At 36.7% G+C, this 61,071-nt stretch overlaps 5 protein-coding genes across 7 annotated transcripts in view; 4 read left to right on the forward strand and 1 right to left on the reverse strand.

Annotated features, from left to right (window-relative positions):
- LOC113340894 overlaps positions 1 to 1,528 on the reverse strand; it is a 3,887-nt gene extending 2,359 nt beyond the window's left edge. Inside the window, exons 1-2 of one of the 3 annotated variants that reach the window (XM_026585943.1) lie at positions 1,041 to 1,528; positions 653 to 795 (exon numbers count right to left, since the gene is read on the reverse strand). In XM_026585943.1, coding sequence (XP_026441728.1) covers positions 653 to 790 — 138 coding nt within the window. In that variant the 5' untranslated portion in view covers positions 791 to 795; positions 1,041 to 1,528. Of the gene's footprint in view, positions 1 to 652; positions 849 to 1,040 lie in introns of all 3 variants that reach the window. The other 2 variants (XM_026585944.1, XM_026585945.1) reach the window with 2 other exon arrangements.
- A 36,830-nt stretch (positions 1,529 to 38,358) lies between these two features.
- On the forward strand, positions 38,359 to 43,079 carry LOC113341010 (probable 1-deoxy-D-xylulose-5-phosphate synthase, chloroplastic). The gene is made up of 10 exons (XM_026586051.1): positions 38,359 to 38,716; positions 38,890 to 39,009; positions 39,097 to 39,261; positions 39,411 to 39,561; positions 39,774 to 40,042; positions 40,302 to 40,581; positions 40,891 to 41,201; positions 41,313 to 41,588; positions 41,681 to 41,965; positions 42,575 to 43,079. The coding sequence occupies exons 1-10, from the start codon at positions 38,564 to 38,566 to the stop codon at positions 42,722 to 42,724; spliced, it is 2,160 nt and encodes a 719-aa protein (XP_026441836.1). The 5' UTR covers positions 38,359 to 38,563; the 3' UTR covers positions 42,725 to 43,079.
- A 344-nt stretch (positions 43,080 to 43,423) lies between these two features.
- On the forward strand, positions 43,424 to 44,580 carry LOC113341100 (mitochondrial import inner membrane translocase subunit TIM17-2-like). Its single transcript, XM_026586124.1, has one exon. The coding sequence runs from the start codon at positions 43,560 to 43,562 to the stop codon at positions 44,247 to 44,249; it is 690 nt and encodes a 229-aa protein (XP_026441909.1). The 5' UTR covers positions 43,424 to 43,559; the 3' UTR covers positions 44,250 to 44,580.
- A 367-nt stretch (positions 44,581 to 44,947) lies between these two features.
- On the forward strand, positions 44,948 to 46,832 carry LOC113340881 (probable 1-deoxy-D-xylulose-5-phosphate synthase, chloroplastic). Its single transcript, XM_026585930.1, has 3 exons — positions 44,948 to 45,523; positions 45,610 to 45,894; positions 46,464 to 46,832. Exons 1-2 carry the CDS (start codon positions 45,359 to 45,361, stop codon positions 45,874 to 45,876), a joined length of 432 nt encoding a protein of 143 aa, XP_026441715.1. The 5' UTR covers positions 44,948 to 45,358; the 3' UTR covers positions 45,877 to 45,894; positions 46,464 to 46,832.
- Positions 46,833 to 56,736: 9,904 nt separating this feature from the next.
- On the forward strand, positions 56,737 to 58,391 carry LOC113340833. Its single transcript, XM_026585893.1, has 4 exons — positions 56,737 to 56,817; positions 56,947 to 57,241; positions 57,361 to 57,468; positions 57,628 to 58,391. The coding sequence occupies exons 1-4, from the start codon at positions 56,737 to 56,739 to the stop codon at positions 58,389 to 58,391; spliced, it is 1,248 nt and encodes a 415-aa protein (XP_026441678.1).
- Positions 58,392 to 61,071: the final 2,680 nt, after the last annotated feature.

Raw genomic sequence — 61,071 nt, forward strand, 5'->3', positions numbered from 1 at the left:
TAAGTACTCCAGATGTCATATAAGATAATCAAATGTGACCATAACACGCGTTTGCATATACCCAGCCCCAGTCATCAACATTTCAGAAACAACTGCAAGTTTGCAGTATATATGAACATAAACCTATAAACAAATTTCAACAAAAAATTGCACAATAAAATGTTGTACAGTTAGTATCACACTATCATTATGCTACCATTAATTCCTGACCTGGTAACTAAAATGCGTTCAGTTGAACATGCTCACTGTGAGCTTTATGGAACTATGACGAACTTCCTAGGTGATGCTAAAGTTCATCCATCAGCTGACTAATAGGGGCTGTCACATTACTCGATAAAATGCTTATAACAACAACAATTATACATCAAAGCTAGAAATGGAACGACCATATATAAATGGGAAGATACTGTTGTATGCAACCTAGGAGATTTACTGAGGGAAGAGCATCTTATCCCAGTGTTTGAAAGCTCAGACCCAAAATTTGAGGGAAACCAAAAAGGATTTTATCTTATCATTCATCAATTGATAATCAAAAACACTAATGAATTATAATCATGAGAATAGACAGAAACACATACTCTAACTGGTGAATATTGAACAAGGTTAAACAACAGAATAACAACAGAGAGTAGTAGGTAGAAGATTTATTTACACTAAAAGCTGTAGCTGTTGGTTCTGGAGGAGCTTTCTTGAAGAAAAGCGACTTCACCAACATAGAATTTTGGTACGGAAGATACAGATTGCTCGGTGTTCTCAACATATTAGGACAAGTAAAAGCACAGGATCGCATGATCTCTATCTAGGGAAAAGAAATTTTTAGAATCAGACAACGAATCAATTGGAAAAGCCTGAGAAACAATTAAGACAAAACTCATAAACAAGACATACCAAAACTCATAAACCCTAAATTAAGACAAGAATCAGTGTTAAATAATCTATCAATCTAATAGATGCTGAAGAAACAAAAATTGAGAACAAGCAAATCGATCAAAAAAGAATCGAAAACAAAGAGAGAAGATGATGAAATTGGAATGACTTACTCTGTGATTGCGAGGGATACAGGTGATGAAATGCGGGAAGAGAGAGAATCCTAGTAGTGTAGAGAATAGAGTTGTGGGTGGACAGTTGTTTCTCCCTTCTCTTTCGGTTCTTCGTGGGAGATGGAGCGAAATTGAAATTTAAAATATATAAAATAATAAGAAGAAGAAATCGTAAAAATGCTGCGTGTTTCCAGGAGTATCAATGCATCACAGAACCCATGATCTAGACGCTTCCTTGGCTTTCTCATCATAAACGACCCCAGATGAATAAAAATCAGCGAAACCAATAACCCAAACATGATGAAACAAATCTAAAGTGCAAGGAGGGTTTTAGCGAGTGATTGAATTGAATCGGGTTTTAGTGAGTGATTGAATTGAATCTGAGTTGAAGGAGAGGAAAGAACATTTTGGGTTTTTTTCTAAAAGGGGAGGAGGAATGGAAGTGAATGAAAAGATGAGGGAGATTGTGGAGATTTTATCTCAATCGAATCTCAAGGATAAGTTTACGGCTGAAACTAATCGGGTACTTCATTCCCATATTTATTTATTCTCTCTCCTCGAATAAGGCTAATTTAATTTTCAGAGTTATCATAGTAAATTCAATGAAGACCGGTGAAAATATCATAGTATTTGATTAGCCACGTGGACGGAAAAACACAGTTTGACTATTAAAAAGAAAAAATAATTTTCGTAGTGATCGAACCTTGAGATGATCCTCGGAACAAGTTAAGACGATCAGTTCAACTTTACGAACAACGCTAATTTAATTTTCAGAGCTATCGGAGTAAATCCAACAGAAACGCGCAACAATCTCATATATTTGATTATCCACGTGAACGAACAAACACAAGTTTTGAATTGTGGAAGAAAATAATATTCTCGATAGTGATTGAACCTTCAGATGATCCTCGGAACAAGTTGAGACGATCGTTTAAGACCTGGACGATCGGTTTCAAATTTACGAATAACGTTAATTTAATTTTCAAACCTATTAGAGCAAATCGAATGGAGACGGGTAAAAATCTCATATTTGATTAGTCATGTGGACGAACAAACACAATTTTGAATAGAGAAAGAAAAATAATCTCAGCAATGATCGAACCAAAAGCGAAACCATGGCAGATCGTCCTAAGTTGAAATGATCCTCGAACAACTTAAAACGGTCGTTTAAGACCTGAACGATCGATTCAACTTTAAATTGCAACAACTATATTCCAACAATCATAGAACTGTTATTCTCTTACACACACCAAAATTCATTCTTTTTTTTATTATTATTCTCCACTATTTATTTTCTTATAATTTGTATTTTAGTTCCTCTAAAATTTTCAACAGAAGTGTCTCAAATTTGCAATTTTTCTGAAGCCAGATTTGAAATTATTATTGCAAAAACATGTTTTCATTAAGTAAAAAACATGGTATTAAAAAGGAAAGAAGAATTCAAGTTTTAGAAGTTAACTTAGGAAAAGCTGCTGCCAAAACGCAAAAAAGAGATCAAATTTTGAAAGTTAATAATCGATGTTGTAAAAACCAAGGATAAACTCTTTGTTAGAGCACTGCTCGGTCAAACTCGCAAGTATTGTTATCTCAAGATTTTTGTCAAGTTTAGTTGTCAAAACTATAAGTCTTGACTTCTAGTCTACTTAAAGCTAAGTCTCGGATTAGAATAGAAAGTGTAGTTGAGCATTAGACTTCACGACGTTCATCGAATGAAGACGAAGAACTACTAAGTAGAGCTTGTGGAACTTCATCAACAAAAGGTATGTGGAGACTTGAACTCATCTATCACTCAAAAGTCTATTTACTTTATCTCATATTTGAGACAAAAGTCGTATAGCTATATAGACTTCAATTATACACATTTGACATTTCGAGCTGAGTTTAACTCGCTTACATTTTCTCGAAATATGTGTTGGTAAGATTTTTTCTTTAACCAAGTTCATCTTATATTCTTGACGAAAGTCAAAATATGATCATGTGAAAATCGCCTGGTAACATCTTACATGATTTGTGTGACACAGTAATTTGATGTAGACTCGGAGTGTTTCGTGTTGATCATTCAATCACTTGAAAATTGCTTTGAAGCTAATAATTTGTGTGAGACAACTATTGTCGTCTTCCGATAATGTTTCAATGGTTGAAATGAAAGTTCGGAACAATTGGATATAAGCATAGTATGCGTACTTGCATATATGTAATCCAAGTCCGGGAACCATGGTATGCATACCCATATGCGTACTGCTTGTTTTAGTCAAGTCCGGGAACCAAGTACACATACCGGTACGCGTACTGGCATGAGGTCCAGGACCGGGAATTTCTGCTGAGTTTGGAAGGTATGCGTACCAGTTCGCGTACTAGCGAACCCAAACTTAGTCCAGCCATTTAGGTATGCGTACCCGTTTGCATACCTGAGTGGATAATGTTCTAAAATCGGTTTGTTCATGAATGAATACATTTATATAATATAATAAGGAACGCAATCTTTTGCAAACTGTGTCTATAATGTTTATGACTTGATTCGAGTGAATCAAAATCTATTTTGCTTCAATTGTGTCTTGTATACTTCTATGAAAATATAAACAATTGAACAACTCTAGAACTAGTTTCATTTGAGTCATTTGGACTAGTTATGGCTAAGATGAATAAGGTTGATATGAAAGTGTTCATATGGCTAACTTCGGTTAACTATTGTTGAGCCAACAATGGTACACACGTTCAGGTACGGTTACCCATATCTAAATGAAGTCACTTTTCATCTGTGTGTAACAAGCTAAGTTCGATCTACCGGTTGAAAGATATTAGCTTGAGTCTAATCAGGATTTCATCTAACGGTGAATATTGAATGTTTTGTTACCAAGGTAACATTGATTGCAAACCCTGATTTGAAGAATATATATAAGGAAAAAATTTAGCAACTGGGAAATATAATCTCCACGCCTCATGTGTGATACCAGTTGCTCTAGAGTCAATTCTCCTTTAACCTTAGGTTTTTCACTAAACAGTGTAGGTTAACGACTTGAAAACTTCATTGGGATTGTGAAGCCAGACCCAACTATTTTGTCAATAGTTGTGTATTCTGATCTTAATGTTTTCTATCGTTATTGAGTACTATCTTCTCTAAGATTTTCTCGAGATTTAATCTCTGATAGGCAAGATAAAAAGTAGTCACAAACATCTTCGTCTCATCGTTTGTGATTCCACAATATCTTTTTTCGCTAGTATAGATTAAGATTATTGTGAGGTAATTGATATTTCTAGGTTGTTCTTCGGGAATATAAAGTTCATGTTCACCTTGATTTATCAAAAGACGGAACAAAACTCATAGGTTTATCTGTGGAAGACAGATTTATTTATTCAATAGACTTTTCTGTGTGAGACATATTGGTTTATCAAGTCTTCGACTTTGCGTCGTAGCAACTCTTAGTTGTGGGTGATATCAGCTAATGGAATAAAGTGCGTAGATTCCTGCTGGGATTCAGAGACGTAAGGAGCGCAATTGTACCTTGATCAGTGTGAGATTTGTTAGGGCTCAACTACATTCCATTCCGAAGTTAACTTGGAGTAGGCTAGTGGCTGTAGCGGCTTAATACAGTGTGGTGTCCAAATCTGGACTAGGTCCTGAGGTTTTTCTGCATTTGCGGTTTCCTCGTTAACAAAATTTCTGGTGTCTGTGTTATTTCTTTTCCGCATTATATTTGTTTATATAATTGAAATATCACAGGTTGTGCGTAAGTTCAATCAATTTTGAATCCAACCTTTGGTTGTTGATTAAATTGATTGACACTTGGATATTGGTTTTTGATACCGTCCAAGTTATTTCTTATATTCAATCGGGCTCCCAAATTCCTATTTGTTTGACTGCAGATTGAATTGAGAAATTGAGATATAACTCTTTGATATACTTTTTTTAAGATTGTGTCTGACTGTCTAGTTGATTCTCTTAAAAGTATATTGGAGTTAGTCCATACAGATTACTAAGAGAAATATTTGGTGTGGTTGTTAGACCCACGCTTTTTCACTCTTCTCAAGAACGCATTGAATAGAAGCCCCATTATATAATCGTTATCGTCTAGGGATAAGCCGTCTACGAATGTATTTTTTTTGAAAATTATCAACGATTATCTATTGTCTTACAAAAACCAACACATTTCTAACAAGTTTTTGTTCTTAACACAAGCCATTGAAGTCATTCTCAACCCACAACATCAATATGTATTCTAAAAGTACTAGGAAAAAAGTAACGTATACACAGAGAGGTTTTCTCATTATTGTGAAAGTGAATGTGTGGGTGCAATGGTTGCAACAAATTTTGTAGCAGAGATGATGGCTTTGGTAATGGCAGGTGAATGGGCTGTATCTAAGTCATTCTCGAATGTCTGTTTCAGTCTAGATTCTCAGGCTTTTTTGAAGGCTTTCACAGGTAATATAATTCCTTGGATGATTCTTAACATATGGAAGAAAGTAATTTCTCATCTGAGAAGGGTATATTTCAGGCATGCTTATAGAGAAGCAAATTTTTCAGCAGATAAGATTGCCCAAAAAGGAGCTACTTGAGCATGGGAGAAATTGTGAGATATGAGAATAAACCAAACTTTGTAAGAAGTATGGAAGATGAGAATACCAAGTACTTTAGATTCTACTGAAAAAGAAAATGTAAAAAAAAATTTATTGCTTTTTGTTTCCTTTGAGTGTTATAAAACTAGGCCTTGGAATTTCTTGGCTAGTTGAATTTTTGGATAATTTTTAGTAGTAAAATTATATGATTTAAAAAATAAAAAAAAAGGTTTTCTCATTATATAATACAGATAATTATAGTTTGATGCAATGCCCTTACATATATTCTAAGTGTCCAAAAATAGGTTGTCCTGGCATCAGAATTGCCATTGAATCACAATAGAAAAGATTAGGTATTTGTAATGTCAATATCCTAACTGTCTTGAAGAAGCACAATAGTTTGGTGGTGATATGAAAGCTGAAGCTCAAAGCCAGATTGAAGAAGTTAAAATGCGACCACTGTGGAGAAGAAAATCACCAAAAAAACAATATCTGCGGACACTTGTTAAATGCTCAAACCCTAATTCCAATGCTTTTGTGCGCATCACTTATACACAGATATGTAAAAGCATTTCTCGAAATGTCCCACAAATCTTAGAGTGGGATCACTAAGTGTCGTCGTTTTATGATTTAGTTTAGCGCTATGTTGTGATATGTTAAATCAGTTAAAATATTTTTGTATTTGCGTCGTCTGTGTACTCTGAACTTATTTTATCTTAAAATAAATTACACTGGAATAAAGAAAACTACAACATTTAAGCTATTATGTTACTTTTAGTTTAAATTAATTGAAACAACGTTATACTATCCGTTACATTATACTAAAACTAATATATAACTCACTAAGCAACGTCTTCATTCAGCTGGAGGTGGTGGACCATCTTGCAACAAAAAAAAGTTGTATCTGTGAAGTATTGTAAGGATGTCGAAACAACAATGTAAATAAAAGGTTTCTCGTTAGATAACTACTATACTTGTAGAGTTTTTTGTACCTGCAATTATATCAAAAAATAATCAAGTATCAATATAAGTTAAAATCAATTGAGGATTCCAGTAAAGAGGTTCAGTTTTGACATACCACTTATTCATATTTTTCACATTGAATTTATGGCAGTTAATGGGAGTTATTAAATCTACAAATTGTATGATTTTTTTTTAATTATGTATAAATGATTGTAAAATCCTTGAGCATCGTGCGTTCTCGGGTTTTCCGTTTCTTTTGCAATATTGCAAAAATGTTGGGATGAAAATGGATTCGACACGTCTTCATCATTATAGATAACTTCTTTTGACTGAAAATTATAAGCTTTACAAATAGCTGAATTTTCTTCTTGAGTATACTTAGGACCTAGGTTATGAGGCCTTTTTTGTAATTAGAGTGAGATTATCCAGGAAAAAAAAAGTGAAATTAGAAAGAAAAATATAATTATGGATGTAAAAGACGAAATAAGTGTGATTTTAAAAGGTGAAGAAGGTGTGACTGGGAAGTGAAGAGAGTTGAATTTATAGATGAAGAACCTATAGACGTTGGATGAACTAGCCATTATTGGCCCAGTATTGGCCGATCATCTCGACTTGAGATGATCATCAGCATAAGCTTGGACGATCGTCTAAGTCCCAACCGCTCGTCTCAATTCGAGTTGATCGACTAAACTTGAGACGGAATTGGAAAATGAAATGCGTAGATTTGAGCCTTTGCCCACCAAGTTTGCCATTTCCGTTGCTTTATTGTTGGATGGGATTGGAAATTTTGCTCATTTTTCACCCCCAGTGGACTTTCTCTTATATCCCATATTTAACTAGACATAAATATTTGATTAAGTTGTATCTACTAAACGGGGGCTTGGTATAACCCGATATGACCGATTTGAGATTATGGATTCACATAGCCCGGCTTGGCCCATTTAAATAATAGGAAAAGTACGAGTAATGAGTCAAATTTTCTTATCCGGTCTGGTACTCGGCCTATAATAAGTCTTTTGGCGAGAGATTTCAAGCAGAAATAAAACACCACATAGTTGATACAATTCAAATTTTCTTATCCGGTCTGGTACTCGGCCTATAATGAGTCATATTTTTAATAAACACATCTAATTGTTGAGAGATAACAGTGAGAAGATATCATGTAAATTCACTAACGTATATATGAGACTCGTCGAAGCTTAAATAGGAAATCAAATAAGTTATCTTTTAAATGTTCGAGGAAATAACAATCGAGACAATAATTGGCAAAGTGTGAAACGAATCATGTAGAGAAAGGAAAAAAACAGAGATCGGAAGAGATGTATAAATGGTAATAAGTTGGGGTCAGTTTAAAAAAAAAAAATTCTTTCATTTCCGATATGCCTATTTTTGATGTACAAAAACTAAAAACTAGATAAAGAACTCAGGTTAGATATACAATGAATAATAAAATGAGGAACGTGCACCCCTAGTTTAATCTCTTATGCCATGAATTAGGCATGTCCTAGACTTTGATGAAGAAGATAATTCAATCTCAATATTTAAGGATTTCAGTGTGAAGAAATGATATGAAATCAAATAGAGGATGACCATGAATATGGTTTTCAAAAGATTCTTTAGCAAAACCAGTTTCCTCCTATAAAGGTAGCTTTATGTTTTGGGTAAATTTTTATCACTGCAAACTCTTATTATGCTTAGATATATAAGTGTATTAACATGCAGAATGACAATTGTTATTTTTATCAATAAAATGCAGGAAAAAATAATGGTGGCAACTGTATTTTTGTAAACAAGATGCGGAAACAATTGACCATTTTGTTTTTTGCTATAAGTATGGCATTTTTTGCTACTTTGTGAATGGTTTCAAAATAGCTTGGATCACGTCTTATTTTCTACTTAAATAATTTGAGGCTTAAATATATGTTAAATTCAGTGGCATGTCCAAGGAGATAAGAGAAAAGGTGTTGTTTTCTCTAAAACACTTATGTAAGGAGAAACATGGAAAATGCTTGCATTTGAAACTAGGCATAAGACTATTGATAAGGCTGTTGTGATAATTACTCAAGCTCGTGTATTTTGGTGGTATAATATGAATACTTTTAAATCAATTGATGTAAGAATGATTTATTAAAAAAAAATCGGGAAAGAGGCAAGCCTCAAATGGTGTATTGATCACGTCAATTTAGGAAATCGAAAACCTTACAAGTTTTTTTCAAAATCATACAGAAGTCATATAAGTCACAGCATGTCCCTCACTTCTTGCCTATTAAATCTATCCCTTCAAACCTAAGAATAATTTCAGAGAACCTTCTCTCTCGCAATGGGGAGGACCAAACATTTATGGCCAAACTGGTTTTTAAAACAAAACCAACATATGTCAAAGCACAAGTCAATGACCGGATTAAATCCAATCCAATGTTCATCAGAACATGTAAATAACATGAACTGGAGTTTTTTAAGTTTAGATTGCCTATGTAATCAAGGTATCAGTAACCCAACTAGTATTAACAGTAGCCAAAAAGTAACCAAAGTGTCTCAAACAGTAACCAAAGTATCTCAAATAACGGTGGTATTCTGAATCGGTTTTTGAGTGTCCGTGTCGGAACGGATCGGGCCGACTCAGCTTTGGGGATCTGGTAACAGTTGAACTTGACGATCTTGAACGAGTTGATATTTTATGTGTTTTCAATACTAAACCTAAGTCAAACAAATCTAAAACTAAAACCGGAAATATTAACCCATTCATATTACAAACTAAAATTAAAACAAGATAAATTGAAATCCTATTAACACCACAAGCATAGTTAATCCTCATACCAGCCAAAACAAAAATGGATCTAATTACAATTTGATCAAAGATAAACCATATTTGAAGATTATGAGGATATCTAGAGCCGTTAATTGAAGTTGTACTAACCATACATGCCGAAGTTGTTGCTGAAGTTATGAGATGCTTGTAAATCAGAGTTGAAAATGGTATTAAGCTTTGGTCTTCTTTCTTCATTGGATCACAACCCATAACTGCACAATCAATCCAATCCCCAAAAAAACAAACCCAAAAAAGCATAACAGCAAAAACTGAAATCGAAATTAAAATACAAACATAAAGAAAATTTGTTGTTAGAGATAGAGATTAATAGATGTTGATCAACATAATAACTTGGTTGCTCAGATCTGCTCCAAATGAGCTGATCTGAGAAGGCGGCGGTCGGTAACGATAGGGTTTTCGTATAGAAGGAAGAAAGAAAGAAAGAGAAAAATAGAGATTGAAATTCGAATATAGTTTTTAGTTGGATGACTCATGTAATTTGGAAATGATATTTTAGGCTCATGTAATTTTGTGAGACTCCTTTACCTGGATTGTATTTATTTTTTCATCAATATAACCTTTTTATTTGAGAACCATCAAGTGGTCTGATGGTTCTCATGCACCCTCCAGTAATGGTAATTGCATAAAAATTCTTAAATGCAGAGAATTAGAAAGTATTCTAGGGAACATAGACCACTGTTCTATCTACCAAAACACTAACAAAAAATAAATAATCTTGGTTCAAAGTAAAATAAAAATAAATAGATCCCTTTGGACCTTATGAGCACAAAGTGGTGCAGCACATGCCCACTATCCATGTTGTTATATTTATTTTCTTCTCGAACGTTAAACTTTATTTTTCCTTTTCTGTCATTCCCCCTTTAATTCTTTTCTTCTCTCTCTATGTGTGGAATGGAAATATTAAACAATAATATAAACTTAAGGTATTTCTTAAATCCTAACAATCATTCACAACACTCTCTTCTTGATTTCCGATTTCTATTCTTATTTCAATATTTTAATACTAACCATAAACCCTAGTTTTGTTTTCTTCATGGTGGATACAATTTCATATCTCATTCATATAAAATTTAATCATACCGTCGGTACATAAAATAAAGAAAAAAACAATTATGAGGTACATGCATTAACCCATTTTCAACAATATAGCTAAAAGGATACTTTCCATATTCGTTTCCAACTAGACTCATTTTATGTTGAAATGGTTTCTTGGTATGAAACTTATTTCGGTATCTATGGATATTCATTAAATTGCAATCATGGGCGCAATGGCCAAAGTATTGAGATAAAAGTAATCTAGATATACTTTTACCCTATTTATGTACCATTGTGGCTTCAAAGAGTTCTTACAATAAACTCTACGAGTTTCTCGTCTATTTTTTTAAGTGATGAAATGTTTCTTTTCCCATATCATGAAAAACTAACCCATTTGGATCATATTGTATGATTGTTATTTTCATATGGTTCAAGGAATTTTTTCCAACTATAATATTGCTAAGAAGTTATTTCTTAGTTTCCTCAACCTTATGAGTAATCTTCCTTAGGGAACCAAAACACTTTTAGAGATATTACAATCTTTTACAGTTATAGGAATACTTGTAACTCCAGTTTTTGTTGCAATTTTATGTATATTGGCAACTCTTGTTTTCAAAATTTTGGTTGTGTTCAAGATTCAACATCTGAGATGCTCGATTTGTTGTATCTAGTTCTTTGAAAGAAATATTAGTTACATCTTGAATTCGTTGATTTTCATCCAGAAACTTTGACAATAGTTTATTTCGTAAACCTGAGATACGTATGAAATTCATCCATTTTCCAAAATTCATTGGAATGAAGGGATTCATCAAAATATTATCTGTGTCTTCTGAAAATGAGAGGAACATAGTATACCACTAACGTTTTTTCGTTCATGAACCTGTATGGAGAATTCCTTGTACATTTAATAAGTATTTTGGTGAGAGATGTGAAGCAGGAAAGGAATATCACATAGTTGAGACTGACAAAGAAAAATGGAAGAGGAATACATATGAAAAGTCATATTGTTGATAGACACATCTAATTCCTGGAGATAACAATGACAAGATATCACACAAATGCACGAACCTATATATGAGACTTGTCGAAGCTTAAATAGGGAATCAAATAAGTTATTTGTTAAGTGTTCGAGAGAATATTAACTGAACCAATAATGAGCAGAGTGTGAAATGAATCATGTAAAGAAAGGAAAAAGACAAAAACAAAGTCAGAGAAATGTATAAATAGTACTAATTAAGTTGTCTTTCGTTTTCAAAAGAAATTTATTTAATTTCCCATGTACCTATTTTTAAAATACTAAAACTAGAAACTACATGAAGAACTCGGGTTAGGTATACAACGAATAATAAAGGGGGTAATGTGCACCCCTGGTTTAATCTCTTGTGTGATGAATTATGGCATGTTCTATACTTTTCATAAGAAGACGATTCAATTTCAATCTTTAAGGATTTCAGTATGAAGAAATGAAAGTCCAATGGAGGATGACCATGAATATGGTTTTCAGAAGATTCTTTAGATAAAATAGGTTCCTCATATAAGGTTAGATTTGTTTTGGGTAATTTTTTGTCGCTGCCAACTCTTGTTATGCTTAGACATATAAATATTAACACGCAAAAATGACAGCTGTTATTTTTGTCAACAAAATGCAAATAAATGGTGGCAACTCTACATTTGTAAACAAGATGTATAAATAATTGACCATTTTGTTTTGTGTTGTAAGGATACACATGAAATCTGGTATTACTCTATAAATGCTTTCAGAATATCCTGGATTACGCCTCATGTTCTACTTAAACATTTTGAAACTTAAAGCTATGTTAAACTCAGTGTGGGTACAAAAGACCGCACACTCATCTAGTATGCAAAATAAATCCTTAAATATCATGCGAACATAACCGCATACTACGTTTTCAAGATGACGAACCAGATGACGTCACCATATCACAAATAAAGTGTGAAGACCTATGCGATAGTAAAGAAGCCGTGCGGCAATTATGGATCCTTATGCGACATTGACGCACGTCAGATCCGAAATTAGGGGCTTTATTAGCTGTCCTCCACTATATAAACTCTTATATAAGGAGTCGAGCGACCTTGTGTGAAGGAGAGATCTTTTTAAGAGTTTAGATCTTGTACCAGAACTTGAACCCGATGATGATGATTTATGACTGGCTGATGATTCTGAACAGTAATCCTGAACTTCATCTTGTGTGTTTCTTTGTGTATGATGATCTATTGATGAATTCATCTTGCTACTGCTGTTACCTGAATTTTTTCTCTGCATGATGATATCTGCAAGTCAATCGGAAAAACGATTTCGAAATCATCAGGAAATTATGAAATCAATAGCAATATAAAATATGAAATCTATCTATTGAACACATGGAACAATTGAAGATGATTAAGAAATTACAAATCACAACGAGCATCAACAACATATTCTTAAAAAAAAAATAGCATCAACAACAATTTTGAAATCATCGGGAAATTCTGAAATCAATAACAAGATAAAACATGAAATCTATATATTGAACACATGGAACAACTATAGAGATTCTTCAAAAAAAAAAAAAAAAGCTCACTGCCATAACTTTCCAGATGAATATCCACCACCACCACCACCACCACCACCCCGTGCTAGAAAGCTCTAACAGTTGGAAACCAACTCCTTTGTTGTATGCTGTCAGTTGATGACCATCGACCAACTAGAAAAGCATTCCTTTCTTATCCTCCAAATTTTTTGATGGAATGAGAACATTTGGAAACCTAATTGTGAGATCTTTAGGGGCCTCCATACTGGTTGAGGACCATTCCCAATTAGTTGAATCAAATTTTTATACGGTGAATGTATTCTTTGATTCCAAAACTTCAACACGCACCACCATGTAACGTAATGGATCGAACAAGAAGAGTGATCCAAGGTACTTGGAAGCATGAAGAATAGGAGGTGCAGGGATCGTGATATGGTGGAGTTTGAGGAGGTTGTAGATTATATGCATCGACTGTTGGGGATTTGTTAGTAACACTAATCCCTTGTTGTGTTAGGTGGTATATAAAGCCATTACATCAAACGAAAAGAAGTCGAAGGTATAACTGTTTTCCAATGAATTGAAGTATCAGGTATGGGGACAAGGCAACAGAATCAAGTATGTTGATGGCTGGCGAGATTTGTTATGCATGAATTTATAGATGATTAACTTGGGTTTCTTAAGAGTTTGTGAGGATAATATAAAATTCAGCCTTCTGGATCGTGAGTGTTGGAAGTTTGTGGTGAGTTCCTGGGTTAACGGGACTCTCCGGAAAATCTCATGCCAAATATCATCAAATGTTGTTTCCAATACCCCAACCGCAATTGTAGCTTCAAGACTCAGACCAACTGGGTCTTCAGGACTCTGACCAACTCGGTCTCCACGACTCGGCAAAAGTCGTTTGGTGCCTCCATTACAGAAATTTATGCTGAACAAAAGTGACGGAAATCCAAAAGAAATATGATCACAACTTTCATTTCTATCGTGATTTACTGAAGTAGTTGATAGATCATATAATCTTTTTATGATATCTTCATTAACCAAACCAATTTCTTCAACTTCATTTAACCAATATTCGATATAACCACTGCATAATCTGTACTTATCCATTATTTTTTAATATTGTGACTTGTAATAATCAAGGTGAAGTCGATTCTGTATTGTAATCTTATTGTTTTCTTCATTAGAAGAAGAAGGAGATGAAGGAAGAACTGATGATTTTGGCGGGAATTTTTTTTAATCTTGGGAATCAGATCTTGTACCAGAACTTCAACCCGATGATGATGATTTATGACTGGCTGATGATTCTGAATAGTAATCCTGAACTCCATCTTGTATACTGTGTTAGAGCACTGCTCGTTTGAACTCGCAAGCGTTGTTATCTCAAGCTGGTTTATCAATGTTAGTGATCAAAACTATAAGTCTAAATTTCTAGTCTACTTATAGTGATGTCTCGGACTAGGATAGATTGTGTAGTTGAGCATTAGACTTCACGGTGTTCATCAATTGAAGATGAAGAACTACTAAGGAGAGCTTGTGGAACTTCATCAACAAAAGGTATGTGGAGACTAAAACTCATCTATCACTTGGAAAGTCTATTTCTACTCTATCTCCTATATTTAGACAAAAGTCGTATTACTATATAGTTGTCGGTTATACACATTTGAGATTTCGAGCTGAGATTAACTCGCTTACATATTTCTCGAAATATGTGTTGGTAAACTTTCGCTTCAACCAAGTTCATCTTATATTCTTGACGAAAGTCAAAAGATGATAATGTGAAAATCGTCGAATAACATCTTACATGGTTTGTGTGATACAATCATTTGGTGTAGACTTGGAATGTTTCGTTATGATTATTTCAATAACTTGAAAATTGCTTTGATGCTAATAGTGTATGAAAACGGCTATTGTCATCCTCTAAGAAAGTTTCAATGATTGAAATAGAGTTTAAAATACTTAACCATCATTGGATTATGAACATAGTGTGCTTTCTTGCATGTATGTGATCCATGACCGGAACTAAAGTATGCATACCCGTATGCGTACTTGTAGTTGTGAAATTCCGTGTACCCAGTACACATACCGGTACACATACTTGCGTAAGGTATAGGTCCGGGAATTTTTGTTGGGTTTTGGAAGTGTACTTAAGTATGCGTACCCGTTCGCATACTGGAAAACACAAACCCATACCGGCTACTCAGGTACGCATACTCGTATGCATACTTGAGTGTTTAAAGTTCTAAAATCGGTTGGCTCATGAACTAATACATTTATATATTAAGGAATGCATTATTTGCAAACCGTGGCTATAATGTTCATGAATTGATTCGAGTGAATCAAATCGATTTTGCTTCAATTGTGTTCTTGTATACTTCTACGAGAATATAGCAATTGAAAAACTCTTTAACTAGTTTCATTTGAGTCATTTGAACTAGTTATGGTTAAGATGAATAAGGTTGATATGAGAGTATCCATATAGCTAACCTCGGTTAACTACTGCTGAGCCAACATGATGTACACGTTTTGGTACGGTTACTTAAACCTAAATGAAGGTACATTTCATTTCTGTATAACAAGTTAAGTTCGATCTACGGTTGAGAGATATTATCTTGAATCTAATCAGGTTTTTATCTAACGGTGAATATTGAATGCTTTGTTACCAAGGTAACTTAGATTGCAAACCATGATTTGAAAACTATATAAAAGAGAACTCTAGCAACTGGGAAACCTAATCCTCACACCTCCCGTGTGATACTAGTTGTATTAGCAAGAGTCGATGCTCCTTTAACCTTAGGTTTTTCACGAAACCCTGTAGGTTAATGACTTAAAGGCTTCATTGGGATTGTGAAGCCAGACCCAACTATTTTCTATGTAGTTGCATGTTCTGATCTTGCTTTGTTCTATCGTATTGAGTATTATCTTCTCTAAGATTTGCTCGAGATTGATTCTCCGATAGGCAAGATAAAAAGTAGTCGCAAACATCTTCGTCTTATCGTGTGATTCCACAATATCTTGTTTCGCTACCATACGATTAAGATTATTGTGAGGTTATTGATAATACTAGGTTGTTCTTCGGGAATTTAAGTCTGGTTTATCAATTGGTTCCTGTTCACTTGATTTATCAAAAGACGGAACATAACTCATTGGTATTTCTGTGGGAGACAGATTTATCTATTCCAATGGACTTTTTTGTGTGAGAAAAATTTGTTTATCAAGTCTTCGACTTTGGGTCATAGTAAACTCTTGGTTGTGGGTGAGATCAACTAAGGGAATCAAGTGCATAACATCCTGCTGGGATCAAAGACATAAGTAGGCAATTGTACCTTGAATCACTGTGAGATTGATTAGGGGTCAACTACAGTCCAGTCCGAAATTCATTGGTAGTAGGCTAGTGTCTGTAGCATCTTAATACAGTGTGGCGTTCAAAGTTGGACTATGTCCCGGGGTTTTTCTGCATTTGCAGTTTTCCTCGTTAACAAAATTCTGGTATCTGTGTTATTTCTTTTCCGCATTATATATTTTTTTTTATATAATTGAAATATCACAGGTTGTGCGTTAAGATCAATTAATTAGATAATTTAACCTTTGTTTGTTGATTTAAATTGATTGACACTTGAACATTGGTCTTTGGTATCGTTTAAGTTGTTTCACATGATAATCAGGCTCTCCGACTTCTATCTGTTTGATTTGCTGATTACATTGTGAATCAGAAATATAAAAACTCTTTGATATACTTTTCTCTAGATTGAGTCTAACTGTCTAGTTGATTCTCTTGAAAGTATATTGGAGTTTCTCTATTCATATTGCCAAACGAAATATTGGGTGTGGTTGTTAGATCTTCGCCTTTTCAATTGGTATTAGAGCAGGCAAACAAATTTAAGACCTTATAAGTCTGTGTTTGTAGCGATCTGAATATGGACAGAAGTGTTATCTCCATAAACGTACCACTAGTCTTCGATGGCTCAAATTACTTATGGTGGAAAATTACCATGCGTGCCTTTCTTCAAGCGCGTCATTTTCAATCATGGGTTTATGTTGTTAATGGATATAATCCTCCGGCTGTTATAGAAGGCGATGCAACTGTTCCAAAGGATATTGGTGCATACAAACCTGCCTAGATTCTCGCTGCAAAGCAAAATTATGACGGGTTTAATGCTATCATCCATGCCATTTCCCCAGATCTTCAGCACCATGTGACTACGTGAACTCGATCTAAAGATGCTTGGGATATCTTAGAAACCGTATTTGAAGGGAATACCTGTGAAAAGGAAGCTAGGCTTCAAAACCTAAATTCTGATTGGGAAAACCTTCGTATGGCAGATGAAGATTCATTTGATGAGTTTAATCACAAAGTGTCTGAAATTGTTAATTCATCTTTTGCGTTGGGTAAGACTATTACGGAAAAGGACATTGTGATGAAAATTCTCAGATCGCTGCCATCTAGATACGGTTCTAAGAAGCATGCCATCGTTGAAGGTAATAAACTTGCAACTGTTTCCAGAAATACTTTGGTTGGGAAGTTAAAGATCTTTGATCATGAGCTTACATCCAAATCCGAAAAAGATGTGGCTTTCAAAGCACAAAAGAACACTAAATTACTTGACAAAAGTAAAAGTGTTTGCATCTCTGAAGATGATCTTTCTAAGGCTGATTCATCAGATGAAGATCTTGACAAGTCGGTCTCCTTGATCACGAGACAGTTTAAGGATCTTCTTTTGAAGAGAAGTAAATGATTCTCCATAGATAAACCTAGGTCATTAGTTAAACCTCATAATCGTGTTCCTCCTAAAAACATGGATATAGATGAAACTGATGACGAGGATATGGCTCAATGCTTTAAGTGTAAAGGTTTTGGTCATTTTTCAAATGAGTGTCCAAATCGTAAAAAATATACTGGGAACAAAGGTCTAGCTGCAACTCTTGATGAAATGCCTGACACCTACGATTCTAGTGGAGACGAAAAGTCAAGTGTTGCACTTCTTTGCTAAAATATTGATTTTGATAATTGTAGTAATACATACATCAATCTTGATATTCTTTCAGAAGAAATCTCAACCGGTCTGGAAGAAAAAATGAATCTACCTGTTTCTACTAGAAACTCTTTTTCTGATTTTTCAGGTTCCACTATGTGTCTAGCTGCCTACACATCTCGGGCTTCTGAATCATCCTCCATGTGGACATGCTCTTATTGTTCTTTCAAAGGTCATGAACTTTCAAAGTGTTTTAAGCACAAACAAAAAATGAGATATGTCAACAAACTTCAACGAAGAGCGAATCGATTAGCAAACAAGCTCAAACTTGTTCAAAAATCATCAGAGGTATGTAAACGCATCTCTTCTTCAAAGAAGTTAGTTTCCAAAGAAAAAACTAGATCATTAGAGAAAGAATTATGGTCTAAACACTCTGAGAAATAGGTATATATGAATTCCTTTCGAAAAGGTTATGGTGGACAGATTATTTTTCACCCTATCACAACTTAATTGTGTTGGTTTGTGCATCTTGTCTCATGTGACTGATCAAAAAAGACAAGATTATGCACACCTCAGGCTTTAAGAAAAGAAAATTGTTTTAGATTGTTTTGATTTGTTTTTTTCTCCTTTGTTGCTTTGCTGAGCTTTGCAAGTCCGGAATTCATGCCTATTTTCATATTTATTTGATATTGGAAGGGACTTCCCTGTTTAATCAATAAAAAGGGTTATTCTCGAAAATTCTACCCTTTTTAGGGTTGAGAGTTGTGTGTGCGTGAACTTATGTGTTTAAAAGTTCTATAACCCTACATTTCTTTTTCCTTCACTTGAAACTCTTTTTATCATAGAATGCTTGTTGAGATTATCTTGTGATTTCCTCTCACAATTCCGCTTGTATGGATACTCCAAGCATTATGCCTTCTGATGGAAAAGATTTTAATATGATTGTTAAGCCATCAATCATGAAGGAAAAATATAAATCTCTGTTACCTCCAACTTTGAAAAGAAAAATAAGGAATGTGAGGAAGCCAAGGATTATTCCTTCAAATTCTCGGAAGTTTTCTGGTGTTCTTGAATATTTGAAGGAAACAAGGAAGGAGATTCAGGAAATAAAGGATATTGCTGTGAGAACTCTTGAAATTCAGAAGGCCCTGGTTCGACATCAGTTCAAAAGGTTTGTTGGAATTGACTCCTTTCTTCATGAACCTTATGTTCCCATGGTTGTTGACAACAAGGAGTTCGGGGACGATAAAGAATTTTTCAGAGGTCTCAATATCTAGGAAACTTTTTATGAGAATTTATTCTTGTGTTTTTAAGAAGGATAACTAGCGTTTGGAATAGCCATTATTGTGAGTACACATAGCTATTGCCAACTATTTCATCTTGCAATGTTTTAGATTTATATATTTAAATTCTAAAGTTGATTTAGAAGATGATTTTTGCAGTATTAATCTTTATGGTTTTATATATTGAAAATTGTTATGGGATATGTTGTTTACGTACATGAACCTTGACTATCCCATATTAGTTCAAAAGTTAACTCTATTATATGTCGGTATGAAAGTATTGATAAAAGATAGAATGAACTTTTGACTACAAAATTTAAGTCTTTTATGTCATTATGCGAATATTAATGGAAGAAAGGATGAACTTTTGTTTACAAAGATTAAGTCTATTATATTTCATTGTGCAAATAGTGATGAAAAATAGAATGAATCTTTGATTATTCCGCAGTGTTGGTCTTTCCCTGATCCACATCTTTATGTATGTACTGTGTTGCTCCGTAAGTTCTCTTATGTTGAGCATGACCAATTGAATTGATCATTTTCCTCGTGGTTAATTCAATTAAGATATTTGGATACAAATTCATGTTTCATGTGATTTTTTAATGTCCAAAGAAATCTTTCTTTTCTTATAAAAGTAAGGTCGCTCTCGTTGTTCTTTCGGGAATGCCATTTTATGGGGTAGAGTTCTTAATTGAACTTGTGCTTAATTGCCAAATCTTTGTGGGAAGTGCGGCTGTGGAATATTGTAGGAGTTATGTTGTATCTTTATAAACTCCTTGATGAATACACTAAGTTTCGACTATGTGAAATCATCGAAACAAGTTGATATGTTGTTCTCTTTTGGTCATGAAGTATCTCTATGAAAAATTTCATGAGGATCCCACTAGTTTTCATACCTTTACCAATTTATATTGACAAAAAGGGGGAGAATTAACGTGTAGTTCACACTATAAATATATATGGTTTACGGATCATTATGTAAGGGGGAGTTGTTTTCATTGTGAGAGGAAGTATTGACTAAGGGGGAGTGATACATATCACCATAGTATTGTTGTCAAAGTTGTGATACAATTGGACTTTGATGTTGTGTAATAATAGTATAACACTGTATAACAATGATTGAGAGCAACTGTTTTCTCATTGTTATAGCTACGGATCTTCAACAACTATGATGCTAAGTTGAACACATTTGGAATCATTGGAGTACTTGGAAGTGATGAAGATTTCGAGTAATGTTGAAGAACCAAAGAGATCAAGCATTTGGATGAGAAGCTACAAAGTTTATTTATTTTGTAATCCATATGTATTGATAGTTTTGTCACTAAAATTGACAAAGGTGGAGATTGTTAGAGCACTGCTCGGTCTAACTCGCAAGCGTTGCTATTTCAAGCTTGTTTGTCAATGTTAGTGATCAAAACTATAAGTCTTGATTTCTAGTCTACTTATAGTGATATCTCAGACTAGGAGAGATCGTGTAGTTGAGCATTAGACTTCACGGCGTTCATCAATTGAAGATGAAGAACTACTAAGGAGAGCTTGTGGAACTTCACCAACAAAAGGTATGTAAAACTAAAACTCATCTATCACTTGGAAAGTCTATTTCCACTCTATCTCCTATATTGAGACAAAAGTCGTATTATTATATAGTTGTCGATCATACACATTTGAGATTTTGAGCTGAGATTAACTTGCTTACATATTTCTCGAAATATGTGTTGATAAGCTTTTGCTTCAACCAAGTTCATCTTATATTCTTGACGAAAGCCAAAAGATGATCATGTGAAAATCTCCGAGTAACATTTTACATGGTTTCTGTGATACAATCATCTGGTGTAAACTTGGAATGTTTATTTATGATTATTTCAATAACTTGAAAATTGCTTTGATGTTAATAGTGTGTGAAAACGGCTATTGTCATCCTCTAAGAAAGTTTCAATGATTGAATAGAGTTTAGAATACTTAACCATCATTGGACTATAAACATAGTGTGCATTCTTGCATGTATGTGATCCATGACCGGAACTAAAGTATGCATACCCGTATGCGTACTTGTAGTTGTGAAATTCCGTGTACCAAGTACACGTACCTGTATCCATACTTGCGTAAGGTATAGGTCCAAGAATTTCTGCTGGGTTTTAGAAGTGTACTCAAGTATGCGTACCCGTTCGCATACTGGCGAACCCAAACCAAGACTGACTGCTCAGGTACGCGTACCCGTATGCATACTAGGAGTGGTTAAAGTTATAAAATCGGTTGGCTCATGAACTAATACATTTATATATTAAGGAATGCATCCTTTGCAAACCGTGGCTATAATGTTTATGAATTGATTCGAGTGAATCAAACCGATTTTGCTTCAATTGTGTTCTTGTATACTTCTATGAGAATATAGCAATTGAATAACTCTTTAACTAGTTTCATCTGAGTCATTTGAACTAGTTATGGTTAAGATGAATAAGGTTGATATGAGAGTATTCGTATAGCTAACCTAGGTTAACTACTGTTGAGCCAACATGGTGTACACGTTTAAGTACGGTTACTTAAACCTAAATGAAGGTACATTTCATTTGTGTATAAAAAGCTAAGTTCCATCTAACAGTTGAGAGATATTAGCTTGAATCTAATCAGGTTTTCATCTAACGGTGAATATTGAATGCTTTGTTACCAAGGTAACTTAGATTACAAACCATGATTTGAAAACTATATAAAGGATAACTCTAGCAACTGGGAAACCTAATCCCCACACCTCCTGTATGATACTAATTGTATTAGCTAGAGTCGATTCTCCTTTAACCTTAGGTTTTCACGAAACCCTGTAGGTTAACGACTAAAAAACTTCATTGGGATTGTGAAGCCAGACCCAACTATTTTCTCTATAGTTGTGTGTTCTGATCTCGCCCTGTTCTATCGTATTGAGTACTATCTTCTCTAATATTTGCTCGATATTGATTCTCCGATAAAAAGCAGTCACAAACATCTTCGTCTCATCGTTTGTGATTCCACAATATCTTATTTCTCTACCATACGATTAAGATTATTGTGAGGTTATTGATAATACTAGGTTGTTCTTCGGGAATACAAGTAAAATTTATCAATTGGTTCCCGTGCACCATGATTTATCAAAAGACGGAACAAAACTCATAGGTATTTCTGTGGGAGACAGATTTATCTATTCCAGTGGACTTTTCTGTGTGAGACATATTTGTTTATCAAGTATTCGACTTTGGGTCGTATCAACTCTTGGTTGTGGGTGAGATCAGCTAAGGGAATCAAGTGCATAGTATCCTTCTGTGATCAGAGACGTAAGGAGCGCAACTGTACCTTGAATTAGTGTGAGATTGATTAGGTTTCAACTACAGTCCAGCCCGAAGTTCATTGGTAGTAGGCTAGTGTCTGTAGCGGCTTAATACAGTGTGGTGTTCAAAGCTGGACTAGGTCCCGGGGTTTTTCTGCATTTGCGGTTTTCCTCGTTAACAAATTATGGTGTCTGTGTTATTTCTTTTCCGCATTATATTTTTTTATATAATTGAAATATCACAGGTTATGCGTTGAATCGATCAATTGGTAAATCCAACCTTTGGTTGTTGATTGATCCTTGAACATTGGTCTTTGGTACCGTTCAAGTTACTTCTCTTATTCAATCGGGCTCGCAAATTCCTATTTGCTGATTGCAGATTGAATTGAGAGATTGAGATATAAAACTCTTTGATATACTTTTCTCTAGATTGAGTCTGACTATCTAGTTAATTCTCTTGAAAGTATATTGGAGTTTGTCTATTCAAATTGCCAAACGAAATATTGGGTGTGGTTGGTAGACCCCCGCGTTTTTAGACCTAACTATATTGTCACAAGCAAACTCAAAAATAACTTTATCAAGACCAATGTGGTTGCCCAATTTCTAGCTTCCAATAGCACCAAGCATTCCATCTTCAGTATTTATTATTCCATCAACATGACTTCCTTGCATAGTCACGAACTATTAGTCATATACTTGTTAGACCAGTTTCAACAATATAAGAAGCATTAACATTAATTTTCAGGAAACCAAAATCCGGAGGTTTCCAAATGCTATCCTGCAGTACAGATAAATTAATATTTCTTAGTAGGATCACTTCCTTATCTAAACATTTAGCTGCTAGATGATAAATTTTACGAATTGTCATCTGTCTGTTTGGTGACAGATTATCAAAGATCAAAGATCACCTGTATTTCCATATAAACAAACCTGCAATCATGAATTTTCATATAGTATCCTTATCAACCAGAAAAGGAATGTTATTATTAACTGATCCATCGTTAAACCAACCAAGAATACAACTCCTAAAGCTTATATGATAACTCATAATCATATTAGTGCTAACATTACGACTAAACCAAATAGCTCTAGCATGATGACAAAATAAAAATAGACAATCCACAGTTTTCTGCACATAGTTACAAACATTACAGTGTAAATCAATATCATTCTCGAACCTAACAATTTTTATCTCTAGTTGGCGGAATATCTTTTAAACATTTCCAAATAAATAACTTAATTCCATGAGGAATGTTTAATTTCCACAATTGTTTCCAAACATCAGTGTGGACAAAATTAACAAGATTACTATTAGTAGGCCTAACATTACTTAAAGTATGATAAGCACTTCTAACAGTAAATTTCCCTTCTGTATCAGGGGTCCAAATTAGAGTGTCTTCACATGTAGATCGAACAAACATGTCACAAATTTTCTTAGCAATATCCTAACTAAAAAGACTAAAAACCAGAACAACATTTCCTTGCCTAGTATTCTCAATGAACAAATCACACACATGCACATAATCCCTATGAATGGTGATACCATTCGCAGGGATTGAGGAAACATTGATGCCCATTACCCAACAGTCAGACCAAATTAGGGCTTTAGTTCCACATCTAATGGCCTAAGTGAAGTGTTGCTTATTAATTTCAGTCCTTGTATACATGCTTTTCCAGATCCAAGAGCTATAATACTTTCATTTATCAATATGAAAAAAATCACAATTTTTAGTGTATTTAGCAGCAACCACTTTTACTCATAAAATTCGTCCTTATCCATGTCATTGTTAAAGTTTTCCAATTCCTAAATCCTAGTCCACCTAAAGCTTTAGGTTTTTCCAATTTCCGCCAAACTATGAATTTCATGCCTTTATGATTTGGACGATCCCACTGGAATTTATTTGCAAAAAGTTTCCATTTTGGAAATCAGGGTCTTAAGAGTCCCAGAACTACCCATATGGTGAGAGGGAAAGGAATTAAAAACATGTTTAACCATAGTTGTTCTATCAACATGGTCAACAATTTTCCCTTTCCAATTTTTATGCCAATCTCCAAAAGATTGAAGAAGAGGGGAAAAAGACTAAGTCTTACTATGACCAAGTAAAAGAGGAACTCCAAGATACTTCTTCGAGTCCTTAGTCATGGGCATATTGATGGCTTTTGTGAGGTCCTTGCAAACATCAGGATTAATATTTTTGCTGAAATGAACACAAGACTTAGTGAAATTAAATAACTGACTTAAGCAACTTTAAAATGCTTTTAAATACCTTTAACATTGTGCATATTTTCCTTAGTAAAAGTCAAATATCATCCGCAAAAAACATATGAGAAATAGTTGGGGCACCCCTAATAGCTTTGATACCTGCAATACTTTGCAATACTTTGATTAGCCTCCGTATAAAAAAGATTTCTTGAAAGAAATTCCATAAGTATAGTAAAGAGGTAAGGGCAGAGAGGATCTCCCAGCCGCCCGCCGGATACTCTAAAAGGAGAAAATTCCTCATAAAACTATCATTCAAAAAGATAGTGATTTGGGTTGTGGATGCATCGACTTAACGACATTATAAACTTCTCATTAAAGCCAAACTTTCTAAGAATCCAATCAGAAAAGGCCACTGTAGCCTACCAAAAGCCTTAGCTAAGTCTAATATAATATCCCAAAAGAAGGATTCAACAGGTATCAAAGAAGGATTTGGGGTATAATGTTGCACCTTTTATCCTGAGACAACCTACGCCTGCCAGCTGGTAGCTCTAGTGAGCTTATATATCTCCGGGAGCAAGTAGTTGAGTTGACCTCCGATGTTTGGTATTATCAGAAGAAGTCTGACAGGTTGATGAACATAACTGTTCACAACGAGGCCCAAATTTCTCTTGAATCTGCTCATAACGCAGACCTTGTAAAGCAGATGGCTTTTACTCCGTAAAGAATGTGATGAAGCCTTTAAATGGAAAGAGGGTATCATTTTAAAGCAAAAGGAACATTATACCCCAAAAAGTATCATGCGGATTTCGAAGATGCCTGCGCTTCCTTAGCTAAGATTACTGCCGAACGTAACGTTTTGTCTTCTGAGGTTTGTACTCTTAAGAACAAACTTATTGAGGCGGGTTTCGTTCCTTCTTCCATGTCCCGTACATCCTTGGTTAAGAGATCGGAGGAGTTAGAAAATGTTTACCAGGTTTTGTCTTCTGAGAATGCTTCGCTCCGAATTGATGTTGAGGATCTTCGGACGGAACGTGATACCCTTGTGGAGGATCCTGATGCTGCTGAGGTGGATCTTGCAGAATCCCAACATAGTTTAGAAGAATCCCTTAGCCATGCCGGAGGTATCTTAGGACTTTCTTGTTTCTGCATCCTTCGTGTCCCCTACCGTCTTTGCTTTTTTCTTATCCCTTTTGCGTCCGCAGGTCTCCATAAGCAGCTTGTGGGTGCAAATGCTAAGATTAACCGTCTCGAGGGTCAACTATCTTCTTTGGAGACAACTCGCCAATTTTATGTTGCTACAAAGTTCAAGGTTGTGTCGCTTCAGGAGGAAAATGATCAACTTATTTCTCAGATGACGGAGTTTCGTCGGAAATCAGCCTCGGATCTGGAGGCTCAGGCCTTCCATATGAAGGTGGAGTTCGAGCGCTCGACCATTAACTATATCAACAATGCCTTTACTGAAGTTGAACTCCAAGCTGACGGGGTCCTCTTTCCTCGTCTTCCTTATCTTTAATTCTGTTGTCTCGACCATTGTCCAGCCGGACTCTTTGTTGTTTTATACCCTCAGTTGAGGTGCCTTTGTGATGTCTCCCTTCTTTGAAACACTGTTTTGTGAGGATTGGAACCTTTGTTATCTGCAACTTTTAAGACATGTTAGAAATATTTTGGTAAAACTGTTGTTTTACTCATATTATTGCATGCATATTTTGTTTTAGACGTATTGTGTCCTTTTGGTCGCACAATCAAGTCGTCACAAGGTGCTAAGGTATGCTTAACCTTTGGTGGAACATTCATCGTCCTACCTAAGTATCCTTTGGCCAGAAGGTAACGTGGTGGCGAGGGCTCCTACGTGGGCAATATTTTTCCTGTAACCCCACGCGTTCAGCGCGAAGAATGGTTTCCTTCGACAAGGTATCTCTATAGGGGATATCTTACTTTTTCTTACTGCCTCATGAAGGGAGCTACCGCCCCAAGGATCCGAGTATTGACATATGCGCAGTTATGTCTTGCCTTGTCTCATCGTCAATCCTGACGGAGGGTATCTATTCTAACCGAATTGTGTTTAATCAAAACTAACTTTCATTTAGCAAAAAGTTTCATTCATTGATTAGTAAGGTTCATAATACCTTTCATCAGGGATAGAACATGGTAGGTTGATGCCCGTTCCTTTCTTCTCCTGAGTGATCACCATCCTCTTACGGATAGTACTTTTTTAGATACATTGCATTCCAGGGGTGTTGTAATACTTCACCTTTGGGGGTCCTTAGGTAATAAGACCCATTTACGGCAATGTCGTGCATGATGTAGGGCCCGCCCCATGTCGGAGCTCCCTTTCCCCATTCCTTCTTTCTTTGATATGGTGGTATCTGACGCAGCACGTATTCCTCGACCACAAAGTTTTTAGGGATAACACGTTTGTTGTATTCCCGAGCTAACTTTCGTTGGTAATTCACAATTTTTTTGCAAAACTACTTCTCGTCTTTCTTCGAGATTATCCAGCTTTTCCAACATTAAGTTTGTTGTTAGATTCTTATCCATGCCCGTCTTTGTTGTTGGAAGTATTATCTCCGTTGGGATGACTGCTTCATCTCAGTAGGTCAGTAAGAATGGAGTTTCCCCCGTAGCTGACCTTCTTGTAGTTCGATAAGCCCACAACACGTTGTGCAGTTGTTAGAACCATCTCTTCTTGTATGCTCCTAGTTTTTCTTCAAGTTCATTGCTATGGTTTTGTTAGTTTCCTCCGCTTTTTCATTGCTATTAGGGTATATAGGAGTGGACTTATTTTTCTGAATGTTGAAGGTATCGAACAACATGTCAATGTTCTTTCCTTGCAGCTGCTTTCCGTTGTCAGAGACTATGGCGGCTGGTATCCCGAACCTGCATATGATTTGCTCAAACAAGAACTTAAAGACGTCTGTGTCCCTAATCCTTTCCAAAGCCTTTGCTTCCACCCACTTGGTGAAATAATCCGTAGCCACGATAAGGTATTTTCTTTTCGAAGTTCCCTTTATCAAGGGCCCGACAATATTAACCCCCCATTTGGCAAATGGCCAAGGGCTGATGACTGAGTTGAGCTCCGTTGCTGGTGCTTTGATCTTCCTAGCAAAGCGTTGGCATCTTTCGCAACGCTTAGCTACGTTCTTTGAATCTTCGTCCATGCTTAGACAATAGTATCCTTGCATCTTAGCTTTGATAGCCAAGGATCTTCTTCCGCTATGATTGCCTGCATCTCCGCTGTATATCTGGAGTATTTTCCTCCTTTCGGTTCGTGAGAGGCACCGCATTAGAGGTCTGATAAATGACCTCCTATACAGTATTCCATCACGAAAGCTGTACATTACTGCTTTTGATTCGAGCTTCCTTAATATCAGCTGTTAGGGTACCTTTGTCCAGATACTGGTGGATTGGGATCCTCCGATCATCTTCTGCCTCGTTTTCATTGTCTCCATCTGACATGGATTGGTCCTTGTCAGACTCCTCAACTTTGTCATCTGATTCTTTCATTTATTCGTTTTCTTCTTTATCAGCTTCTCTCATGGACCGAGTTTGGACAACAAAGGTCTCTTCAGCGTCTGAGATGGGTTCTTCTATCGAAGGTTCGTAGATCCTTCCAATTTTCACAACGGTGGTGTTTCTATCTTTTAGCATAGAGGATATAAATTCTAAGGCATCTGCGTGTCTGTTTTCTTTTCGACATACATGCCTGAATGTTACGTTGTTGATGTTGGATGCATACTCCTGAGCTAGCTTTAGATATGAAAGATAACACTGGATCCAAATTTTGGTATTTGAGCTCGATTTGTCTAATGACCAACTGCGAGTCACTAGTCAAACGAACATCTGATAGGCCTAACTCACGTGCCAAGTGTAGACCATGTATGACCGCCTCGTATTCTGTGATGTTATTGGTGTATTGTTTGAATTCTAACCTGAATTCGCAGATGATTCGATCTCTAGTAGGGGTTGTTATTACAATCCCTATGCCTGCACCTTCGCCGTTGGAGGAGCCATCTACAAATATCTCCCACCTTCGTGAATTCTGAGGTTCTAACAGGTCTTCGGATTCTTGCTTGTCTTCTTCCATTCCTGGTATGTCATCTATTTATGCTTCGTCGTTGAGAGGTACATCTGCCAGGAAGTCCGCCAAGATCTATGATTTCTCAGACTTTCTAGTTTCAAAGATTATGTGAAACTATTTTATCATGGCGTTCCATTTTGCCACCCTTCCGATTTTCTCCGTGCTATCGAGGATTTGCCATATTTGAGCCTTCGTGAAGACTCGGATGGTGTGTGCGTCAAAATATAACCTTAGATTTTGTGTTACCACTACTAAGGCATATATAAGTTGCTCCACCTTGGTGTAGTTACGCTCCGCTGAACTGAGTGTATTGCTGATGTAGTAGATTGGTTTTTCTCCTTGGCCTTGGTCTCGTACCAATACTGCGGTCACAACGTAGCTTGTTGCTGCTAAATATAAGGTGAGTATTTCACCTGGATCCGGATTTTTTAGTACGGGTATTGAGACCAAATATTCCTTGATCTTTTGGAGGGATTGCTTGCACTCCGTGATCCACATGAACCTGCTTCCTTTCCTCAGTGTGTCGAAGAATGCCTTGTATTTGTACGATGACCTTGCTATGAATCTTCCCATGGAGGCTAAGATTTCGTTTAGCTTTTGTACTTCTTTTAGTGTTTTTGGGGGTGGCATCTCCATTATTGCTCTTGACTCTTTCGGGGTCCACTTCTATTCCTCGCTTAGTTACCAAGTATCCTAGGAATTTTCCTGAGATTACTCCGAATGTGCATTTCTCCGGGATTACTTTCATGTGAAAGTTTCTCATAGCTTCGAATATTTCCCTTAGGTATGACATGTGATTTTTCGCCTCTTTGCTCTTGACTAGCATGTCATCCACGTAGACCTCCAGTATCTTGCATATCCACGTCTTAAAGATTTTGTCTACCAATCGATGGTATGTTTCCCCCGCGTTCTTTAGTCCAAAAGGCATCCTTGTATAACAATATAAGCCTCGTGGGATAAAGAATGCAGTATGCTCATGGTCTTCTTCTGCAAGGGCGATTTGGTTGTAACCAGAGTAGCCATCCATGAAGGATAATCTCTTGTGACCTTCAGTTGCGTTGACCAGCTGGTCGATGTTTGGTAGTGGGTAGCTGTCCTTGGGGCACGTTTTGTTGAGATTGCTAAGTCGATGCAAATACGTACGCCTCCGTTCTTCTTAGGCACAATTACCATGTTGGATATCCACGTGGGATATTTGACTTCTCGTATGAATCCTGTTGCTAGTAGATTTTGCAACTCCTTCTCTACCGCTTCATGGTAGATATCTGCCACCTTGCGGATACATTGCTTGAATGGTGGCATTTCTGGTTTGATCCGAAGGTGGGGGGATACTTAATTCGGGTCAACTCCTGGAATTTCTTCCATTGACCACGCAAAGACGTATGCGTAATACCGTAGTAGCCTTTGTAATTGCATCTCCTCTTCTTCTTCTAGCAAAGTTCCGATGTTGATCATCTTTGGTTTCTTCTTGGTGCCGATATTGATTTTCTTTGTTGGTTCCACTGGTGAGAAGGTTTGCTTCTGAGGACGTAGAGGAGTGCATTTATGTAATTGTCATTTGGTAGAAAAATCCGCTACTGGGATGATGGAGGTTCTTGCGTCTTGAACTGAGGTATCTTCAGGAAATTTGAAGCCTCCGTCTTTTACTTCGTTAGTATTCTCCTTTCGTCTTGTCCTTTCGTGTCGTTGGGAAGCAACTCTTTCTTCATTGAATTTTACCTCTGCTAAATTGCATAGCCTTGCATCTTTCTGCTAAATTGTTCCTCGTAATCGATGGACCCATAGTCTTCCCATGATTACGTTGTAGGACGAAGGTGCCTCTACCATACAGAATCTTGTATTGGTTACTAAGGGTCATGCGTGTACCTGTAAGACAATTTCTCCTTTTGGTCTAGAGACTGCTCCGTTGAATCCGTATATTGTACAAGTGGATGAATCCATTTGCTCAGTTGTCAAACCCATACGTAGGTAAGGTTCGTAGAACAATACATTTAATGAGCTGCCCCCATCAATGAGGACCTTTGTAACGTTCCATCCATGTATTGGAAGAGTGATCATAAGCGGATCGTTGTGCATTTCGATCTCCTGGTTGACCTCTATTATTGAGAAAGTTAATGGTGTATCCATCCATTCTTCCCAAGTGCTAGTGGGTGGTCCGCTTAGCTTGAACACCTCGTGGGCTTCTAGTTTTCTTATGTTCCGAGCTAACTCGAGGATGTCTTTGAGTAGCTCCTCCTGGCCTCCGCTAGAGAAGGTGATCATGTTGAAATATTTTCGGTCCTGAGGTAGCTCTACCCTTTTCTTGGAGGCTACCACCGCATCAGCTGGTTGTATATGAACGTACTCCATGGACTTGCCTTCGTCTATGAATCTCTGAATCGTGTTCCTTAGGTGATAACATGTATCAGTTGTATGGTCATAGTACTGGTGGTACTCACAGTACTTCTTAGCCTCCTTTGTTTTATCCGGTTGCTTTCCTCTAGTGTTAGGGTACGAAAATCCCGGCTTATCTCCTTCCTTGCTTAGAATGTGGGAGAATGTGGTGTTTAGCTTTGTGTAGATTTTGTCTACAAACTCTTCTCGTCCTTTTCCTCTGCACTTTCCATCTACGTAGTTTGATCTTTTGTCTCGAGATCTAGTTCTGTCCCCGGCTTCGTTTTGCCTCTTAGGTATCTCCGGAATTGGTTCCAAAGAGTTGGTTCGTTGCGGAGCTGTTGTTGTCTTTGTTTGCGCCCTGGGGTTGTCCTTTTGGATTTCTTCAAGCCTTATGTAGCGATCTTGGACAACCCTAAGCTCTCCTTCAGAATCAAGGGCTCGTTTGTGAAGCTCCACGAAGATAGTTGAGGTTCTATCAAGTCCGTACTTATAGCAATTAATGTTAATTAATGTATTGACTTTCTCGATTGCTGGAATGTCTTCTGCCACCTGTCCGTGTATTGCATCAGTGTTTCCCGGGGTCCGATAGCTAAAGCAAATAGCCTATCTAACCCTTCCTTTGTTGACTTGTTGTACATGTACGTCTCCAAGAATACCGTAGACAATTTCTCAAAAGAGTCAATTGAGTTTGCTGGTAAGTTGTCATACCATGCCAATGCTAATCATGTCAAGCTTGCAGGAAAGTACCTACAAAGTACTACCTCATCTATGTCCTAATAGGCAAGGACACGAGTGTAGTATCGTAGGTGGACTGCAGGATCGGAGGTACCATTGTATGCTTGAAACGTAGGTACTGGGCATTTCGGAGGGATATGCTCCCTCAAAATGCAAAAATACAAGGGATATATTGTCGCTTCTTGGAGTACTTCTTCCAGCCTTGCGCCTGCGTGGCCGGTTTTTAGTCCTTATATTTGTTTCCGCATCTTCTCCATTTGCTCCATGACCATGTTCACATTGTGAGCATCTCTAGAAAATGTATTATCATAATAAGATTGAGAGGGCTTGTAAGTTGGATCCATTTCGTTCGGATCATGTTGCGTTCTCCTGGCTCCCCCTGGTGGGTTAGACTTTGGTGGGTTAAGATCCACCCTTCGTCTTCCTGAGATAGCTCCGTTCTCACGCCTCTTTAACGGAGGGTGAGTTTGGGAACCTTCGATCTGTACATCCAGCATATCTTTTAGGTTCTGGTTTTCCTGGGCCATCACGGGCATTACATCCTCATGCTCCTTGTTACGGAGTAGCAAGGCTGCTACTTGTGCTGCCATTTGATCTTCATTGTGGATTCCACCAGCCTGAGGAGTGCTGTCGGCTGGGTCCTCAGAGTCATCCACTCCTTCTTCTATGACCGGAGCGTCGGGATCCATCTGGATCGGAGTTAGGTTTCCCAAACCTCGTCCAGTAGGAGCTAAGGCTCTGGGTAACCCTGCGTTGGCCGCAGGTGGCTTCGTAACATGGGGATGCTCCGGTAACGGCATGCCGTAAAGTGATTGTGCTCCTGATTTTTTCCCCATCCCTTAAGCAGGAATAGGTGTCTTGTTAGCAACTGTTCTTCGTGTTATTTTACTTTGACCGTCCTCTGCTTCCGTTCTTTGGTTCGCCTGAGATGGTTTTTGAGATCTTCCTCTCGTAACTGTTGGTCGTGAGCTCGTTGGTACGTCACTTGGTTTCTGCATGGTTTAGGTCTTTGACTATCCTGTTGACACGGAAAAAAGTGGGAAAATCTGCTACTTGGGTGCCTTTGTTAAAAACAACAATTAATGCTCTAACACAAAAGAAGGCTAAGCAACTTTTTCAGAAAAAAGACTGAAATGACGTTTTGAAAGACAGGTATTAAATTTCTTATGACACCCTTGGAAAGAAAAACCTTAAATGTTGAAAACCAATTTAAAAGGGGTTGTGAGATCTCAAAAAACAAGGTTATTAAATGCCTTAGAGGATCTTTTTCCTTAAAATCTCACTGAGATTCCTCGAGGTACTCAGATCTGGATAATACTTTGTCGGAAAAGGTAGTTTTTAGTACAAAACAAAACTTTTGACGTTTTGTGAGTGCTTTTTTGTAGAAATCTTTATAGATCTGTAAGATTGCAAGTCTCTATAGGCTATGATCTCTAAGAACTTATGTTAATAACGGATGAACAAATCACTAGAAAGTGAGATTCATCGTTGTAGTACTTAGATCTTATCGTTAAAGAAGATGTGTAAGTTGAAAATAAAGGAACATAAAAACTCAAGCTGGTGAGCAAAACTTTCCAGCGCCAAACTGTGACTACTAATTTTTCCATAGTCTATGTAATGTATACAGCTCGGAGAATCAGATACTAAGTAGTATTGATGCCTCTGTTGAACTGATAATGCTAAGTAGTAAAGGATACTCAAGATCACAATAATAACGAAGAACACGAATATAATGTAAATGGTGCTAATTATCATGAGACACAAGAGATTACGTGGTTCGACATTTGTCTACGTCCACGGGATAATGAGTGATAATTTGTGTTAAGTTTAGTGGTGGTTACAAAGACCTTAAATGCTTCCCAAAGTAATAGAGAGAACTCAGGTTCAAGTGATTACTTAAATTCTAAACATTAAAGAGGTATAAGCTTAAGACTAGATCTTCTCTCCTAAATATTGAATGCCCTTAATTTGTTGGTGAAGCTCGGTATTTATAGCCCCTTCTGCTCCAGGTATCTCTTCGATGTCTTTGGATCCATCGTTCCCCGATATACCTTCTGTACAAATGGTACCTTCGTTCACCGCATGTTTCCTCCAGTCGGACTCTGCCATATCAGCTGACCCACGTTCCTTCGGGAACCTCCCAGCCTCAGTACAGATTGTACCTTCGTTCACCGTTAGCCTTTGCCTGTCAGAACTTGCCACATCATCTCTCTCCACGTGCTTTGATTATGCGTGTAGATAAAATATTTGTGCATTTAATGCTGATTAGATATGTCATCCTCCTCTGTCCCTTCGCCAACTGCCCCTCTCTAGACTAGGCTTTACTTTTTTCATCTTATCCGTCGAGGTATCCCTTCTTGGGATGAGATAAAGTAGATCTGCGAAGCTATCCTCTGCTACTCAGGTTCCTTTGTGTAGCAAGGGTTACACAGTTATCTTGGACACGACCATTGACACCGTGACACGTGCTCCACAAAATATTGATATTCACACTGTATGTATAGATTTCTGCTTCTTTATGCTTCCTTATGTTATTTGAAAGTATAGGTTACTCTCCATTTCATGATTTCGCCATATATATGCTATGATTCTTCATTTGTATGCCATTTTGATCATTACGATCAATGATCCATCGTTTCAATCCATGGAAGAATTATGTTGTTTTCTTTGGTTGGTTTCAGTAAACCCATGCCCAAAGTATATTTGTTTTTTCCCCAAACTTGTGTTTTGAGTCGACTGTAATTTTGGTCCGCCATTGTTAATGGACTGTTCTTCCTGCTGATGTTAGGAATCATGAGACTCCCGAAGAAGCCTGCGCGGAAGGATCCGAGTCCTAGATCGTCAACTGAGCCACCTCCGCGGATGGATCATCCTGATGCTACGCCTTCTCCACCCCCGAGGATACTGAGATACCTGAGGGACCTGAGATAGCTGTGGACCCTGAAATGGTTGCGGATGCTGATGTAGAAGAAGTTGTTGTTGAGGATCTTCCTCCTCCCCCTCCCCATTATGAGCTCTAGAGGTTGCATCTGCGTGACAAAGATAGCTACGCACATTTGTCTCTGGCTGAGATCTCCAATTCCTTTTGCCTTCATAAGTTTGAGAGATCCTTTGTGGATGGTCCCGACGTTCTCACCGAGTCTATGATTCAAAGCTTTCCTTATGATGAGAACAATCTCTTGATAAGTGTTGGACGCTGGTATGTTCCTGCCTTTGTTCAGTAGAAAGGATCCTTTCTACTATGATGTTTTATCTACGAAGGATGACCCGGTGAACAAAATTGCAGATCCCCAGTCATAATTTGGTGCTTTGTCAAGATCTTCAAATGCTTGAAGCCAACCAACACGAGCACCAAAAGTTGAGTTTGGAAATAATGTCTGACCCAGTACCCATAAGATAAACATCCTTTCGAGTTCAGGATAGTCATCTACATGCTCTGGGTTTCTGGGTTGGTTAAAGAAAAAATTCAACGCTGAACATTTAATCCCACCTCCTTTCAATTCTTTATAATCTTCACGTATTTTTGATTCCATGAACGAGGGAAAAAACGTCTCCCATTTACTATTTTATATCCATTCGTCTTGATTGAATGGCGGAGGCTCTCCTATTCCACTTGGGATCCCACAAATGAAATACAAATCAAGAGGCGTAATTCCTATTACAAATATAATATCAACTATAATTAATTCTTTGGATTATTTAATAATTATTTAAAAATATAATTTAAGTTAAGTAAAACAAACTTACCAATTTCAAAATCAATAAAATGGAATGTGTGCGTCGTCGCCCACCACCTTTCTACCACTGTTATCGGAATTTTGTTGTTATGTCTTCTAGGCTTCACACTATAAAGCACAGCCAGGGATATCTGTCAACCCTTTCTCGGACTTGAGGGGATAAAACTTCATAAATAGCCTTTAAGTCTGAAAATCCACCTCTTATTCTAAAATAATCATCAGACCGATCTTGATGCCCCGACACATGACCTTGGACTAATGATGGACCAACAACGACACTCGGCGCAGCAAACTCTGCTTCCCGATTTTGATAAAAATATACACCTGTGGCAGGCTGCGATACCGGTTCATTTCTTCGATCTCTTTTCTTCTTTACACTATTGACCACTTTTCTTATAAAGCCGCTCATGTTGTATCAAATTTTTTTGATTTAGAAGAGTTTTAGAAGAAGGAAATAGTAGTGGTGTGACAGAAATAAAGTCAGTTTAGTCCAATTTATAGGTTTTGAAATATAGACGTTAGAATTATGGCCATTGGAGATATGAAAGTTGGAGATTTTTTTTCTCACGCCCGCGTTGATAGGACCAACGCGCGTTAATACGACAAACGCCAACGTTTTCCTTCCCAGCGCCAGTGTTTGTAGTCTCAACGGCCGCGCTTTTCCTTTAAACTCCAGCGTTTCTCTTAAACACGCGTGCTTGGTTATCTAACGCCTATTGCTTTACCATAGTGGAAAAGCCAGTTTGGCCATCCACCTGGCTCAACAAAAAAATGGATTTGGCCATTTCCATAGGAATTTCCCTTACAAATAAATACATATGAGTACCTTTGTTTTTTAATAGGTCTAAATCTTTATATTTCCAACGTTTACTTACTCAGATGCAACGCAGATTTGATTGTTGGAAAAAAAAGTTAATTCCTCAACCAGGCTGGGCCATTCAAATACAAGATTTCTTAAATTCAGTTGATATGTATCAAATGACTTGCTTCCCTTTGCATGCTTCCATTATTAAGCTGATAGAAAAAATTCATAAAAGATATTGGTGGGGACATCAAGCTAAGAAGAAAGAATTAAATCCCAAAACTGGGAAGAGTTTATGTTTTCCAAAAAGGAACGAAGGACTAGGGTTTAAGAACCCTCAAAAGTTTAACCTAGCTCTTCTTAGTAATATGGCCTGGATATTAGTGACTAATCCAAATGATCTCTGTACAAACGATGATTTGTTAGATAAAGTAACTAAATATCATTTGCAGGAGTACAATGAAGTTTCTCAGCTAATTAATCCAATTCACACATGAATGGGATGAAGCTGCTTTAGCAAACCCGTTCAATGAGTCTCAAATTAACAATATTTTGAAATAAGATTTACCTGTTTCAGGTAGGGATCAAATTAGATGGACTCTCATAAATTCAGGTAAATTTACTACCAAATCTACTTATGCGCAATTGATAAGTGGGCAATGTTCCGCTACTTCTCAAGAACAAAAACAGTGGGCATATGTGTTTACTGCCTAAGTTTAATTGTCTTTCTGATCTTTGCGAGTTAGGTATCATAGAAAATTCTTCATGTCCTTTTCGTGATGTTGTTGATGAGACTATGAAACACTTTTTTTGTCATTATGGTTTTACTATAGCAGTTTGGTTTGGTAGTTTTCCTCAGTTTTTTGTTTCCTTCTTCTGTGCTTGTTAATTTTAACAATATTCGGGATTATAAGCTGGGTTGATGTTGAACAAAACCCGACCTGTTAAATGATCAAAAGAAATATGTTGTTGTTCTTTGGCAGATTTGGAAAGCTAGATGCAAAGCTAGCATTGAACATCTAAAATAGAATTCTGTTACTATTATACAAAAAAAGGAATGCAACTTAATGCTCTGTCTAATTTGTTCCATACACTTCAACATTTAGATTGTTCCTCAAAAACCAGAATTTAGATTGACAAGGGAATTTCTCATTGGAGAAGCCGATTGTAATGTGCAGTTGGAAAAAATTATTTATGCATCAGATAATCTTATTCTCGTCAATGTTATCAATGGAGCTCCTTCATCTATGCACTAGACAAAATTTTCTTTTGTAAATAACTGTAAAATCGAAATGTCTACTCTTGTTAAAGCTAGGTGTGTATTTGTAGATAAACAATATAATACTTAGTAATATGTATAGGCCAAGAGTTCTTTTTGGTAGAGATTGGATGTGGTCGCAAACGAAAGTGAGAAACATGAAGAACTGGTTTGAAGTCTTGGAAAGGTCAGATCAGAATCCAAAGTCTAGTTCATGTTCTACATATGGTTTCTCTATGCAGGGTGAAGACCAATCAGATTATATAAATGGAGTGGGTGAAATTGGGGATATGGTTATCAATGATTACTGCACTAAGGTTATGGATCAGGGTCATCTCGACAATGTTAATCGGGATCTGATAATCTGGGAAGGAAGTGCTCAGCATTCCAGAAATGTCACAAGGGATGACGCGAAGAGGGAATTCTTCAGAAATTCAATATATGAAGTAGGTAGTACGAGCCGAGTGTCTGGATCTTTGAATATTGTGAATATATACCACTAATATAAACACTAGGTATAATTTTCAAGATAATAGTCAATTTGGGCATGTAACCGATTACACGACTCTATTATCAATAATATGTAGTTTCTCTTTTGTCAACTCGGACACGCGGATGCTTTAACTAAACTAGCTAAAAAATCGATTTTTTTTTTTTATCGTTTACCTTTTGCTCCATTTTTTTTTTGTTATCGTATGAATAAATTTGTTTTAGATTCGCTTCGTCCCAAACAAAACCAAAAGATACTATTTCGGGTTTCATTCGGTTAAATAATTCCCCCATATTTGAAATTCTCCTCCAAAATTAGGGTTCTGATTTCCCAAGTAGATAGACATGTACAGATTACTGAATCAAGGTTTATAGACTATAATCATGTCCACCACAGGTACTGTATCTGTTCAGTACCACCCAATTGCTAGATTTATCGGCCTTGAGAATGATAAGTTCAGTGTGTTACATCCAAAATTGGAGTTTCGAAGCAAATTTCTCGGATTCAATCTTTGCTCAACCGATAATACTCGCAAGGTATGTCAATAATTTGATCTCTTTTTCTATGTCTATGAATTCATTTGTAGCTTGGATTTAGTAATTTAAGTGAGAAATGCAACATATGTTGAGAATCTGGGTGTTGCTGGTAAATTTTGTTTGAATCACTTAATTGTTGAAAGGGTGGGTTGTGATGGCATTTTTATCTGTAGGGATGTATTGGGAGAGTAAGTGCTGTACCGGAAGCTGATGATTTTTTCTGGGAGAAGGCGTTAACGCCTTTACTTGATATGGTTGAGACTCCGGTGCATTTGAAGACTTTGTCTATCAAGGTTTTGGTTTATGAATTTTTAGAATTTTTAAGTCTGGAGCTATGTAGGTTGAAGTTCTTTTACTAACTAGAGATGGTTATGATGTAGGAATTAAAACAATTAGCTGATGAGATACGTTCAGAGTTATCTTTTATTATGTCGAAGATGCCTAGACACTTTAAAGCCAGTCTAGCAACTGTGGAGCTGACCGTTGCATTACATCATGTTTTTGATTCTCCAACTGATAAGATATTGTGGGATGTGGGTCAACAGGTAGGAACTTACTTTATCAATGGAGCCAGGGTTAGCTCGTTATGTAATGATTTGAGATAGAAGAATACATCATCATCTCTTGGATACAATTGGAGTTAAGATGTGATAATATGATCTTTAAAGAGCAGTTCATCATTTATAATGAACAGGCATACGCACATAAAATTCTCACGGGTCGACGGTCCCTTATGCATACCCTGAGACAAAAGAATGGTCTTTCGGGCTTTACATCTCGCATTGAGAGTGAATTTGACGCATTTGGTGCCGCACATGGGTGCAACAGTATATCTGCTGGACTTGGTAATACTGCGTTCACTTTTCTCATATCATGTTTTCTATTTCCACATATAATAAGCACCTCAATTTTTAAAATCAAGATCTGCTGTCCCTCCTTTTTCTGGACTTCGGAACTATAAGATAGATTTGTAACTGAAAAAGTACTTTATACTTCTTCCAAGTTATTTTTGGTAGACAAAAAAGTGACTGGTCTGAAAGTGTTGATTCATTCTCAGGGATTGCTGTTGCACGGGATATTAAAGGAACGCATGACCGCGTTGTCACTGTGATAAGCAATGAGACGACTATGTCTGGACAGGTCTACGAGGCAATGAGCAATGCAGGATATCTGGACTCCAACATGGTAGTTATATTGAATGATAGCAGACACTCTTTACATCCAAAATTAGATGAGAATCCCAAGTCAGCAATAAACGCTCTCTCTAGTACTCTAAGCAAGCTTCAGTCTAGTAAATCATTTCGGAAATTGAGGGAGGCTGCTAAGGTAAACTCTTACTGTGTGTCCTTGAAAATGATCTATTTAGTCTATAATGAAAATATATAAATAAATGAAGTATAAAGGCCAATCAGATTTAAAGCTCCACTATCGTGATTGCCTTTAGGAAACTATCATTTACCCTGTTTGTGGTCTTTATTTTGTATTTCTATCTACTTCTTTTTTTCTGTACTTTTCAACTGTTCTTACCTGACTGCAAGGGGAGATAATTTTTCTGAGTGCCGTCGCATTATTAATTGACTTTCAGGGTGTCACTAAGAGATTTGGAGGGCGTATGCACGAATTGGCAGCTAAAGTTGATGAGTATGCGCGTGGTATGATGGGTCCACGAGGAGCAACTCTTTTTGAAGAGCTTGGGTTGTATTACATTGGTCCAGTTGATGGACACAACGTTGAAGATTTAATTTGTGTCCTCCAACAAGTAGCATCGTTGGGTTCAACAGGGCCTGTATTGGTGCACGTGATAACAGAGGAAATGCTGGGTTTAGAAGATGACCAGCAAAAGGAGACTTCAATCAAACATCAAGGTTTTTCTTCTCTCCATTTGGTAGCTTAAGCTTTGAAAAAGTCAGTGGGACCATATATTTTGGAGGTATAAACATGCTTAAACGCGCACTGATACCAAGGGTTTATAATATGATAAACTAACACCATCAATAGGTTTTGTGACCTTCTATAGACCAAGTTTGAGTTGGGCATCTGGCAAAAGTAGAATTGATACGCCTATAGGCTTCATATTCTAGTTTTTCTCAGTCAAGTGACACTTTTTGATAGATAATAGAAGGCCATATGATTTAACGAGCTGACTTCTTTTTACATTCTCTAATTTAATGCAGGTTCCAGTAGCTCTGACTCATTAGCTTCATACCCGAAACTAAATGGTAACAGTTTCTCGCGGACCTATAGCGACTATTTTGTGGAGGCTTTGGTAATGGAGGCAGAGAGGGACAAAGATATTGTAGTTGTTCAAGCAGGCATGGGAATGGATCCATCATTAAAACTCTTTCAGGAACGATACCCCGACATGTTTTTTGATGTGGGAATGGCCGAACAACATGCAGTAACTTTTGCAGCTGGTTTGTCATGCGGAGGATTGAAGCCGTTTTGTGTAATTCCATCCACCTTCTTACAGAGAGCCTATGATCAGGTTTTCCTTCTTCGCCCCACTTCTTCCTATCTCTCTACTCTTAATTTTTGAATTGCGCGAATGAACATTGTTCTTAAGCTAATGAGTTTTTGTTCTTATTTTTGACCTTAGATCATCCACGATGTTGATCAGCAAAGAATACCTGTGCGATTTGCAATCTCGAGTGCAGGACTAGTTGGATCTGATGGCCCTACACAATGTGGGGCATTTGACATAACATTCATGTCATGTTTGCCAAATATGATAGTCATGGCACCTTCCGATGAGGATGAGCTTGTGAACATGGTGGCCACTGCAGTCCAAATTGATGACAGACCTGTTTGCTTCAGGTATCCGAGAGGCGCTATTGTTGGGAACAGCCTTATTTGCAACGGGATCCCTCTTGAGGTAATTTCCTAGTACTTTGTATATTTTTTGCTGGTACGAGGTGATATCTTACAGATAAGTCCCTGAAATGAAGCTAAATTACTTGTTGACAGATTGGAAAAGGAAAGATTCTTGCAGAGGGTAAAGATATTGCTTTTTTGGGATACGGGGTGATGGTTCAGAACTGCTTGAAGGCTCGATCTCTTCTCTCCAGCCTTGGTATTCAAGTAACCGTTGCTGATGCAAGGTTCTGCAAACCCCTTGACATCAAGCTTGTTAGGCACCTTTGTGAAGAGCATGAGTTTTTGATAACTGTCGAGGAAGGCTCTGTGGGAGGGTTTGGGTCCCATGTTGCACAATTCATTTCTCTTGATGGGCAGCTTGATAGAAGGGTGAAGGTAATATTCTCTCTCCTGAATCCTTGCATTTATCCAGTTTTTGAGCTTGTTGATGGAGCTCATTAGGTGGAGTATCTGTCCTCTTAAAAAACTGTAGACGAACCCCAATCCTGACTGAATATTTGGGATAAACAGGGTTGTCCTAGTGAGGAAGATGATGATCATGGTTGTTCAATAACTTATTTAAGCCAAACAACTTTTAGAACTCTGTTACAGAAGCCCCTTAACAAAATTTGTTACATATCTTAATGACTTTCTTTAGTATTGAACTGGGGCGTGATTGGGTCGTGACAATTTCATCTCTCACGCAGCATGAGCCCCTGACACACAACATATTCTTGGGTATTTGTTATATTTTTCCTGTAGGTATATTTTCTTGATTTTTAGTCCTTGGGCATCTTAGTACAATTATTGACTTATGCTTTCGTTTCGTAATGGGCATGAGGGATTCTCCATGTCAATTGGTGCGTCCTTGTGAGCCGAATGTTCATCTATTAGTCATAGACTCATAGCATATCAATAGCATCGAAATAGGTATTATAATTTATATAAACGAAACATTCTTCTGGCTCTGATCCCAATTCTAATCTGCATTATACCATGTTTCAGTGGCGGCCAATTGTTTTACCGGACAACTACATAGAGCACGCATCTCCAAAGGAGCAACTTGCTCTTGCAGGCCTGACTGGACATCACATTGCGGCTACAGCTTTGAGTCTGCTTGGACGAACCCGCGATGCACTGTTGTTAATGCGATAGAGAGTTTATATATCCAATTATCATCTGGATAAGAAACGGCTATATAAACGAAAACTGTTCATGACCATTATTCCTTAAGTGTGGTTCGTAAAACTGAACCGATAGTAATCAATTTCTTTGATTCATTTATCATGAGTACATACTTGTATTTAGAGTTGTCTTGTAGAGGTAAGCTTGTTAAGTGCTTACAGACTGAAATTGTGCATAGTTTGAATGTAGCCTTTGTATAAGAGAATTGTACAGCTAAACCAATGCGAATTTATGTATTTATCTCTAAATCGAAGTTTTGAGTTTGCCTGTATGTTATTTCAGCTGCAGATGGAAATTCTAAGTCAATAAAATGGACAATTAGGAACACTGGTTTAAATGTTTTTTTTTTTTGAGTTTTGACAGTTGAATTTGCAGTATGTGCATAGAGCCAACAACAATGTGGCATATTCCATGGCAAATGTACTATTAATCTCCCAAATGAGGAGAACCGGCTAGATGATATTTCAAAAAGAGATACAAGAGTCTTCTTAAAAACCTCTCAACAGGAGAGAAAATGCATTATAGAAGGCAGAAAGGCAACTTAACACTGTCTTGCAAAGATGCATCATATAACAAAAATAAGTCACCCCGTATCCAAATGGGTTGGATGGAGATAACCACTTGTCCTGTAAGACAGGACAGCTCTGATTTTCCCTATGAAGTCGTCTTGATTTGTTGAAGCCACACTTCTTCTTCTGCAGAAGTTAGGGTTCCTTCAAAACAAAAAAAAGTTGGGGTTCCTCTTTCTCACTTCCAAAATCAGACCCCCCACAAAAAAAAATCCTTCCTTTTAGGGTAAAAATTAATGGGAACTCCAGAAACATCAAGAGAACCATGCCCAGATCGAATCTTAGATGATATCGGTGGTGCTTTTGGTATGGGAGCTGTTGGTGGTTCAGCTTTTCATTTCTTGAAAGGAATCTACAACTCACCTAAAGGAGAAAGACTAGTTGGAGGTACACAAGCTGTTCGTATGAATGCACCGCGAGTTGGTGGTAGTTTTGCAGTATGGGGTGGTTTATTCTCTGCATTTGATTGTACAATGGTTTATGTTCGTCAAAAAGAAGATCCATGGAATTCTATTTTTGCTGGTGCAGCTACTGGTGGGTTTTTACAGATGAGACAAGGTCTTGGTCCTGCTTCAAGATCTGCTTTATTTGGTGGTGTTCTACTTGCTATGATTGAAGGAGCTGGGATTATGTTAAATAGGGTTCTCAGCCCTCCTGCTAATATGCCTATGGAAGAAGGGATGCCACAGGGAGTGCCTCCTGGGTTTCCTATGGGGCAATTGCCTGGTCATCAGCAGCAGCCTCAGATGGGTGGTTCTGGTATGTCTATGGAGGATTCTACTTCAGGTTCAGCTTCATCATGGCTTGGTGGATTGTTTGGTGGTGACAAGAAGAAGGAAGATAAGTCAAGTGGGGGGAGTAAGACTGAGATTTTGGAGAGTTTTGATACTCCGAGTGCTCCGATTCCTTCGTTTGATTATAAATGAAGAATGAGTTGTGGTGTTTCAAGGTAAGAGTTTGTTTGGAATTTCAAAGTTAGGGTTTTGAAATTACATCATTATCATTGAATAATGAAATTGTGACAAACCTTGTACTTGGAGTTGCATCAAATCAAAGCTTAAATTTTGTTGAATTCTCACATGTGTGATTATTTAGTCTTTAAGTTGTAGCTAAATAATCTGTCTTTGAAACACTAAAGATATGATTTTTATTATGGTAATTCTGTATTGCAACAAAGGTTGGTTGGTCTACTGTTCTTACTTTGTATGACTATTAATATTATCACTTTACATTAAATGGTCGGGTTTTGAATCAAAATTGTTGTGGATATTTGTACGGCGGTTGCTTAATTTGAGTTGATTGTGCCCTTCGTCATCTCATTTGATGCATTTATGTGGCCATTCTCATTATAGACCTGTTCATTGGTCTCATCAAATTACTTTGATCAGATTACCTTTCATCGCTGTTAGTTATTTTGCTTGTTTTCTTGAAATTATTAGTTTTTATGAGTTCGTTGAAGTAGATTTCTAGTGAACGGACATTTTCTCCCTGCTGAAGTAAGGAGTCTTACTTCCAATGAGTTTGTCGAAGTACATTTATGCCATTTACCTGAATATTTGTCGTGAAAGATGAAGAGATAGGTGGGATGCTTTTATATAATTGGTGTTAGAAAGGATGTCACGCAGGTTATCTTGTTACTGTAATAGGTTTTGCAGCAACTAGTTGATACTTTGTCTACTACAAGGTCGTCCTCGGAATAGCAGACTTTAGCAAGCTTATAAGACTAGTGGCTAGTGGTTCTGTTAGTGGTACAGTTTTGTAGATAGTCTAAAGAGACGATTTCCTCTTTTCTGCATAAACCCTTCATTTTACCTGTTTATAACATTCTAACGCTGGTGAAACTGCTAACAAAGTCGAAGCGTCTTTTTAACTTGCTAAAATTTTGTTACACTACTTGGACAATTTCATCATAGCATGACATCAGCACTAGGCTACTCGTTCAATGAGCTAAACCATCTAGGTTACGCATTACTGAGCTGAGAAGAAAAACATCTGATCTAGTTTTGCCAAATATGGGGCACTTGGCATAACATTCATGTCGCGTTTGCCAAACATGATTGTCATGGAACCTTCCGATGAGGATGAGCTTGTGAACATGGTGGCCACTGCGGTCCAAAATGATGACAGACCTGTTTGCTTCAGGTATCCGAGAGGTGATATTGTTCGGAACAGCCTTATTTGCCATGGGATGCCCCTTGAGGTAATTTCTGCGTACGTTTTTTTTTTCTGGTACGAGTTTATATCTTACGGATGTCTCTGAAATGAAGCTAATTTACTTGTTGACAGATTAGAAAGGCAGAGATTCTTGCAGAGGGTGGAGATATTGCTTTTTTGGGATACAGGGTGATGGTTGAGAACTGCTTGATAGCTTGGTGTCTTCTCTCCAGCCTTGGTATACAAGTTAATGTTGCCGATGCAAGGTTCTGCAAATCCCTTGACATCAAGCTTGTAAGGCAGCTTTGTAAAGAGGATGAATTTTTGATAACCGTTGAGGAAGGCTCTTTGGGAGGGTTTGGGTCCCATGTTGCACAAATCATTTTTCTTGATGGTTAACTTGATAGAAGGGTGAAGGTACTATTCTTTCTCCTCAGTCCTTGTATTTATACAGTTTTTTAACTTCTAGGTGTAGCTGATTAGGTGGGGTATCTTCTTGGAAAATTGTAGACAAACCCTGACTGAATATTTGGTCATGATCATGGTTGTTCAATAACTTATTTTTAAACAACTTCTAGAACTCTGTTACCGGAGCCCCTCAAAAAAATGTTACATATCTAAATAACTTTCTTTAGTCTGGTGCTGGGGCGTAATTGGTCATGATAAATTCAGCTTTCATGCTGCATGAGCCCGCATGATACAAAGAATGTGCTTGGGTATTTTCTACAATTTATCAGTAGATATATATTCTTGATTTTTTTTTTCCCTTGGGCATCTTAATACTATTAGTAACGTATGTTTTGTTTGACATTCGTAATGGGGGCATGAGGAATTCTCCATGTCAGTTGGTGCGTTCTTGTGAGTTGAATATTCACTTTTTAGTCATAGCATATAAATAGCATTGAAATTAGGTATTATAATTTATACGCATGAATCATTCTTCTGGTTCGAACCTCAATCCTAATCTGCATTAAACCATGTTTCAGAGGCGGCCAGTTGTTCTACCTGACAACTACATAGAGCACACATCTCCAAAAGATCAACTTGTTCTTGCAGGCCTGACTGGACATCACATTGCTGCTACAGCTTGGAGTCTGCTTGGCCGAACCCGTGATGCGCTGTTGTTGATGCAATAGAGAGTTGTTTTTATATCCAATTATTCCTCAAGTCTGGATTGTAAAACTGAACAGACAGTAATCAATTTCTTTGATTCATTTATCATGAGTACATATTTGTACTTTAGAGTTGTTTTGTAGAGGTAAGCTTGATAATGCTTACAGACTGAAATTGTGCATAGTTAAAATGTAGCCTTTTAATCAGATTGATGTATCTATCTTGAATGTGCTTCTGGCATGTTTGTTAGAGTTGTTTTGTATGGGCTTTGTACTATGCAGTTCATCTAGCAAGAACCAACAAGTATTTTTGGGTCTTTATAGAAAACTAGATTTTGTGTCTGTGCTACGCACCGGGCGGACCCGAAAATCAACCACCATATTTTTTCTTTTAACCATATTTTTGGTTTGTTGTGGTATGGCTTCGCCTCACCTAGTCTCGATGTATATTTAGGATTTTTGATTTGGTGTGGCTCGGCTTCACCTCGCCCCTTCCCGATGTATTTCTGGTTTGGTGTTGTGCGGCTTCGCCTCGTCCCATTGAGATGCAATTTTGATTTGGTGTGGCTCGGCTTCGCCTCGTCCCATCACTAAGGATTTTTTATTTGGTGGCTCCGCTTCGCCTCGCCCTGTCCCAGTGCATTTTTTGATTTGGTGTCGCGTGGTTTGGTCTTACCCAATCCTGATATATATTTTATTTTCTTGTCGCGTGGCTTTGGTGCAGGAAACCTGGAATTTTGTGTGGCAGGGCAATGCGCTAGATAAATACATTAAGAAAAGTTAAAACATACTCCCAAAGTTAATGATAGAAAGATGTCACCCCACAAACCGTATTCATTTTTGATCATATAGAACATGTCAAAGTTATAACATACTCCCACTTTTGAAATTTCTTCCGCTTCATCATCAAGTTGCCTGCTAAGTTACACTAAGTTACTAAGATATGGTATCATATTAATTCAAAAAATCATTACAATCGACAACTATTAATCCCAATATATGATCTGTCGAAAAGAAACAAATATGTATTATTATAATTGAAGTGTCAATCTACATAATTATACAATTGTACATTTTTGTTCTGATCACATCATGGAAGAAATAACTCAATGGATAAATTAAGACAATTTTCTGTTAATTATTTTCCCCATCTCTTCTATATACCTCATAAAAAAGATCAGACATCAAATTTGACTACGCTGAGACAAACCTGAAGTACATAAATGTGTGCACCATTACCACATCAAAATTGATCACTCCTAGAGAAACCTAAAGTACAAATAATCATATGCACCATAACGATATCAGCGCGTAGAAAACTGAGGTAAGAGATGAAAACTGACATGTTGACCAAGAAGGCTTCTCCATAAGCCAGTCCATTTCTTCTCATGCTTTAGAGTATCCACTCTCAAACTTTGGGAGCTAGATGAAGACCGATCAGCCAAGTTCCTTCATCCTGCAAGATCGCACCTGCAATTAGCTTTTGCAGATGGTCATCTAAGCTACGAACTGAACTCTACTGTGAAAAAAAATAATCAAGTATACTCATTTGTACCTCAATAGTTCTATTGGATTATATTCAGAAGCAACCAGAAATGTAAATGTATTATATAACTCACCATCTCAGACCCTCAGTCCCCATCGAACTCATAATCTTACATTTAACCCTACTCTTTTTACCAGCTGGTCCAAGAACTTGGATACTAACAATAAGCTATTGGAGAAAAATCAATGAGGTGAAGTTAAGAGTTAAATACCATTCACAACAATCCTTTCACCAAGCAAGAATTCCACCTGTATAGGCTCATAAAGTAAGTCTTTGGTATAGTTGTTTGAAATTACAGGCAATTCAAAACATTCGATTAGTTGATTTCTTTATCCAGTAAAAAAACATACACTGTTATAATGAACTAACATCCAAAATGTATGTCATGTTTTAAATCGAAACAGAACAACTTAACAAAATTATATAGAAATTTTATTGATCTAATTTTATCAACTACATGGGATTTGTGATTGTTTATTTCATTTTTATAGTCTAACTCAATTCGCCCCACAATTTTCTAATATTATTACAATGAATAGAACCTACAACTTCTCAGTAAGCTAAATTAAACTATATGCATTGGTTTGTTCTTCACTATTTTTTTTCTTCCGATTGCTGATGTTTCATTTTTCGTTCCTAATATATCTTCCAGTTCAAGTTCACTACCAAGTTGCACGTTGAAAGACAATATAATTATTCTCACATATCAAATAAAAAAAATAGTATCACGAGCCAATTTTAAAAAATAAAACAAACCCATTAAATAAATGGTTAGCATTATCACCTTCTTCTTTTCTCAATGAGTTAGTATTATCACCTTAGTTTGCCCTACAATAGTATTCAAATGTGCAAGAGAAACACATATATACAAAATGTTTCACATTAATGTTCAAATGACTTTAGAAACCATGCTAACTAAAAACCGATGATAAAGAAATATATGAGTACACCACTTACGGATGATTAGTGTGTTAGGAACTTGAACAGGTGACATTGATGTGAGTTATTTCAATTATTATCTACAACACATAACTTTAGAAGTCCTTCCGAAAGGTTTTTGTCTAGCTCTCTTGAACTTGAATGGGCTTTAAACATAGCTTACAGTATTAACTAATTATCCTATAATATAAAAAGGATAATTATAATAGGAGTAAAACTATCCTAATTACAATAGCTTACAGTATTAACTAATTATCCTATATTTATAAAATTATGCACATGATTACTCCATAAAACCAAAAAATAAAAATAATGTCGGCTTACCATAGACATTTGAGGTGCTCCTTTTTTTTTGCCTCCTCAAAAAAGCTTATAGGTATCCAATACCGAACTCCTTCTCAAGCTTTTGCATCCTACGCATTATACAAAAGAAGATTCTTAACACCATGAACAAAACATTCCAGGTCTGTAAATTCAAGCTATTTTATTTAGTTTTCTATTTGATGCTTACTATTGAGACAGTGGTGAAACAAAATCAAAGGACAATCATAATTACCACAGTCAGGTGTACTGAAATCCTTGGAATTTTCTAATATTATTTTCTATTTAGTTTCCAGTGCTCTCATGTAACCTAAAAAGCAATCTTAATCGTAATCAATATTCAATAAAATCCTGGTCCAATGTGCTCTCATGTAACCAATACCTATTCTCTTTCAAGGGTCTCGGGATATAAATATATAAGTAATCCGTTAAGGTAGCCTATAAAGCATATGCATAACTCTGGAGGTTGTGAACTGGGCATTTAGGCCTTAAATCAAAGGACAATCATCATTACCACAGTCAGGCGTACTGAACTCCTTGGAATTTTCTAATATCATTTTCTATTTAGTTTCCAGTGCTCTCGTGTAACCTAAAAAGCAATCTTAATCGTAATCAGTATTCAATAAAATCCTGGTCCAGTGTGCTTTCATGTAATCAATACCTATACTCTTTCAAGGGTCTCGGGATTTAAATATATAAGTAATCCATTAAGGTAGCCTATAAAGCATATGCATAACTCTGGAGGTTGTGAACTGGGCATTTAGGCCTTAATTACTCCGACCAAATTCAAAGTAAAAATATTCAACAAATTCTTAGTAGTCCTCAACTGTTCCAATCAACTTAACAAACTCTTAGAAATTTTATTTCTATTTCATCTATTCTGGCTTAACTCAAACAAATACATCAAAAAAGTTAGCGCATCAAATACGTAAAAGTGGGAACTTTTTATTGAATGCAAAAATTCAACTATGATGCATAGTTATAAGTATTATAACTAACATCCAAAACAACAACATAACAGTAAATGCATTCCAACTAATATACACACCACAAATCACTTAGCTTGAATTGCAACAATGAAATACGCCAACTTAAAAAATTAGGAAGAAAGTCAAAGATTACCATTGTTGCAATCTCCATTGCACCCTTAAAACTTTAGATTTGTTCTAAGAACACTGAGGCGATTACGAAGAATCCTGGAACCTAACCTGCAAAGTCAAAAAAAAAAGAAGAAAAATGATCAGAAAATTAAGAAAGAGGCGCCACTGATCCAAGAAAGTATTCTCTGTACAAAATTAAAAAAAGGTAGAGTTTAATACAAATATGAAACCAAAGTAATACTACAAACAACATAAATGACCATAATTGTATATCATGTCAAAAATCAAATAAACCCATGTTTAATGAACCAAGAACTACTACACTACAACAAATTGATTACTCAAATCCACCTCAATTCCCTTCGCTCCCGAGTCCTAACTAATAAAAAGAAAAGAACACGCCCACCAATTTACACAATATCAAGAAAGAAACATCACCAGTATAAATTGGCTGCAATCCGACCAAGCTATGCAAGGTTATAAATTGGCTGCATTGATTGGTTACCTGAAACCAACATAAATAAGGTTTATCACAGTTGATTTGGGTTATTGATACATTGAACAAAATAAACAATCATCAAAATATCCATTATTAACCTCCATTATTAGGGTTCACACCTGCATGATAAACCTCGAGTGCAATAGTTTCGAGAGAGTCGAGCATCAACCGAAAAATTAAGAATACAAAGCAATCAACACAAAATCATGAAGAAAATTTTCTAGGGGTTAAATTCTCAGAGAACCAATAGCAGAAGAAAGAAACCGAAAAATATTTATAAACGAAAAACCCACATAATTAATATTTGCTCTGCCTAAACCTAGGACGTCTCTTTGATCAGGAAAGGAGAGAAGGAAGTTTTCGTGCCGCAACAGTTCATTAAAGTCAAATAAACCCTAACCAAACACAGTGAACCCTTGATTCCTTCAAATCCCAACTTGAATTTTGTAAAAATTGTACCTGAAAAAATAAACCCCTAACCAAGCCCGTATGATCATAAATCAAGAGATTAGAGTTTCAAAAATCAAAACAAAGCAGCGAAACCCTAACCTATGTTTTGTTTGGCTTGATTCCTTCATACCCTAACTTCCATTTCAGTTACTCTTCTCGTTCAGGGAAAAATCGGGAGGAGAATAAAGAGAGCGAATTTCTATGATTTTTTTCGTAGGGAAGAAAACCTAGGTTTGTTCCTAGGGTTTATTCTAAGAATTTTTTTTTGTTTCCGTTTTTCTTTTTTGTGTGTGATAAATATAAAAATTTCTTGATTTTGTGAAGAAAAAGTCTTGTTTTTCTCTCTTTTGAGGAAAAGTGAAACGGAGCAATTCTGTGGGAGAGTACGCTCACCGTTGAACGTGAAGCCCAAAAAGCTTAGGATTTTAAAGGAGTTAGAATACAGATTGATTGATATTGCCTCAGCTAATTGTATCAAAACAAAAGAAACTACATATATTGCCGTCGGGTAAGATGCATTTCAAATATTTGCTCGTACGTTAAAACTGAAGTCTTAACCATGTGCAAGCGATATTCTTCGTCTTTGAATATCACGATGAGTAAACATCAGTAGCATAACTGTCAATAGTCCGACTTGAAACTCAAGCCCAAGAAGACGTAACTCGGATTTTGTTTGGAACTAGCTGCGCCAGAGGAATTTCTTATACCAATACCGAATGTGAAGCTTCGACTCTTCTTCGGACTGACATACTGTGAAGACAAATTGGTCGAAGCTAGCACATGCTTACACCATGTGGAATCAACTGTGACCGGAGCAACCCAATACAGTCCAACTTTAAAAGGAAAAAAATTGCGTAAAAAAAGAAAGAGACCATCAGAACGGAGAAGACAAATGTCCGATTAAGTTAGTTCGACAGATTTTTTATGTCCACGGATCTGTTTTTTGTGGAACTAGCTGCCAGACTTGGTCTGGTACGGCTACTGAGTGTCCGGGAATATATATGGCGGATTTTTTTATGTACGATGAAGACTAAAAGTTCCAAACTAGCTCCAGACTCTTGTCATGTGGCTTGAGAAATAAAATAACTCAGAGCGTAAGCAGTGACGGGATATCTCAATTTTTTGCAACCCCTGGTGCATGCTAACAGCTGCTCGTCACATTTTATTGCGTCAAAAGACAAGACAATGTAGTTGGTGGCTTCAATGTGTTACGGTAAAAAAAAATAAAAATAAAAAATAGAACGTAGTCACTAGTCACGTACATACAGGAAGAGAGGTGAAATATATTCCGATTGAGTAGAGGTTTAAAGTTTGAACATTGTTTAAGACGTGAAATGCCTGCATGGCCGAGCCAGAAATTTTGCTATGAGAACAAAGGAAGTAAAAGTCTTGCCAAGGGATGTAATTAACAATGAGCTTGAAAGTTCGATATTTAAAAGATTTAAGCTCAGGAGCCATCTGGGTTGGGTGTGTAATTGTTCACTCATGCTTCGAGCTGGCTCTGCCCCCAGTCCGGATCTAGATCATTATTTTGCTTTGATCTTTCGTGAAATAGTACTGTGAAAAAAGTACTCTAAATTATTGCCTACAAAGTACAAAATGTTGACAAGAGAGGATTTAAAAGTGAGGTCTCTATTAAAAAAAGTTGAATTTAGATGGAAGTACGAATTTTGATTTTTGATGGAGATTACGAAAATTATTGAACATTGGTTTCGAATGATATGTGATCTCATCGGTGTCAGAAAAGTACATATGCCCATTCAAATTATGGAACAATATAGGATGGAGCCTAAGGAGCTTAGGATCAAAGTATGTGATCTCATCGGTGTCAGAAAAGTACATATGCGCATTCAAATTGTGAAACGGAGCAATTCCGTGGGAGGGTGACTGTCACCGTTCAACGTGGAGCCTAAGGAGCTTAGGATTTTAAAGGAGTTAGATTACAGATTGATTGATATTGCCTCAGCTAACTGTATCAAAACAAAAGAAACTACATATATTGTCGTCGGGTAAGATGCATAACTGTACTTTGCATGCGCATATGTACTTTGAATAATTTCGAATGATGCATAACTGTACATATGCGCATTCAAAATTGCCTAATTGTACTTTGCATGGAACAATATAGGCATCGTTTTTTATCATCTACTTCTGCTGAACTTATTTGGATTGAGTATCTATTGCATGATCTTGGTGTCTCTCTATCGCAAGCTCCTATTCTCTACTGTGATAACATCAGTGCTACATACCTTGCTCTTAATCCGATACAACATTATTGTTCCAAGCATATACAGATTCATTACCATTTTGTTCCTGAAAGGATATCTTCCAGGTATTTGCAACTGCGTTATATCTCTACTGAGCATCAACTTGCAGATCTATTTACTAAAGGCTTATCAACTGCAAGGTTTAGCTTTTTATGTAGCAAGCTTTCACGTTGTTTTCCACCGTGTAGAGCTTGAGGGGGTGTGTAGAATATATGTCCATGTCAAGTCCGTATATAAGTCCATATATATGTCAGGTCTTTGTATTAGAGTCCATTGTAACTAATACCCATATAACTCAATATAAATATATGCCTCAATAACCTAAGATGATTAACTGAGAGCTTCCATAATTTTTTATTTTTGCTCGGAAGGTTCAGGTTCTCTCATATTTTAGTGTAATTTCAGACCAACCAACATATAGATACTTGGCTTGTACCGCTGTTTTGACACTCTTAACGGTTAATGACATGAAACAATTACTTGTTCGTAGCTGTCACTAGTTGAGGATCACAAATCAGTTTTCTGTGTACTGTCAAAAGAATTTAGAAGAAATCATATCACTTCGTCAACAAAATTACAGTGTACTATGACATAAAATTTATCATCCACCATAAACTTGTCAAATAAAAAATGGTGATGATGAAATTGACACCCAAGGCCCAATCCATTGTATTTGTGCACCACATAAAAATTCTACTCCTATAAACGAGCGTACGTGAGAATTCCCAAATCATAAGTACCAACCGAGACGCGATCTTTGCAGTTTATTTTCTCCCGGTTCCACAGATAAGGCCCGAGATTTTGTTTAGTCTTCCCAAATTATTAGGGGATTTTCAACGTGATTTTTTTCATTAAAAACCTATAAAAGTCCTGGGGGTTGGATTTTGAGAGACCGGTTTTTTCGTTTGATATTTCGTTCTCTAGTCTAGAGGTTTTGAAGAAGAGGCCAAAAGCGTCTACCAGATGCCAATTGAGAGAAAAGATTATACTCTCTGTTATCATCTGGTGGACGTTATTGAGCCTCTTCTTCTGTTTCTTCCATCTTCTATATATATATATATATATATATATATTTTGAACACGATAAGATCATTCCTTTAACAGACAATCTTGCTTGTGTAAGGAAATAAAAGTTTATTGGTGGGGCGATATCTCAATTCCGTGATTGTAGAATAAGATAGACTTTTGTTTGCCTAAACAAATCAGGGTTTCTTCTAATTTCTGTATCTTCCTATGATCTAATCAATGGTTTCTCTCTGTTAGATTTTCCTGTGTTAACAGTAATTTCCCAGTTGATAATGACTTATTTCTTATTATCTATCTCTTTGATTTTCAATGCTTTTCTTTTTCTTAATTTGATGTCATGATTTTCTTTTTCAAATCTTCTTTATAATGTTTTAGCTTAGCATTTGTCTGCAGTTTTATGTTAGTGGCTATCTCATTCTACCAAATGATCTTCTGAATTTTCTCTTTGCAGGGTATCTTGTCTTTCATCATGGAAAGCATCCAGTATGGGTTCTCTTGGTTCACTTTTATCCTTCTATTAACTTTATTGTTACAGTCATTTATAGTATCATTGGTTTCACCAACAGTATTGCAATCCATCAGTCTCAAGATGGTCTTCAACAGTATGTTCTAGTATTCAAATCAAGCTAATCATGTATATGATCGTATGGGTTTCTGTAAATATTTTCATCACGATGCGTGGGGGACGATTCACCAAAGCAGTTAAAAAAATTCAAATTTTGAATTTTCCAATTTACCGCAATTCTTGGAGTGGAATAAGTTCAATCAATCTAGTTGTCCGTCGGTTTCACCTCAGCTGACCATGCAGTCATTCAAGGAAAGAAATTATCGCAGATATGTTATTCCCCTCCTTAGTCATTGATTACAGTAAGATATGTAGTTATGGAAATATTATATCACATTCTATCATTGTTATAAGAGCAATATCAGTCGAGAAGAAATCATATTCTAGAACTTCAATACTTACGTTTTCACATCTTTCGAAAATGACATCTTCTTCAAATAACCAAATTTCAGCCATCACTAGCAAGATGCAGAACTCAACTATTCGATATCTTTGCGCAAGACAAATGCGAAGAGCTTTAGGATCCAAGCAAACTATTATGACTGAAGCTTCAAACCAATGGAAGAATACTTTGATCGGGAAACTCTTTTCAAGAGACTCTATAGATACTGAAGATGTCAGAAAAGCTACAATCTCTTTATGGAAAAGATACAAAGTGAAGGAAGTACGTGGGATTAATAGAAATATCTTCTTATTCAAGTTTCACTCAGATGAAACAATGAAAGTCGTCCTCAAAAAAGGTCTATGGAATGTTCTTAAATGTCTCCTCAATCTTAAGATCTATGATCCTTCTATCACAGTACAATACTAGAGGTTTACTCACCAAGAGATGAATGTGCAGTTCCAACATCTTCTTCTTGAACACCATTCTCCTTCTGTTGTCAATGATGCAGTTAACGAACTTGGTGAGAAAATATCGATTACCGCAGAGAATTGTAGACCAGGAGCGGGTAGTGTAATCACTTCCAGAGTGAAGATTGATCTATCAAAACCTCTTCACAGAGGTGGTTGGTGGAATACTGCTGCAGGAGGAAGTGCTTGGGTACGCTATCACTGGGAAAGAAAATCCCATAATTTATGTAAGGATTGTTTTGTTTTTGATCATAATGATGAAGAATGTGCAAATATAGCAGATGATTTAAAAACTCGGCGTTACACAAGTGATGAATACATTGCGTATATCCATGAACTTGCTGGAGCCTATGGATAGAAATAATTAAATAATTGGAATTACTGGTGTAAAAAATCTGTGAAGCTAGTCAGAATCAGTTGAACAATAATAACTCTGAAGAGATGGATGATGGCAGAAAACTTAAGAGATCTAGGAACACTGAGCTGGAAGATGACTTGTCAGATGATGGAGAACCTCATGAAAAATTATAAAACCAAGATACGAATACTGCAAAGAGATTATCTGCTGCTAAGACTGATACGATGGAGCATGACTTGATTGAAGAGGGAGAACTGGCTGAGAAGGAGTATTTTCATGTTACTCACGAGGTCCCCGCTGCTATGGTATCTTATTTTAGCTATTTAAAGTTTCTCTCTTTTCACATTTTTCTACTTTGCTCTTATAATTTTTCATGGTATACTGTTATTTTTCAAAATCATTTAAGCATGAAGGTTCTGAGTTGGAATTGTCAGGGATTTCTAGGAAAAGATACCAGAGACTATCTTCAGCATCTTAATAAGTTATACTCTTCAGACATAATCTTTTTATCAGAGACTAAAATAAACGATGATAGAATAATTAGACTATCTAATTTCTTAGGCTTCCCAAATAAGAGTTATGTTCCCTCTATTGGTTTAGCTGGTGGTATCTTCCTCCTCTGGAAGGATGGCTTAACTTTGGATTTAGTTGGTTCAACAGACAAAATGATACATGTTATTGTATCTAACGATCCTAGCAAAGGAGAGTGGTTCTTATCTTGTGTCTATGGTACTCTTTATAAAAAAGATCAACCCGATCAATGGTCTTATATTTTGGACCTTAGTAAGTCTGTTAATATATCCTTGGTTCTTATAGGTGATCTGAACATTACTATATTGACTCTCAAGATAGAAATTCCCAATCTCCTAATTCTACACCTCAAGAAGTATTAGGTGCTATCAATGATTCTGGTTTATCAGATCTTAGATTTAGTGGGAATCCATTTACTTGGTCAAGTAATAAGCATGGAACCGGAAAATACAAATCTAGAATTGATAGGGATTTGATAAACAATGACTGGCATTTATCTTATCTTGATGCTTTACTCACTCACTTATCTCAAAGAGGCTCTGGTCATTGTCCTATTTTGCTAGACTTGTATAAACCAAATTAAGGTACTGGTAGGAATTGGAAATTCTGGGAGCATTGGCTTCAAAATAATCAATGTCATGATGAAATTAAAAATGCTTGGTCTGCCTATTACCATGGTTCTAATGCTTTTGTTCTTGCCAATAAGGAATTTTACACTAGGCACTGTTTGTCTAAATGGAGCAAAGCTGTTTTTGGTGGTATTGAAGGCAGAATTATAAATCTGCAGTCCCATATTACCCAACTTCAAATTTCAGATAAAGATGGCAGCAACACTAATGAAGTCACCACCCTTGAAAAAGAGATCAGTTCACTCAATGATATTCTTGCAAGTTCTAACAGACAAAAGGCCAGAGATATTTTCTTTAATGATATGGATAAAAATTCGAAATATTTTCATATCAGAGCTAATAAAAGAAGGTCGAGAAATAGGATTGATGCTCTCCAATCCCCAAATGGTACTTGGTGCTCAGATAAAGCTTCTCTAGAAGATCTTCTTAGTAACCACTTCCACAAGATTATGTCTACATCTTCTCCAGGTAGCAGCTATTATTTTTTAAAACATATTCCTTCTATCATAACAGATGCTGTTAATCAAGAGTTGGAAGCAATCCCGTCTGAGGAGGAAATTTATAAGGCTCTAATGACTATGGAGCCATGGACTAGTCCGGGCCCGGATGGTTTTCCACCCGGATTCCACCAAACACAATGGTCTATTGTTAAGGATGATGTGTGTAATATGGTAAAATCGTTTTTTCCACTCAGGCTTCATGCTCAGGGAGCTAAATAAAACAAGAATTTCTCTCATTCCCAAAGTAAAATCACCAAGCAAACCGGAGGATTTCAGGCCAATTGCCTTATGCAACACAGTTTACAAGCTCATTTCCAAGGTTATCTCTCTGAGAATGAAGAAGCATATTACAAAAATAATCTCTCATATGCAAGCCGCGTATGTGCTAGGAAGATTGATCTCTGAGAATGTTTGTCTAGTTCAAGAAATAGTGCAAGCTATGAAGAGAAAAGAAGGTAGCAGTGGTCATTTATCCCTCAAAATGGACATGTGGAAGGCATTCGACATACTAGAGTGGAGTTTTTTAATATATGTCTGAAAGAAGTTTGGATTTGGAGATAAGTTCTTTCATCTCATTCAACAATGTGTTGGTACCACGCAGATCGAAGTTCTTCTTAACGGGAGTCCAAAAAAATCCTTCAATCCATCTAGAGGCATATGCCAAGGAGATCCTTTATCTCCATATTTTTTCATCTTGGCCATGAAATCTTTCTCAAGGGTTCTTGCTCATTGTGAAAGATCAAAACTTCTTACAGGTATTAAAATTTCAAGATTCGATCCTAAAATAAACCGTCTACTCTTTGCGGATGATTGTCTTCTATTCTGCAAGACAACCCTAAATCAAACTAGAAACTTTTACAAGTCATCGAAGATTTCAGTGTTTGTTCTGGACAATTGATAAACTTTAACAAGTCTGCACTATACTTCAGCTCAAATATGGATCCTTCTACCTGTCAAATATTTAGTGGTCTTCTTCAGGTTCGTGAGATGAATATCAAGAAGAAAAATATCTGGGTCTTCCTTTTTTTGTTGGAAAAAAATAGGAGAATGCCTTTTGCAGTACTTCAAGAGAAGATGAATCGTCGCTTCTCAAATTGGAATGCAAGCAATATGTCTGAAGCAGCTCGTTCTGTTATGGTTAAATGTTTCAAATGCTATTCCAATCCACTATATGCAGAGCTTTAAACTTCCAGAGGCTACCATTAACAAGTTGAATTCTTCGCAGCAAGCATTCTGGAGAAATAAAAAAACCAATAAAGGAAGGAAAATTATTACTTGGAAGAGGGTCTGTCACCCAAAGTCAGAGGATGGTCTTGGTTTTCGTGACATGCATACATTTAATCGAGCCTTGTTGGCTAAGTCAGCCTGAAAAATTTGTACGGATAAAAATTCGATCATGTCTAAATCTCTGCAAGCGAAGTACTACCCAGATGGAAATCTCTTTGATTTAAAAAAGAAATCAAACACAACCTGGTCATGGCGTAGCATCAGTTCAGAACTTCAATTCATCATGAGACACAGTTGTTGGAATTTAGGGAATGGTGAAGCAATTCTTATTTGGAAACATCGATGGATCCCTCAACTACAAGATCCACCTCAGCCAAAACAAGGTTGTTTCTCTGCATCGAACTATACTTATGTAAAAAAGTTTTTCATGACAGATTCTTCTTCTTGGAACATCCTACTGCTAGGGGAATTATTTGATGATGCTACTGTCAATCTCATAATGCGTATAACTATTCATCCTACTCAGACAGACAGGTTGATTTGGCTATTGGAGAAAAATGGATGCTTCACGGTTAAGTCATGCTATCAGAAGATGTGTAATGAAACTTCCCTTATTCAGCCAGTTGATGACAGAATGAGGAAGATATTTAGTAGATTGTGGAAACTGCAAACCTTACCAAGGGTCAGACAATTTATGTGGAAAGATATATCTGATTTGCTCTCCACTAAGGAAGCTCTAGGTGCTGCAGTTGTTGGTGATGATAACTTGTGCCCCATGTGCTCTCTGCACCCTGAAACTGCATCTCATCTTATTATGGAATGCTATTTCTCAAGAGCGGTGTGGTTCTCTATACTAGGCTGGACGACTAATAATACTGGATCATTATCTGAATGGATTTACAGTTGGTTCGACAGTCTGCATAATGGTACCATTACTGATAATGATATAATTAAGAGAGCTATAATTGCCTGGAACTTATGGACAGAAAGGTGTAACAAAATATTCGAACAAACTAATGTCAGTCTGGAGGGGGTAATACAAAATTTAAACTTTTGATTGAAGAACATTCAAGTAGGATTGTGCGCGCTCCTAATTCTCCCAGAAAGTGAACAGACAGAATATTCATTGGATTCCTCCACCTATATACTCTCTTACTTTAAATTGTGATGACTCTTTCGATTCAAATAGCTTAATAGGTGGTATTGGCCTAATCATCAGAATTTTGCAGGTGCACAACAGGCAGCAAGGTGCATCTACTTGAGAGAACTGGGAAGTGCAGAACAGGCAGAGTGTATGGGCTTGTGGAGAGCTGTGCAATGGGCAAAGGAGTTAAAGCTTGAAAGAGTTCTTTTTGAGATGGATGCCAAAATTGTTGCGGATGCTGTTAACAATGATAAAAGCGCCACTGATTGGAAATTACATCACACTGTTCTGAAGATTAAACATTTATTTTCAGTTTTTAGTTCTTGGAAACATTCCCATGTTCCAAAGGAAAGAAATAAGATAGCTTATGCTTTAGCTAAGATGGCTAGAATAGAAAGAGTTACTTATAGTTGGGGCTGTGACTCCCCTCCCAGTATTTCTCAACAACTCTCTGTAGACGCCTCTCATGTATTGTCTTAATCCTAATCAATACATTTTGCAGTTTCAAAAAAAAAAAAAAAAAAAAAA

Source organism: Papaver somniferum, unplaced genomic scaffold, assembly GCF_003573695.1.
Source record: "Papaver somniferum cultivar HN1 unplaced genomic scaffold, ASM357369v1 unplaced-scaffold_24, whole genome shotgun sequence".
Taxonomy (NCBI): Eukaryota; Viridiplantae; Streptophyta; class Magnoliopsida; order Ranunculales; family Papaveraceae; genus Papaver; species Papaver somniferum.

Excerpts from the sequence above, each read along its gene's own strand:
- LOC113341010 (XM_026586051.1), top strand. The coding sequence starts at position 38,564 with ATGTCCACCACAGGTACTGTATCTGTTCAGTACCACCCAATTGCTAGA. Across the intron at positions 38,717-38,889 it reads CAACCGATAATACTCGCAAG|GGATGTATTGGGAGAGTAAG; the intron begins GTATGTCAATAA and ends TTTTATCTGTAG. Across the intron at positions 40,582-40,890 it reads GACTTCAATCAAACATCAAG|GTTCCAGTAGCTCTGACTCA; the intron begins GTTTTTCTTCTC and ends AATTTAATGCAG.
- LOC113341100 (XM_026586124.1), top strand. The coding sequence starts at position 43,560 with ATGGGAACTCCAGAAACATCAAGAGAACCATGCCCAGATCGAATCTTA.
- LOC113340881 (XM_026585930.1), top strand. The coding sequence starts at position 45,359 with ATGTCGCGTTTGCCAAACATGATTGTCATGGAACCTTCCGATGAGGAT. Across the intron at positions 45,524-45,609 it reads GCCATGGGATGCCCCTTGAG|ATTAGAAAGGCAGAGATTCT; the intron begins GTAATTTCTGCG and ends ACTTGTTGACAG.
- LOC113340833 (XM_026585893.1), top strand. The coding sequence starts at position 56,737 with ATGGAGCATGACTTGATTGAAGAGGGAGAACTGGCTGAGAAGGAGTAT. Across the intron at positions 56,818-56,946 it reads ACGAGGTCCCCGCTGCTATG|GGATTTCTAGGAAAAGATAC; the intron begins GTATCTTATTTT and ends TGGAATTGTCAG. Across the intron at positions 57,469-57,627 it reads GAATCCATTTACTTGGTCAA|GTACTGGTAGGAATTGGAAA; the intron begins GTAATAAGCATG and ends AACCAAATTAAG.